The sequence below is a fragment of the Anastrepha ludens genome, chromosome 2 (genome assembly GCF_028408465.1).
Source record: "Anastrepha ludens isolate Willacy chromosome 2, idAnaLude1.1, whole genome shotgun sequence".
NCBI classification, from domain to species: Eukaryota; Metazoa; Arthropoda; class Insecta; order Diptera; family Tephritidae; genus Anastrepha; species Anastrepha ludens.
The window spans coordinates 129,666,458-129,738,546 of NC_071498.1; positions in this window are offsets into that span (position 1 = coordinate 129,666,458).

Sequence of the window (72,089 nt, forward strand, 5' to 3'; positions counted from 1 at the left end):
CTCCGATTGGATTTCTGTTACGTGGCGCCAACTTCACACTGATTGTATCTGTAAAACAGCTCATGACATCAACGTCAAAATTGTTCTAATGACAGTTCAATATATTGTTTATAAGCCATCCAAAGCATTTGCGTCTCAGTTTTGTTGAATTTTTGTTTTTCTGTGATGGAACTCAAACGTAATAGTGTGATTGCATTATATTTGGCTGGAAAATCACAACCAGCCATTGTTCGTGAGCTCAGTCACCTCAAAGGGAATAAAATGTTTGTGTATCGCACTATAAAACGTTACAATGATACTGGCAGCATTGCAAAACGCTATGGAGGTGGACCAAATAAACCGCAACAACGCCATAAATGGTTCGGAAAGTGAAGGCCCAACTTGAACGAAATCCACGTCGAAGTGGAAGAAAAATGGCCAAAGAACTGAAAATATCGCAAGACAGTATCCGACGTATATTGCAAAATGAGTTCAAGGTCAAGGCTTACAAATTCCAAAAAGCACACGATCTTTCACCCCAGCAAAAAAAAGTTCGGTGCGAAAGAGCAGAGGAGTTGTTGCGCTTGCGCGAACGTGGCGGATTTCCTAACATTGTGTTTTCTGATGAAAAAAAATTTCCAAATGGGCAGTTCATAAACATTCAAAACGATCGGGTTTACTTAACCGAACGCTGATACGAGAATTTGAGCCTACGTATGGCCGCTCGAAGCAATTTCCCATCGCAAGTAATGGTTTCCGCCGCGGTGACCGCTGATGGACGCTCACCAATAGTTTTTATCGAGCCTGGTGTCAAAGTGAATGCGACTTATTATCGGGAAAATGTTTTAGAAGCTGCTTTAGAGCTCTGGACAGGCAAACATTTCGGTCGTAGACCATGGACGTTCCAACAGGACTCGGCACCGTCTCATAAAGCTCGTATGAACCAAGAATGGTTAAAAAATCATGTTCCACACTTCATTTCGTCCACACAATGGCTTTAGAATTCGCCAGACGCAAATCCGATGGACTATTCCATGCGCTGAAAAAAGCGATTATACGAGAATGGGTCCAATGCCTCAAGATCGCATTCGTGCAGCATGCAACTCACTTTTTGACCGTTTGAAGGTTATAGTCAAGGCAAAAGGTGGTCATATCGAGCTGAATTGAATATGTATTAAGATTGTAATCATTTTTGAACAATTTTATCTTTGAAGTCAATAAAAACTAATTTCACACAAAAAGTTATGGTATTTTGAATAGGTAACACTTCGTATCGTATATATATATATATATATTTATATATATATCTATATACTAAATATGGATTGAGTTATAAGTAAAGTTTAAGGATTCGTTTTCTTTTTTGTTCGCAAATAATTTATCACTTAAATGAGACAGGCCTATTAATCAAAGCTTCATAAGCCGCTATATCACAAGGATATATTTAATATCTGAATAGTATACCTACACCTGTGGACAGATAGATTCCAGGAGTGTACCTTGCATTGATACACAGATGGCTCGAAGACACTAGAACGCATGGACAATAAAATACAATATATGGACCCAGAACCAAGCGTTCTGTACCGATGGGTAATTTTCCAAGCATCCTTCAAGCGAATTATATGCCATCTCTCTGTATGCAAAGATAAACTTAGACAGGAATTTGCCATTAAGAGCGACAGTCAGGCGGCGCTCTGAGCTCTGTCATTCTGTGCGATTAAGTTCTCATTCGTCCTTGAGTGATTTGAGAAACAGAATCTCAAGCTAGAAACTCACAATCGCAGCCGATGCACGAAGGTATACTGGAAACGAAGTTGCGGACACATTGGCAAGAGAGGCTGCGATCTTGTTATTAATAGAACCAGGCTCCTCCTTGCTATGGATCAACCCACCAAGAGATGCTTAGGAGTGAAGAGCTAAGGCTAAGAGATTTTAGCCGGCACCAAACTTTGAGACTATGCCAAGCGAATCAAAAGGGGCTTAGGAAACTCATAACCCACCCCAAGGATAGACTATCTCATAACCCTCCCCAAGGATAGACTCCTTGAATGCAGCGCTATAGCGTGGAGAAAGTTGAGACATCTTGGCCAATTGCAACCAGAAGAAAGGCATCTGCTCTCTGTCCAACCCGGCTGTATCTTGAGTTTAATAAGGCAATTGGGTCTGGATGAGGTACTATGATGAGTAGAGGGCACTAAAGACCATGAACTTGAAGCGCAATTCTAAAATCAAAGTATATTTGAGTCTAATCACCGATTTATTGGACAGCTCGAATGGACCGTGGGGATCATGGCCGGATATGTTACTCAAAAAGTTAATCCCGTAAATTATCTACCAGATTATAATAAAAAAAAAATCATTCAAACAATATTTACGCTTTGTATTTTCATTTTAAGTTCGCAAACAATTAAAAAAACCAAAAAAGGTGGTTATAAATAGTAAAAATCTAGCTAAACGCTTACAATTTGGACTAGTCAAAGATGAACAAAATTCACATGTACATACATACGCCCATCTCCCATACAACTGTTTGAGAGCTATCGAATTTCCATAGCTTTTAAGTGCAGTGCAACTTCTATATTATTGTATATTTGATGCTTTTATTCCTATATGCAACATATGGCCTCTCAATTTGGCTAGATAATAAGAAGTTCTCGTCTAAAATGTTTTTTCTTCAAATATTTTCCGATTTTGTAATTTAATTGCATTTCAAATTACTTACGCTGTTCAAAGTTTTTAATTTTGCTCTTAGCCTCATATACAGGCTGTGTGCAGTAATTTGCATGCAACCACTGCTGCTGCTTTCGTACCTGACCTGTAAATGCATTCAGAAAAGGTACGAATTCGTTCCAGTCACCACATCCACATTTCGCCCATAGATATTCGGAATCATGTAGTTGCGGGTACAGTACTCTTCCAATAATCCAGATACTACAAATATAAAATTATGTTCGAATTATTAAAATTAGAAAATATAAGCACTTAGTATATGAATGTAATTTGCGAAAAAACTTGATATAGGCCCACTTACTGATACAAAAACCAAACGTTATAAGTACAAAATTTATTTTTCGCAGTTTTGCTGTTGTTTTAAACATAATAGAAGTTGGCAAAGTAAAGCAAAAATGCATGGCATGCGTTTACATAAGGATCCTTACATTACTACCTTACAAGAAAAACAAGTTGACAGGTCAGGAGTGTAGACTATAAAGAATTTTTACAAGGAAATTTCGAAAAAATATAACACTGTCAGCCTTGAAATCCAACGTAGAATCTCGCTTGCCAACAAGTGCTACTTTGGACTAAGTAGGCAACTGAGCAGTAAAGTCCTCTCTCGACGAACAAAACTAACACTCTACAAGAATCTCATCATTCCTGTCCTAACGTATGGCGCAGAAGCGTGGACGATGTCAACATCCGATGAGGCGACGCTTGGAGTGTTTGAGAGAAAGATTTTGCGCAAGATTTTTGGACCTTTGCACGTTAGCAATGGCGAATATCGCAGGCGATGGAACGATGAGCTGTATGAGCTTTACGATGACATAGACATAGCGCACCGAATAAAGATCCAGCGGCTACGTTGGCTGGGTCATGTCGTCCGAATGGATACAAACGCTCCGGCTTTGAAAGTATTCGATGCGGTACCAGCTGATGGTAAAAAAGGAAGAAGAAGGTCTCCTCTGCGTTGGAAAGATCAAATGGAGAAGGACTTGGCTTCACCTGGTGTGCCCAATTGGCGCCGGTTAGCACGAGGACTGGCGCGGTTTGTTAAACTCGCCCAAAATCGCGTAAGCGGTTGTCACGCCAATTGAGAAGAATAAGAGAAATGTCGAAAAATTTTTTTTTTAACCGAATATTTATAATTTTCACCATACTTTGGTACTTCCAGTGCAATCTTAAGGTCTGATATATTGATTGTTCATGTCTTGATGGGGACACTTTTTTCTGTTTCAAAGTTCATCCTGCTTAAATATTACGTCCTAATACTTGCTCACCATATACTCGCCCCAACCATTATTATTCGTACCCATCTGATGTATTTTCATATATACTCCGTCGCAAAGCTTTAAAATTTGCACAAAATTCCATTTTTAAAAATTCCATCTCAATTTTCAACTTTTTAACCATCCTAACTTTTAGAATGTCTCTGGGTATGCAGTCTTACAGCCTATTGAATTTTAATATAACAAAGTAAAAGTGTCAAGTGATTATAAAATATCGTTAACTTTTGGAAAGATCTTCTGTGTCCTACTACATTTTTGGAAGTAGTTAATACTATGTAGTCCTATTGACTGGTACTACCAACATACCATTAAATCTATTATATAAAATTTTATTTATCTTACTTGGTTCCTATGCCACTCGACAATTGATCACGGTATTCCTTACGGAAGTCTATACTATCTTGAATGTGGCATACTGGCTAATTAAGAAAAAGTGGCGGGGTAGCATTATTGGAATTTGTAGTGACAGTCCAGCTGCACTGAAAGAATTTGCCAACCCACGCTGCTCTTCGAAGTTAGTCGGTGAATGTAAGACAAAACTGAACAGTGTTGAAAAACGACGTTTGTCTTATTTAGGTGCCTGGACTTTGTGGTATAACAGAGAACGAGTTAGCTGATAAATTGGGAAATGAAGCCACTAGGCCCTGAACCCTTTCTAGGTGTCAATTCCGCATCGATTCAACTATGGATTGACAACTTTATAAGGTCTACCCATAGAGGTCATTGGTCTGAGGTGGACTCGTGCAGAGTAGCCAAGTGCGTTGTGAAAGAACCAAACAGAAAAATAGCGACCTTTTCCTAAAACTCAGCAGAGAGGAGCTGAGAGTATTAGTGGGTGTAATCACAGGGCACAACACCTGTGGTCAGCATATGGCTGCCGTGGGGTCATAGGCAGCCCTAAATTCCTATTCTGCCTTGAGGATGACCACACTGCAGAGCATTTTCTCTGTAGGTGTCCGGCGTTTTCCAGAATCAGTCTTAGGATATTGGGTTCCGATATACAGAGTATGGACGAAGTCCACACTCTTCCTTTTCCGGATCTCTTAAAATTCATCATTGAATTCAAGAGATTAGTGGAAGAGTGACCTCAAACTAATTTATCCGTCTTACCACTCACTTTTTATCTTTCCTATCTCTATTCTTTCTACTAATATCTATCCGGGTGTAGTACATAGGTCTCCTGACTGAGTGCTGCGACTTGCCCAACCCCCCACAAATCTAATCTAATCTAATCTACTTGGTTCCCTGGCTAAAGTTGGGAACTGGTTGAAGGCCTAATTCTTTGAGTAAATTTTCCGGCTTGCGGACAAATTTTATAATATGTGCAACAGAATCATTATTGATTTCATTCGGATCCATTTGACCTCGACGAAAGAAGTGCAGACTTATCTTTGCCAAGATCATCCTCCAAACAGAGCCGAGTCTTTCATCATCCTCCGGTGCATTATCATGCAATAAGCGCCAACTTCCTCCTTCAGGGTATTCATGGCGAATTCGACGAATGCTATGCAACAAACGCTTCAAAGCGCCAAGATAGAAAATTGCATTGACGGCTGGCCCGTTGGCACGAACTTCTTGTGAACAACTCTCTTGGAATCGCAAAAGCAAATGAGCATCGACTTGATTTTTGACTTCTCCAAACGTAATTTTTTGAGTGGTGGCTCGTCTGAGGTCTTCCATTCGGCACTTTAACGCTGCGATAAATCCATGTTTTGGAGATATTCAACTCCGATTCTATGAATTTGAAAGATGATTTCTGTTCATATTTGAGTAATTTACGAACAATTTCGATGGAGTTTTCGGTGATTACTGATTTTGGGCGGCCCGTATATTCATTGTCATTTATGTCCTCACAACCTTCTCTGAAACCTGTAAACCACTTATGAAATCTGGCACAAGATAGACAATCATTGCCATAAACTTTTTTCATCAATTCAAATGTTTCGGTAAACATTTTACCGATTTGAAAACTAAATTTGATATTAGCTCTTTGTTCGAAACTTATTTTTGTACAAATGACACAAACAGACTGACACTTTAGACGCCATAACTGCGTTTTCTAAATGAACCGAATATCACTAAGCTTTCACTGGAATTCAACCAGGGATGTAACTTCCAACGCTCTAACTCATTAAAGAGATGACGTCGTCAAAAACATCGACGCCAGTCTTGTTTATTTTGGGTGTCTCCTTGTATTTAGTTAGTTGTGCACCTTTGTTGATAGATAATTCTTCAGCATGCCACCAATCTGATACGAGGCTCAAACCTTGGTGCTTGATATCGAAAAGTGTCCCTACCGCGAGCTTTTTCTTTTGTGTACAAAAAGTCCAGAAAATGCTTTGCATGAAAGAAAGGAAGTGTCACATTTTGTAGTCACTTTAAATTTACACTTTGTTAAAAAAAATTCTTAAAATTCTAGTTAAAAAATTCACAGTTTTCTACTTCTAAGACCTAACTGTGAAATATCTACCAGTACCTGTACACAGTTTAGGAGTTTTGCAGATTTGACGTTTACCACGGAAATGCCAGTCACTGGGCTGTTTTTTTGGTCACTGTGTGAGGAGTATTGGGTTGCTATTACTTCTTTATTTGTGAATGTGAATAAATCCGCTCAACTTTTATAAAACTGCATAGTTCATAGCATATTTTGGCGTATGAATATGCCCAGTCTAGTGTGCGTTCAAGTTATCGAGTTTTTACTGTTTTGGTGTTGAGTCGAGCGAACTGAACCTGTCAACAGTTGTTGATGCTGCCAACTGAATTCTTAATTTTGAAGGTATTTGGCCAAATGCGAATCTCTTCCTGGTACAATCATTAAATGTGTGCACCTGAATAGCTACATTAAGGTTGTCCTTACTAATCTAACAAATATTTATGCTCCGACCTTAATACGTAAAGATTGTAAAGGGTATTTCAAAAGACGCTCCTAGATATTGTGTTAAAATAAAATATGTAAAAATTTAGACTCTTTCAAGTTTCACTTCAAGTTTATTCGAAATATGGCTCTTGACAATTATATGTTCAAAATTACATCATTTAAATGTCTACCAAGAGTACCTCTATATCGTAATTGTCGAATTAATGTCGTGATATCGTAGCTGAAGGTTGTTCAGCAACATTTTGCGCTATAGTAGCAATATTCTCAACCCAACGTCCAGTTTTAGGTCCACCTGTTCTTTTTCTATCCTCGACAGAACCAGTTCCTTAAATTTTTTTCACCAACCTTTCAATTGTATATCATTCGGATGAATATTTCCACCAAAAAATCGGGAATTTTGCGATATGTTGTTCTCACAGATCGATCATTTTCAGAAAAATTTTGAATCAATTTAACACGTTGCTCTATGGTGCAAAATTGTATATCTGTCTGCTTCTCAAATGCCAAAAATGACATAAAATAATATATAAAATAAAATAAATAAATAATTGGCGCGTACACTTCTGTATATCTGTCTGCTTCTCAAATGCCAAAAATGACATAAAATAATATATAAAATAAAATAAATAAATAATTGGCGCGTACACTTCTGTTAGGTGTTTGGCCGAGCTCCTCCTCCTATTTGTGGTGTACGTCTTGATGTTGTTCCACAAATGGAGGGACCTACAGTTTCAAGCCGACTCCGAATGGCAGATATTTTTATAAGGAGCTTTTTCATGGCAGAAATACACTCGGAGGCTTGCCATTGCCTGCCGAGGGGCGACCGCTATTAGAAAAATGTTTTTATTAATTTTGCTTTCACCGAGATTCGAACCAACGACCTCTCTGTGAATTCCGAATAGTAATCACGCACCAACTCATTCGGCTACGGCGGCCGCAAAATAAATAATATATGGTCTAGGAATTATTCACTACAGACATCTAGCTGTCACTTTTGAAAGACCCTTTTTTCCTTGGTCACTCCGCTCGGGAGCATAGGGCCTTGACAAGACTTGTCTTGCATTGGTTTCGTTAATCTATTTAGATTTCTAGCAGGGTAGGAGATTAGTCTGCCGTTACTAGTCCAAATAGTCAGAATGCCCACCTGTCGTTGCTTAGGAACAACGCCTTCTTACTGCTTGGAGCGCCATCTGTGTTTCACATTTCTCTGGCAGAAGAATCGCGCCGATGGTTGAAAACTTCGCTAAATTTTGGTGTGTCGGCGCTATTACCGCGATTGCCCCCTTCCTCTTGCTAGCACCACTGATGCTTTTTGCTTGTTTTAGCTGTCACAATGGAAGTAATGCGCTGACTTTTGTGCGGGAGTAGAGATTGAAAGGATAAGGTTTTTTTGGGGTTGAGGAATGAAATTGTTTCTTAGGTTTTTTGGTTGTTTTAGAAACTAGGAAAGTAAATAAGTTGGGAAAAGTGCGAGGGCCGCGCCTTACGTGGGTTTCGAGCCCACAACCTCTGGAATGGCAGGCTAGTGCACTGACGTTAGGCTACCGGCGCCGTTTTATAAGTTCGTTAAATTTTCAAAGAATTTAGCGTCGCATTGCCAGCTTTTAAAACCTCTGCATTATGGATTTGTCTTTCTTGCCTGCAATTTTGTAGTTCGTTTATAATAAATTTTACTGTTCTTGACTTTTGGAATTATTAACTTTCAATGTTCCCTAAGTAATCTGCATCGGACTTCAATATTTTTTCTTGGAATTTCAAAGTATAATTATGCCAAATTTGCTCATTTGCTTATAGTCCCATCTGAGGGAAATACCTGTTTCAAAGTTTTTTGTGATTTGTAATTTTATAGCTTGGATGGGAGATTAATTGCTACATGGTGTGTGGCACGTAGCGCCGTCTTGTTGAAAATAAACATTGTCCAGATCAATACCATCCAATTCCAGCCATGAAAAACCGTTAATCATCTCTCGGTAGCGCAATCCATTCACCGTAACTATTGCTCCAGCTTCATTTTCGCGAAAGTAAGGTCCAATGACTTCGTCGGATCATAAACCGCACCAAATAGCCACACGTTGTGGATAGAGAGCCTTTTCAATAATAACTCTTGGATTTTCTGAGGCCCAGATCTTACAATTGTGCTTGTTGACGAAGCCACCGAGGTGGAAATGGGCCTCATCACTCAAGATGATTTTTCGATGCATTTCAGCGACCCAATCAGCAAAGACACAGCATTGTTGATGATCGGCCGGCTTGAGTTCTTGTGTTAGCTGGACTTTATAAGTCCTATGACCCAAATCTTTATGCAAAATACGGTGTAATGACATTTATGGAATGTCTAATTCCAAAGAACGACGAGGAATGGGCAAACCTGGGTTTTCTTCAACACTTTCGGCTATATAAGCAATATTTTCGGCTGTTCTTGAGCGACGTGCACGGGTTTTATTCTTCACATCACTAACCTGGCTCAACAGCTCGAATTTTTGACCAATTTCTGTATTGTCTCTGTCTTGTCCTGTCTCTGCCAAATTTTCACCATTTTTATAGTGAATTTTAATAATTTCTATGAGTTTGCGTTATTTAAGCGTGTATCGTTCCATTTTTATTAATGGCGTAGTTTCTACTTGTCAAATATCGAAAAATGAGAGCTTCAAAAGTGACACCTACCGAAATAGCGGCCTATTAAAAATAACCCCTATTATTGGAAAACCCTTTAGTTTGTCAAAATAGTTTTTGTATCTGCTAATGCTGTTGGTGCGATTCGCTTTAGTGCTAATTTCTTCATCAGTTCCTTGTGCGGTATTTTTTGTACCTCTCTTTGTTCAAATGAGTTAGTAATTTTAGTGTTTGTTTCTTGATGTATTTCTGGATTACGTCTCTTATGGGATTTAGGACGCGGTGTAAGTCTTCATTTGTTATATACAAGGGTGCATTTACGATAGTCCTTAAAATTTTTGATTTAAGTCGTTGAATTATTTGTATATTTGATTTGCGTGCTGTCCCCCATAATTCTATGCCGTATCTCCAGATGGGTATTATCATGGTCTTATATATTAGTAGTTTGTTGTAAACTGACAATTTTGAGTCCTTATTGAGTAGCCAATACAGTTGAATGAATCTTTTTTTCACTTCGTTCCTTTTTTAGATTATATGGTCCTTCCAGGTCGATGGTCATCTTTGCGATTGGTATATATTATTTGGATCGTTTTGTTTGCGTTTACTTGAATTCCCCATTTTGGGAACCAAGTCAACATTGTGTCAGTTAGACTTTGTAACTTCGATGAAGCGACATTTATATTCCTATCAGACGTAATAGATACTGTGTTGTCGGCGAAGGTAGCAATTATATATATATATATATATAATTGGCGCGTACACCCTTTTTGGGTGTTTGGCCGAGCTCCTCCTCCTATTTGTGGCGTGCCTTGTGGTACTCCGGGGCATCCATTTTTAATACCTCCGAGCATTCGACCTGATGTTTAACACAGAAGTACCGGTCGCTTAGGTAACTTCGCACTAATAACTAGATAGTAGTCAAGCGGGAATACTTATATAGTAGTCCTGTATTTCATACACTATCGAAAGCCTTCGCTACGTCGAGATAAGTTGCGACACAGTAGTTTTTCTTGTCAGTTTCATTTATGATTCTGTTAGTTACTCGGTGCACTTATTGAATGGTCGAGTGCTTATGTCAGAATCCAAACTGGTAGGAGGGAATTATGTTCTTCGCTTGTATGATGAAGTCAAGACGATCATATTTCAAGTTTTCAAATAGTTTTCAAAGAATTATTAAGAGACTTGTAGGTCTATATGATGATGCCGTCTTTATTTGGTTTTGGCAATGCTATTATTTCTGAAACTTTCCATGGAAGATGAAAATATTTTAGTCTAATGGATGAGTTAAAGATGTTTCTTAAGTACAGAGTTTGATTGAAAAGTAATGAGCCTTCCCGCGCGGAGTGTCTACCAAGCGATCAACCGAATCGGCTGGTGGGGGAAAATGATCGTTGGACCTTCCCCTTCCACTAGAAACCGGTCCCAGTTCGCTGGCAACAGCGGTGCAGTCAACATCGCTCCGCGCGTTAAAGCTGTTTTAAAAGTGTGTTAGGATTTTGCAGTGGCGAAAATGCAGCGATCGTTCCTCTGCATTGGCCAAGATGGGGGTTCCGGTGCTTCGCCACCCTCCCTACAGCCCAGACTTGTCCCCTCCGGACTTCTTCTTGTTCCCGCGCCTGAAAAGAAAGCTGAAGGGGAGGCGTTTCGACTCCATCGAGGCGATCTAAAAAACTGTGACAGCCGAATTGAACGCGATTCCGGCCGATGACTTTAAAAAATGTTTCCTGTAGTGAAAGGACCGCTACCAGCGGTGTATTGACGCTCAAGGGTCCTATTTTGAAGAATATTAGTTGTACCTATAAGCCAAAAGGTTTAATAAAACTGCTTTAAAAAAATGTTGATGCTTTTTGTTGGCTCTAGGTTGGACAAAAAGTTCTGCATTTTTTGTCCTTGAAGTCCTTCAGCATTTCTTTAATGCCCTTTGTCATCTTTTTGAGTTGTGCTTTATCTGCTGGATGTCTTGTTGTTGCCACTCTTTCCTTAGTTAAATAAATAATTAGTGGACAGGACCTTAATATAAAAGACTTCTATTTTTATCATCACTCGGTTTGAAAATTGGGGTTATCCCTAACGCAAATACACTTGCACATACATCCGTATGCATACGCACATGAGTGCCAATATGGTAACCGCAGCAATGAAGCCATGCACAACCTGTTCGCATGAATTAACCGTTAGCAAGACAAGTAGCAAACGACGAATGGCGAGTACTATGCAATTTACAAGGCCAATACGCGTTTCGCATTCAAAATCCACTGCCATCAAAAAAGGTGGAATGCATTGTTATGTTGCTGGCATCGCTCTCCCTGCGCCCTACTGCATCTGCTGCTATTGTTGCCCTCTACAAGCAAATGCTCTTGTATTGCACTTCAGCAATGATAATCAAGCGTTTGCACAACTACCACTAAACACGTAACCGAAGTACTTTTCTCGTACTGGCGGTCGATGCGTGCATTTCACATTGGAAATTAAGACATTGCGCTGTGCTTTGGCATGAACTATAACTGTATGTAGATATGTATGTAGGTATGTATGATAGAAGCAGAATTGTTGCTTCGAATGAACAATATGTGATTGAATTGGCCTAAATAGTACGCAAGTGATGTTTTAGTTGTTTTTTTTTGTTGTTGCGAGCGTCTAGTAAGGTTCATCTTGGCTGCTAGTCTCAGGATGTACAGATGATTGTTATTAATATTGCAATGTGCATATACAAATTACATACAGACATATATTGTATATACAGGGTGCGGCACTCGAAGTCTAACTAATTAAAAGGGCCATAAATTTAGTTTGGAAAATACTTTTATTCAATTCAAAGTACAAAATGTGTAAAAATAATACAAAATTAAGAATCAAATCACTTTTGCTGGATATAACCACCTTTTGCCTTGACTATGGCCTTGAGATGGTCCAGAAACGAATTGCCAGCTGCCTGAATGTGACTGCAGGTATTTTGGCCCACTCGAGGGCATTGGCTTTTTTCAGCGGCTAGAGATTGGGGAATCTTTTAGTTCGGACTTTGCTCTCCAAAATTAAGTTCAGAATGTTGCTTTTTAGCCATTCGTGGTTCACTCGGGCTTTGTAAGACGGTGTCGAGTGCTGTTGATGAAAGGTCAATGGTCTGCCACCGAAATATTTGTCTGTCACGGCTTCAAAGCAACCTGCAGAACACTTTCCGGATAATATTTCGTATTTACCTTGACACTAGGCTCGATGAAAGCGATTGGAGTGCGCCCATCTGCGGTTACAGCAGTCCAAACCATTACTTGTGGTGGATGCTGCCTCCTGATGGCCAATCGATGACTCAAATTCTCGGAACGCTTTCCACGCATGATTTTTTTTGGGTCCGGAAACAGACTGAAATCGCTAGGGGCCAAATGTGGTGAAGACTATGGATGCTCCAACAATTTGGACTTTAATTCATGGATTTCAGCCATTGTAAAAATGGTCTGGAGAACGAGTGCATTGTCCTGAGAAAAAATAATTATTTTTCTTTTGCAAACTGAATCTTTTTCACGATTTTATTTCCCTTCAGCTGGACGAAAATGTTATATTAATGTAATATTCAGAATATATTGCTTTACCCGCTTGCAAGTAATTCACAAACAAAGTTTTTTTCGCATCACAAAAAACTGATGCTAACAACTTCTTGGCCGATTTCTGGACTCGAACTCGCTTCAGAGCCGAAGAGCCAGGTTCACACCACTGTTCCTGTGATTCAGCATTAAGATAATAGACTTAAGTTCCACCCATGGTGGTGAGTAGTTGCACAAAATCCAATTTGCTTTTTCGAAAACGTTCTAAATTTTGCTGAGAAAGCCACATTTGGAGTGTTTTTGTTCTTTTGTTAGCGAATGCGGCACCAATTGTGTACGGAGTTGTCTAAAGCCCAATACTCCAGTTAAAATATGGCTTACACTGCTCAATGAGATGCCTAGGGTTTCTACTAAATATATTTAAGTCACCCGACGAATTCTAACACGATTTTCTGTATTTTTTCTACGATTTCTGGTGTTGCGTGTGTTGTAGGACCACGTTTAAATACAGGAACCCATCTTTCTACTGTAATAATTGATGGCGTAAGATCCTTATACACTTTCAACATTCGTTCATAAATTACTTTTGCTTTAAAAAAAAAGTGCACGTAGCGTAGTATACATAACAGAAGTGAAACTTTCAAGGCAGACAAAGAAAGAGAGAGGACCCGAGAGGGAATTACAGAGAGAGAGAGAGAAAAAAAGAATATATATCTAAATAAATGCACAACATTTGCAGAGAATGCAAATAGATAAGATTTACAAAAAACGGAGAAGGATCGGCCGGTGTAGGTAAACGCCGGACACAAACCGTGGCAACAACGCGCACTGCTCCGAGCGATTATCACCCGCACAAACGCAGCGATTCCAGGACCGCAGCAACGGCACAAATTACCGCAAGGCAATACCAATAAATCCGACGCCGGAATGGATAGCCCTTTATAGTACGCACAAGCACTACCCAGGAAACGGAAGTAAGCGCCCAAAAACAGGCACCAAAACAAACTCCAAAAAAATTGGGACCAAAAAACGCCCCAAACACTAGGCACCAAGGAAATATAACGCCAAAAAGTAGGCATCAAAATATATTTCCTAACAGTTTGCACCAACAAAAAAAGCGCCAAAAAGCAGGCAGTGTTATTTCTCCCTAGAAATTAGTAACCACAAGAAACAACTCTGGGAAAATAGCCTAAAATGTATCTAAGGTATATATAAGGTATAGCTGTTTCTCCCTCGTTTTCCTCAACGTTATATCTTTTTTCTCTCTCGCGGAACGAAAAAGCCCAAAGCGTTGCATGGCCTTGAAAGTTTACTCTTGATTCTCGCTCATCCAGCGACGCCTAAGAAGTTTCACTGGAAAAAAAAATATGTCTTCCAAAAATAAAAATTCAATTAACGATAGATACTTAATTTTTTCCAAAATACTTTGACACGTCGGTACTAAATTTCTGGTAAACAAAGTGGGGAGTGTACCAAGATAACAAGAACGATTTAGGCTAGTAGCAAAACCTTATTGAACAACCAGAAGGTCGATCCATAGCCCAGATTTAATAATGTTAACCTCACTTCAAGGTTACTTCATATCGAGAAGTAGGCACAATTCTTACGCGGCCCAGAAAATCAAGAAAACAAACGAAAACAAAAAAGAAAAAAACAGAAGCAGCATCCTCCTGTACTCAATTTCATTCATTCCACAAATTTATTCACGCCGACAAGTGTTCTTAAGCAAACTTCACTCATTTTAATGAAATTCATATCATCACATTTTTCATTTACGCGAATAGGTACCGTTGCACTGCCACTCCTTTACTCAAACTCAGTTTTCGCGCGTTCCGTTTGCCATGGCATTGTGATAACCACAAATTAAAAATGTGAAAATTATGGCACTCAGCTTTGTGAACTAAAATTAACCAGCACGCAACTGTAACTGTCAAGCATGCGAATGTGAACGCCAGCTAGCATATGACATTTGTGCGCACGCAGCGCAGTGGCTTCAATGCATCTTCTGGCTGTTTATCTGTTTGTATGTCTTTTTGGTGTGTCACTTCACAGTTGATGACGTTTATCACTTCGGTCTCATCACCTTTTTCGCTGGCTGTGTGAAAGTAACGTGACGAGTATGCGCGTGGGTTCATCTTACATTTAGCTTACTGTGTTCGTTGTTGTTGCTGTCGTTGCCATGCTTTGACTTTATTTCTTGACTCCGTTGCAGCTGAATGCTGCTATTTGTTGCTGACGACAAAGACCGCCAACTGTCACATTGCGGTCTTAACACATTTAATAATATGAATTGTTGTTGCTGCTGTACGACTTGCCGTAGTTCATATTGTTGCTGTTGGCGGCGGTTTAATGTCAACTACATGGCAGCTCTTGCACGGCTGATCTGACTTTTGCTCTGAGCCTTATTATTGTGTTTTTTTTTACTTATTTGCAGTTGTTTGCAGTTGACACTGATATAGCGGTATTTTTATTATATCACTCTTGACGGTGTCTGGCAAATGAACGTAAAGAATATTTAATTTTGCTCTCTATGCGGACTTATGTAGCAACATAAATGATATCAAATGAATTTAATTGTAATGTGAGTAGCGGTGGCACGCGTAAGTTCATTTCAAAAAATGCAAAAAAGAAGTACAATTTAATAAGGAGATAAGTTTAAAGTGTTTTCCTATATTCTTCAGAGTAACCTGTATTTGAGCGGCCTCGGTAGTCTAGCGTAAGTGCACAAGCCTGCCATCTCAGAGGTTGAGGGTTCGAATCCCACGTAAAGCGCGGTTCTCGCACTCTTTCAAATTTACCTTTCTTCCCTCAAACCCAAAAACTTATCATTTCCATTCTTACTCGCGCAAAATAGTCTGCGCATTATTTTCATTGTGGCTGCTAAAACAAGCAAAAAACAAAGAAAAACACACAGCCATACTATACACACATTGCACCAGTGGCGCCAGCCAGAGGAAGCGGGCGATCGCTGTAATATCGCAGACACATGAAATTTAGCGAAGTCCTCAACCATCTGTGCGATCCTTCCACCAGAAAAATGTGAAACACAGATGGGGCTCCAAGGAGCAAGAAGGTGTTGTTCCACTTAGGACTGGTAGCGGCAGGCTAATCATCTACCCTGCCAGAAATCAAATAGATTAACGAAACCAACGCAAGACAAGTCTTGTCAAGGCCCTATGCTCCCGAGAGGAGTAAACAAGGAAAAAAATCTTGTATTTATGTAGGCCCATTTTTATTATTTTTCTATGTACTTATTCATCCTTTCCTTATTTATTTTCAGAAAAACTCATCAAATCATAATAAATAGTGAAAAGTATTAGCAAATCGGTCAAGTGTTACCTCCATAGAATACAAAGCTCTTTCTATTAGTCAATTCGCTTTCTGGACGAGCGACTACTGCAACGGTGTCAGCTAAGAGTAGTTGATTCCCTTCCAATTTCATAAACCACATTTCTTCTCGAATGTGGCGGAATTATTAATATAATGTAGACCAGTACTGCGAAAAGTTACAAAACTTAAAAGTAGAAAAACCATCTACAACCATCCAGTGGTGTTTAGGTGCAGGTGCAGCGAAAAGGGATGTGGGCTGGAGAACTACCTCAGTCTATCTCCAAAGACACACTAAGGAACCTCAAGTATCTAAACGCCAAACACGCACATTTGCAAAGAAAGTGTTCAACAGTCTCTTTCTCTGCCGGATCAGCTTCTACAATGGGAGTTTAACGGAAATTCAAACTTCACCGCATGACTTCCGATCACCAAGTGACCGGTGACCAGGGCTATGAGTTTGGGGGATCCCCAGCACTTTAAGCGTCCTGTTTCTGTCGTACAAAGCATACGATAAGATAGAACGCCATCTGTCTAGAATTTGATTGAGAAAGAAATTGTGCAGCTTCGCTTTAACAACGATCAAAGGGGCACCTATTTTTAAGAGAGGGACAAAAGAGACTGGATCTGTTGACCCCTTCCTAGCAGGCACTTTCTGAGTCCTCCGTATATTGTACCTGGGCCAAAGGGTTTTCGAAATGGCACATGAAGAAGTAAAGCTCCTTTCTTTCTGCGCTTTTCTGATAAATAATTTGTGCAGTTCCCCTTTAACAACTGTCAGGGGGATGCCGACAATCGGGTAGGAGGTCTCTGAGTCCAATACAGTCCCCTTCCTGGCACGCTCATCATCAATAGCATTTCCCTCTATGTTTCTATGCCTGGAACTCAGATAAAAGAAATGCTCCATGCACGTTCGAAATGTTTGATCTCCTCCTTACAGGAGTTGAGCAGAGGCGCGCTGCAACATGGTGATGACGGGGTGTTGATCTCAGTTTGACTATCGGAAAAGATAGTCCCAACAGCGATCCCTAAGCATTTTGGATGCCTGCAGGATCGCGAAGACCTTTGTTTGAAAAGTACTATTAGTTTCCGGTAATTTAAAGAAGACTGAATTTGAAAAAACAAACTCCATATTTCATCTTGGACTCGTCGCCTATGTCCGTGCAAACTCTTTCCTCCCTCAACCCAGTTTGCGGATAGAGAGATATGTAGAAAGTACAGAGAAGGAAAGGGAAATCTGTCTCAAACTACTATCAAGTCCTAGAAGAGATTGCCTCGAGAGGCCAATTTCTTTCAACCTAATAGCGTTCTGAGCAGCGGTGGATTGAATTTGAAGAGCAATGGGAAGTAAGTGCAGAATGAATTTAAGGGCGGCAAACATGCAGTCCTCTACACTCTACCTAATTTAGTAGTATTATAGCCCTTCCGAAGAGGTACCCACCAAACTAGGCAATTATTGATCAAAATTGGCATACAACCAGAATACGACCACTTTTTGTCGAACATAAATTTGAGGGAGTAGAAAGATATGCTGACCTTCGGCTTCGAATGGATGCTTAAGCTCGCTGTCGATGTGCAGTTTGCAATGGAGCTTGTATCACAACAAGATACTTGACTTCCGATGAGAGCGAAAGAAACTGTGTTTTTAGTTTAGGAAGGCAGAGGTTTGTATCTTCTGCGAAAACGATCAGATCCGTTTTGTCAGAGTTGACTCTAAAACTGCAATTGGCAGCCCAAGGACTGAGTACAGCCAACACTTCTTCCAAAATTTCAGCCATGACTGAGAAAAGGGTCCTGAAACCTGTAAGACCTAGTAATCGTCATATTCTACCACCTTTATACCACCTCTGTTTAAACGAGTTAGAACTTTGTCAATAGCTTCCAGCCAAACGAGAGGCCATATAAACAGCACAGCATTTTTTACACCCGCTCCAACTTTCGTCTGGGAAGAAATGTATCGAATTTTCTCTTTTCTCACCTTGGTTTTTGAATGCTGAAGCACACAACTGCCTTACCGAAACACAAAACTGTTAGAAAGTTTTTTTTGTCGCTTTAACTCAGTGTATAAATAGTATGGCTGAAAAGGACAGATGAGGTTCAAGGAAAATTATCAGAACTTTTTATTTCACACATATCAAAAAAATTAGCTATAATATTTTAGATATCACTCTAAATACTTTTCAGGTATTGAGTATAAGTATGAGTTTGTTCATATAGCTACTAAATGTAACGGAAAAAAAATTGAGATAGATATTGGCATACAGAGGTATACAAATACAGACATATATACGGACTGACAATGGAAAAATGAACGTTTCTGGAATGGTAAACATTGAAACGGTTTTAATCTCTATGTCGATCAATAAACTTTTGCATTCGTTTCAATCAATTTTCAAAGCATTTTTGTCACTCGAAAGCGAATACCTCAGAAACAAGTTGCTTAAAAGCTTCTTCAGGTCTTGAAAAAGTTAACCGCTCATTTTCGCTTTGATGTTCGCGAGCAAAAAGAAATCATCAGACCCGTAATCATAGCTTTAAGGTGGATCAGATCTTTTAGGCAAGAAGAGTTTTTAACTCACTAAAAAAAGAACAAACAAAGTTCGTAGTTCGAAAAGTTATATTTGAGCAACACGTAGTAGCCCTACTAAAAGGCTGTTAGTTTTATGAATGTTTTTTAGACAACTGAGAACAGAAAATTGGACCTCATGTAGCGCTTTCATACATTTCATATTTTCAGCTCATAAACTGCGCTCGGAAATCGATTAGAACGAAAAACGATTAGAAACAGGATCCAAAAAGTTCAACGTGTGACGCTTATATGTATTAATGGCGTTCTCAAAACCACACTCACTTATGCTCTAAATATTATTTTCTTCTTAAAATAAAAATAAATAATAGGCGCGTATACTTCCATCGGCTGTTAGGCCGAGCTCCTCCTCCTATTTGATCATGGGCATCAGCTGTCTATTAGTTGGCTAAATGACAGTCCAGAGAACTTTTTACAACCGCGCGGAAACACTTTGCGGAGAGGAAACGCGAAAAAAGAAAATCTATAATGGATTTTAAATGCAATAGTGTGATTGCATTATATTTGGCTGGCAATTCACAACCAGCGATTGTTCGTGAGTTTGAGCACCTTAAAGTAAATAAAGTTTTTGTCCATCGCACCATTGCTCGCTACAATAATACTGGCAGCATCGCGAAATGTCATAGAGGTGGTCATAAAAAGACTGTAACGTCACTTGAAATGGTTCAAAAAGTGAAGAAGCAACTTGAGCGACATCTCCGGCGAAGTGCCAATCAAATGGCGAAACAACTGAAACTATCTGACCATGGCATCCGCTGCATACTGAAAAATGATCTCAAAGTCAAGCCTTTCAAGATCCAAAAGACGCATGATCTCAAACCAAAGCAACAACAAGTCACACTTGAGAGAGCGAAGGAGTTACTTCGCTTGGCCGGAAGTGGTCAATTTCCAAACATTGTGTTTTCTGATGAGAAAATTTTTCAAATTGAGCAATTCGTAAACTCCCAAAACGATGGCGTTTATTTGACGTTCATACGAGAATTTGATTCATCGATTGGCCAGTAGAATTCAGCAACCCGCCACAGGTAATGGTTTGGGCCGCTGTAACCGGAGATGGGCGCTCTCCAATCGTTTTCATCGCCTGGCGTAATATTATCGGTAAAGTATTTTGGAGGTTGCTTTGAGGCCATGGGCAGACAAACATTTCGGTGGAAGACCATGCACGTTTCAACAGCACTCGGCACCATCTCACAAAGCTCGAGTGAACCAAGAATGGCTAAAAAACAACGTTCTGAACTTCATAACGTCTACACAATGGCTCTCAAATTTACCAGACGAGGATACGATGGATTATTCTCATTGGGCGTTTGTGGGGAGCAGGGTCCGAACTAAAAGATTATCCAGTCTCGAGGCGCTGGAAAAAAAACATTGTTCGCGAGTGGGCCAAAATACCTGCAAGTCTCTTTCGGGCAGCTTAAGATTCATTTCAGGACCGTATCAAGGCCATAGTCAAGGCAAAAGGTGGTCATATCAAGCAAATTGATTTGATTCTTAATTTTGTATTATTTTAACACATTTTTTACTTTGAATTGATTAAAAGTAATTTTCCAAACTAAATTTATAGATTTTTTAATTTGTTTCAGTAGCCCTCGTTCAGTCCAACCGGAACCTTCTCCACTCATATTCCGTCAAGGGAAGAGTGGACGGAAGGCTACACTTGGGGGCGGGGCCTGGTAAACTTGTTCACGGATAGATCGAAATTGGAAGCAAAGGTTGGCGGACGAGTCTTTTGCGAGAAGCTTCCCATCAGACTCAAATTCAGGTTACCGGACCACTGCAGTTTATTCCAGGCAGATTTAGCCGAAATCATGGAAGCAGCTGATTGGCTGCTCACATGCGTACTAACAGTCAAGAAAGTAAATATTTACTCCGATAGCCAAGCGGAAATAAGGGCCCTCTGGTCTAACGACTGCGTTCGAATTCTTTGACATAAGTCTCATCTGGAATCCTGGTCACAGCGATATTGCAAGAAACTGTGAGGCGGATGAGCTGGCCAGACAAGGGACATGTGGTATGATTTCCCCGCGAAGGGAGAGAATTGAGATCCCCTGACTACGTACGGTCTGTTCCTGGAAAGATGGGCATCGCGTCAACTCAGTGAGCGCTGGGCAAGTACACAAACGTGTAAGGTCGCGAAATCCTTCGGACCACGTGTGGACCGGAGGCGCTCGGGCGAGCTTCTGAGGCTGACAAAATATCAGCTCTCTAATCTCGTGGGTTCTCTCACAGGTCACAATGTGCGAGTAATGCATGTTGCGAGCCTTGGAATCACCTCGAGTCCTTTTTGCGCTGGATGTATGGAGTATGAGGTGGAATCATCTCAGCACCTTCTCCTTAGCTGCCCTGCTCTGGCGGGGCTAAGATCCAGGCATCTTGGCTCTTACTTCCTTGCCACGCCTGCTGATATAGCTGGCGCTGGTATTAAACATCTGATGAATTTCATCAGCAGCGCAAAGCGGTTGACGCAAACAAAGTATAGTCATCGTTCGTAATCCACACGCTCCTAGCCATCGCAGCACCACCGCTTCCCGCCCTCTCCCTGCATCCCATCGATATCTTTCCCTTTGACTTCACCTCCTTCATAATGGTATCACAAAGGACGAATCCTTGGGCAACCATACCAACCTAATTGGTTTCACTTCAAGTGCTCGAAGGTTTGCCATTGCCTGTCGAGGGGCGAACGCTGTTATAAAAAACTGTTTCCATGATTTTGCAGCTTAATTCACGGATATGCGAATCTACGCACTCCGGAATGGTAGTTACGCTCCAATCCATGCGGCAACGGCGGCCTCCGAGGAGTCGAATTGAAAAATTTATACTGAATTTCAGCTGTTCTTAAAGAGGGATGTAGAACTTACACTGCCAAAAGCTCTGAAATGGGTGAAAAATCACCAGAATACCGGATGAGATCTAAAAAAATTCTGGAATTAAAAAAATGATCTGAATGACAGCCTCGCTGCGCTTCAAAAACGCGATTCTAATTAAATCTTTGGTTGCTACGTTTTCCGTTTATATTTAGTTTGGCAGGCCATTTGAAAAGTCATTATCACGCATTTTGTTGGTGAGTTCATTTGATTATTTGTTTAAACTAATTACGACACTCTCGCGCATATGCACTCCGTTATAATGCACACACAAGCACACACCGCTTTGTTGATATACCTTCTGCTCAGATATGAACGAGACGTTATCAATAAAACGGTCCGCGGATGACATATGGCAAAAATAAATCTTTTGTTTTTTGGTAGGACTGTTATAAGCTTACATGGCAAATTTCAGCGTTCAGACGCTTTAAAACGTCTAAATAATATTCAGCGCTAACCGATCGGCCTTGCGGAAGGAACTCCGAGTGCACCACACCTTCGTAATCGAAAAAAACAATCAGCATAACCTTAATTTTTGAGCGACTTTGGCGTGGTTTTTTGGGTTGATGTACGGCCATCTATGAACGATTTGTACCACTGGAAAACACGTGCACGCGATAGAGCAGAGTCCCCATAGGTTGTCTGCAACATTTTTAAGGCGTCTGAAGCCGAAATTTTGTTGGAATAACAAAATTTCAAACAAATTCTTTGTTCAACTTGAATTTCCATCGTTAAGTTCGAAGAACACCCTCGAGCTTGACTTGTTTACAGTAGCACAGAAAACAAACTGTGTGACATATCACGCTGAAATTTGTCATGTAAGCTTATAACAGTCCTACCAAAAAACAAAAAATTTATTTTTGCCATATGTCATCCGCGGACCGTTTTATTGATAACGTCTCGTTCATATTCGAGCAGAAGGTAAACTTTATGAAACTGGTTTACACGTTTCGCTCGTCTATTTATTTAATTGTGTAAGGATTTGTATGCATGTAGTTGTAAATTTTTAAGCTGTTGTATTATTTTACACCAATCAATATTTTGAATAATATTTACGATACACAAACACACACATCCATATGCATGTACATATGTACATAAGCATATTTTGTTTTTGGTTTTAATTTTTTTGTTGCTTTTTTTTTTGTTGGAATAAGTAATTAACATAACAAAAATATTTGCCAGTAAATTTACCATTTGCTGATTGCATTCCATTTAGCCATTTGCAGGTCAACATTTATTTACAGTTGCAAATGTTGTATTGTTTTTCTTTTTATTGGTTTTACACATAGGAACGGTTTATGTATGCTGATAATTGTGACCTTTTTGTTGGGTTTTTCAATTTTGTTTTTGATTTATTTTATTTATACTTTCCGTTTTTACGGCATATTTTTTTCCTTGTCATCAATTGGAAATTAATTTAGTTTGGTTTTGTTTTGCTTTTGGCGAGCCGCTAATATTTTTTTATTTTTCATTTTTTATTTATTCCAAACCCTACGCACACGCATTCAAGCGCAATTATTTATTTGTTAAATGTGTGCGATTAAAACATGGCTAAAATGTTAATTAAGGCCGTCTACTCAACCTACATTGACGTGAAATCAAATTGGAAATTTAGTAATTTTGTGGGTGGATTTATGGGAGTCTAATTAAAAATTGTTGTTCGAATTTTGCGGCATACGTTTTGATCAGATTTAATTGTATTCATTCAAAAATCTATCTGCACGTGAATTTATCCACACAGTTTAGAGAAAATAAGGCATAAAATTAAATTAGCACGAAATACAATAAAATTTATTTAACTAATTTATAAAGGTCACTTAATTCAGTTATTACAACAGTTGATATTTTTTAATTTTAATTTTTACATAATTGGCTTGTCATCATTTAGGGATGCTGATTAATGTGAGAGATTAGCTCTTGTGCGATGCGATTTTTAAAATAAATATTAAAAAAAAAAAAAAAAAAACAAATCTGCTTTAGGCGTAGTCAAAACTTAGCATACTCTGATTAGTTGATAGTGGATAGTGGGAGTTTTACCTGAGCTCGTTTATGTCTTTTTGAAATGAAACTTCTTAGGCGTCGATGGACGAGCGAGAATGGAGAGTAAAATTTCAACGTTTTGGGCATTTTCGAGAAAAAAGATATAGCGTAGAGGAAAAACAGAGAGAGAGCTATACCTTATATATATCTTAGATACACCTTATCAGCCATGTTCTGCAAATCGTTTTCGAGCAATATTTTCGCATTTTCCGTTTTCAAATCGTTTGACATGTCCTGTAAATCGTTCCGTTTTCGTTTTTTTTTTCGAACATCAGCAACTCGTTTTACCTCCCTGTTCTGGAAATCGAAATCGTTAAAATTTTCCAGTTAAATTTTCGGCAACTTAAACGTTAGCGGCTTGTGGCATTCTTATAAACTGTTTGTTGAAATAAATTGATCAAAATGTGAGTATTTACTCAAAATAACTGCATATATTTATGTACAATAAATAAAAGTGTTTATTTAAAATATTTAAAACTTATTCAAAAACTTTTAAGGGAAAACAACAAGAACTCCAAGAAAGAGCTAATTTTAGTCGAGTTTATGGAATCTCATCCAGATTTGGCGAAGAATTTTTCGAACGGCGACAGAGTTGCTGTTGAGGAAAAGTGGAAAGAGCTAACGACGCTGCTAAATGCAGAAGGGCCGCCCCAAAGAGATGTTAATGGATGGAAAAAAGTAAGTATTTAGTCAAATATTAAAATAAATATTTTTGAGTTGTCTTTTTTTCAAGATATGGTCTGACTGGAAGGGGTGCATTCGGAAAAAGGTTGCCCGTAACAATCTAGAATCGAGGGCAACAGGAGGTGGACCCTTATAAGCATGTACTGACGAGCAACGAAGAATGTGTTGCAAGAACTTGTGGAATTTTTACAGCCCTCGAGGGCATAAACCATTCTAGAAGCTTTGGGACAGAAGAAAATAATAGCGCGGTGGCTACCCCGAGAGCTGCAAAAAGGCCACGAGTGTCAACGCAAGATAGCCTTCAGACGTGTAAGGCAACGCAATCTACTTGTATGGAGAAAATATCCACCACTTTAGATAACATTTGCGAAAACCAACACAAAGGGAAGAGATTCGACGACTTTGCCGTGCTGTTGAGAAACAAAATGAATTGCTGGCAGAGCAAAATCGCTTGAAGACTCAAAGTATAGAGCAAAAGCAAAGACATTACCTCAAAATGGAGCAGTTGCAACATGAAAGAGTTAAAATTAAAATTAAAATGCTTGAGATAGAGACTAAAAAATAAATATAAAAGAATCTTATTGAACTGTTATGTATTAATATATATATATTTACTTTTAATATGAATAAATTTTATGTTTCATAATATTAAATTTCTAGCAATAGACTCTCTTATATTTCTGCCAACACTATATAAACTACTGTTTTCCTCATTTTCAGCAATTTCCTCATCAATTGTATTGTTTTCTAATATGTTATATGTTATGTAGTGCGCAACAAACATTTATTATCTTCACTACCTTTCGCTGTTTCGGCTGTTTCGAACTTAAATTCGAATTTAAATGAAATCGGACGAATTACAGAACACCCAAAACAAAATCGTACGAATTGTCATTTCGGATCCGAATTGAAATCGTGCGATTTTCAGAACATGCCTGTATATTAGGTTATTTTTCCTGAGTTTTTCCTTGTGGTTGCTAATTTCTAGTAAGAAATAACACTGCCTACTTTTTGGCGCTTGTTTGTTGGTGCAAACTTGTAGGAAATATATCTTTGGTGCCTACTTTTTGACGTTATATATCCTTGATGCTTACTGTTTGCGGCGTTTTTCGGTCCCAAATCTTTTGGCGTTTTTTGGTGCCTACTTTTTGGCGCTTATATCCGTTTCCTGGGTAGTGCTTGTGCGTACTATAAAGTACTATCCATTCCGCCGTCGGATTTATTGGTATTGCCTTGCGGTAATTTGTGCCGTTGCTGCGGTCCTGGAATTGCTGCGTTTGTGCGGGTGATAAACACTCGGAGTAGTGCGCGTTGTTATCACGGTTTGTGTCCGGCGTTTACCGACACCGGTCGACCCTTCTCCGTTTTTTGTAAATTTTGTCTATTTGTATTCTCTGCAAATGATGTGAATTTATTTAGATATACCTATGTTCTTTCTCTCCCTCTCTCTCTCTCTCTCTTTCTCTTTCGGGTCTCTCCCTCTTTCTTTGTCTGCCTTGAAAGTTTCACTTCTGTTATGTGTACTACGCTGCACGCACTTTTTATATTTGAGTTTTATAGCTCATAAGATTTTTGAGCGCACATCAATGGGGCAAAGCTAAGCGCCAACCAATAAGTTTTCCGATTCGATAATAAAAATACAATTTTAAGGTTTGAAATACACTTTTTACACTTTCATTCAGCATAGTCCACCCAAACCTCTATACGTTTGATCCAATGAGTTCAAATTTATGAATTCCATCACGTAAATGAGAGTCTGAAAGGGCTGCAAACTATGCGTCCACAGCTGTTACGACCTCATCATTTGATGAAAAACGCTTTCCATGCATGAATTTTTTTTAGGTCCGGAAACAGACTAAAGCCGCTAGTGGCTAAATCGTGTGAATACGGTGGATGCTTCAACAATTCGAACTTTAAGTCATCGATTTCAGCCATTGTCAAAATGCTCTTGAGAATCAGTGCATTGTCGTAATGAAAAATAATTGTTGCTCTTTTGCAAACTGGGAGCTTTTCACGATTTTATTTTCCTTCAGCTGGACGAAAAAGTTATACAGGGTGGGCTATATAGCGTTTGCTTTTTGAAACACCTATTTTTTTGAGAATGGTAACACAAATGACATTTGACATTTGACATTTACGAAATGGGACGCTATACGCTTGAACAAAATTGGGAAATATTGAAAACCTTTTTCCAAAGTGGTGAGTCTTCTTCTTCTTCCGCCGTTACAGTAAATGGCGAGCGTTACCGTGACATGCTTAACGAGTTTTTGTTTCTAAAAATTGAAGAGGATGACATGGACGACATTTGGTTTCAACAGGACGGTGCAACTTGTCTCACTGCCAAAGTTACACTTGAACTTTTGGCTACCGTTTTTAAATTCCGATATCAATTGGCCGCCTCGGAGCTGTGATTTAAGCCCGTTGGACTATTTTTTGTGGGGAGCCGTTAAGGACAAATGCTATGCGAACCATCCAGAGACGATTGATGCTTTAAAACGAAATCGAAGTTGCCATTCATGAAATTGGAGCCCAAACAATCGAAAATGTGCTTAAAAATTGGGTTGATCGAATGGCCTACTGTAAAGCCAGTCGTGGCAGTCATTTGAACGACATTATTTTTCATTTTCAAATAAAGAAAAAAGGTTGAAAAAATATTGATTAGTTTTTTTTTATAGCCGATTCAAAAAGCAAATTTTACATGGCTCACCCTATAATATTATTCACAATTTATTGCTTTACCAGTTTGCAAGTAATTCACAAGCAAAACTGCTTCGCATTCCAAAAAACTGATGCTAACAACTTCTTGGCCGATTCCTGGACACGAACTCGCATCAGAGCCGAAGAACCAGGTTCACACCACTTTTCCTTTGGTTCAGTATTAAGATAATAGACCCAAGTTCCACCCATAGTGATGAATAGATGCACAGAATCCAATTTGTCTCAAAACTCTCTAAATGTTGCTGAGAAGGTCACATTCGGAGTGTTTTTGTTCTTTTGTTAGCGAATGCGGCACTCATTGCGCACACAGCTTTCTGAAACCCAATACTTCAGTCGAAATATTGCTTTCACTGCCCAATGAGATGCCTATGGTTTCTACTAAATTTCTTTCAGTCGCTCAACTATTTCCCAACGCGATATCCTGCATTTTTTTACGGTTTCTGCTGTTGCTGCTGTTTTTTCACGTCTTTGACGTGGATTGTCTTTAAGGCTTGTAGGACCACGTTTAAATTCAGAAACCGATCTTTCTACTGTACTAATTGTTGGCGAAAGGTCCATGTATACTTTCAACATTCGTTCATACATTTTCTTTGCTTTAAAACCTTCCAAGAATAAAAATTCAACCAACGCACGATACTTGATTTTTTCCATTGTAGAAAATACTTTGACAAGGCTTGTAAACAAAGAGTGAATTGACAGACTTCCTTCCTTTGGGCGTGCCTACCTATTAGACAATTTCCCGTTATGCCTGAGATCAGTGTGCTAAGACTGTGTTTATTTTAACTTAGCAGAGATTCTGTGCGTTTAGCATTTAGAGTCGGCTACAGTTGACAGGCGATTCTGCAGGTGGCTTCATTACGCCATCTCTCGTTTGCTTTCTTTACAATTTCTTCAAGGATGAGTAGCTTACATGCTTGTAAGGGGGATACCCTATGTCATTATCTATGTGCTCATCAGACAATTTAGTGCCGACTCTTATTAGTTCATCGGCTCTACAGCTACCTTCAATGTCGCGATGGCCAGGAACCCATGTTACCTTTAGGTGAAATGACTCATCCATCTCGTTAAGAGATGTGCGGCTACCTTGGAGGTTGTCAACTGTTTTGTGAGTGATTTTATCGCCGCTTGGCTATCAGTGAAAATGTAGATATCATTTCCGGATATCGCATCACACTGTATCAGTGTTGCGGCTTTTATTATTGCCATCAGTTCAGCCTACAGTAGTCCGGAAGCCGAAAACTGAAGGAGATCCCCAGATGTTCGGAATATACACCTCCGCCCACCCTACCCTCGAGCTTTGAGCCATCTGTGTATACATGGATGGACTCGCCCTGTCTCACATCGTCCCGTTCCCACTCTTCCCTTGAGGGTAGGAAGGTCGTAAACGATGTAATGGCAAGTATAGACGGGAGCGCATAGTCCACCAGTCCGGGAAGCCCCAAAGTGCTAGCCAAGATTTTACCGTGACCATAATCCGTGTTTGACCACTTGTTTAGAGTGTGAGCCCCCAAATTAGCTTCCTATCTAGTATAGGTCCTAGATATTTTGCCCTTTCTATTACTCTAAGTGGTTTCCCTGCTAGGAATATTTGTTGAAGAGCAGGTGTTTTGTGTTTCCTACTAAAAAGCATCAGATCCGTTTTTTTCCGGATTTACTTCTAGTCCACGACTTTTACACCAAAGTGATAATCTGTTGAGAGATCTTTGTTGGAGGTCACATAATGTTGAAAGGTGTTTCCCCGATTTTGCTATTACAATATCATCGGCTTATGATATTATTTTACCTCCAATTTTTTCAAGTTCTTGTAGAAGATTATTAACAGTTAGGTTCCATAGAAGTGGAGATATTACCCCACCTTGGGGTGTACCCCTAATCGAAAATTTTTTAATAAATGTAGCACCCAAATTTGCGCTTATCGTTCACTCAGTAAGCATTCGTTCTTCAAACGAGACTATTGCATTGCTTACTCCCATTTCCGTTAGCGTAGTGGTAATTGCTTCCGGAGATATATTATTGAAGGACCCTCGATGTCTAGAAAGGCAGCGAGGGTATATTCTTTGTAGTGAAGTGATTACTCGACTGTGTAAACTAGCTCATGGAGCGCTGTTTCCACTGATTTGCCTTTGCTGTATGCATGTTGGGAAGGTGAGAGGTTGTCGCTAATCCTTCCTTTGATATGCACATCTAGCAACCGCTCTAAATATTTTAACAAAAAGGATGATAGGCTAATTGGCCTGAAGTCCTTCGGTTTCATATATGTGGTTTTCAGTCCTTTGGGAATGAATACCACTTTTACTTCTGCCCATTTCTTGGGGATATACAATAGTTAAGACGTATCGCTGCCTCAAAAATTAAGGCGAGTGTAGGTGCAATCATATCTTTTGTGTGTTGCAAATCAGCGGGAATGATTCCATCAGGTCCCGGTTATTTGTAAGGTTTGAAGCTGCCAATGGCAAATTTTATGTTATCCTCCGTTAAAATCTATTGGGGGATTCTCGCAGTGAACTATAGGGTGGGTTCTATTGTCTTCGTTGCAGAGACAACTTGGAAAGTGCATCTGCATTAGTAATTCTAGTGTTTCTTCACTGCTGGTTGTCCAATTGTCATTCTCTTTTGTGAGGTAGCTAGGGTTACTGGGACTTGTTGATACTAATAGGACTATGAATAAGTTCGTGCGGTTTTTTTCGAAATTTGAAACTTTATTGACGTAAAATGGTTACAAATTTAATATTCAAAATATTGTCCATCGCTTACTACTACTTTTTCCCATCTTTCTGGCAATTCACGGATTCCCTTTGTGAAAAATTCGGTCGGTTTTGCCGCAATCCACGAATCGATCCATTTTTTGACTTCATCGTAATTACGGAAGTGCTGGTCAGCCAGGCCATATTGCATCGATCGGAAGAGATAGTAATCGGATGGCGCAAGGTCTGGACTATACGGCGGGTGGGGTAGGACATCCCATTTGAGCGTTTCTAAGTATGTTTTGACCACTTGTGCAACATGTGGCCGAGCATTGTCATGTTGCAAAATAACTTTGTCGTGTCTATCGGCGTATTGCGGCCGTTTTTCTCGCAGTGCTCGGCTCAAACGCATCAATTGTCGTCGGTAGACATCCCCCGTAATCGTTTCATTCGGTTTCAGTAGCTCATAATACACAACACCCAGCTGGTCCCACCAGATACACAGCATAACCTTCAGGCCATGAATATTCTGCGCCGACGTCGATGTTGAAGCATGGCCAGGGTATCCATACGTTGCCCGACGTTTTGGATTGTCGTAATGGACCCACTTTTCATCGCCAGTCACAATTCGATGCAAAAAACCCTTTCTTTTGTGCCGTTGAAGCAGTTGTTCGCATGCCATAAAACGGCGTTCAACGTCTCTTGGCTTCAATTCATACGGCACCCAATGGCCTACCTTTCGGATCATTCCCATGGCTTTTAAACGTTTGGAAATGGTTGATTGATCAACTCCCAAAGTTTTTGCAACCTCTTCTTGCGTTTGAGCCGGATCTTGATCGAGCAATTCCTCCAATTCGGTATCCATGAACTTTGGCGGCGCACCCTCGCGTTCTTCGTCTTCCAAGCCAAAATCACCACTTTTAAAGCGTGCAAACCACTTCTGGCACGTTCGCTCAGATAGAGCATGCTCACCATAAACTTCCACCAAGATACGATGACTTTCGGCTGCTTTTTTCTTCATATTAAAATAATGAAGAAGAATTCCCCGCAAAAACACATTATTTGGCACGAAATTCGACATTTTCAAGTGTGGTAAAAATATTGTTGTTTACGCTTCAAATAAAAAACTTATACTGACGTTTGTGCCTTACGACAGTAGCTCTCCAATGAATGTTTGGAAATGTGGATCGATGGAATAATAATCAAGTTACGCCATCTGTTGTAAAACCGCACGAACTTATAAATAGACCTATTACTTTCCGGAGTCTACTGATCTCCGAAACACTTTCTATCTTTTGACAGAAGTCTCTCCAAGACGCCGTTTTTGCGGCCCTTATGGCGTACTTAAATCTACGCTGGCATTCTTTGTAATGAAATAAATCTTCACATATATACGTTCATATGAGAGGGTACCAACATAACAAAAAAAAAACTTGGGCTACTAGCAACGCCCTGTCTTATCGAAATGCAAACTTATTGAATAACCTGATATTGACAGTCTACAACAATTTAGTTATCCCATGTTTAATTGTAATGATTTTCTATGAAAATCCATTCTGATCCGACAACTCTTTACACTTGAAAAAAGGGCGCTCGACATATTTTGCCTGCAGTCCTTAGGACTATGCAAGTATTGAGAAATAGTTGGCTTAGCTACGCGCGGTAAATCTCAAAGTTCATGCAATATCTGTTACAGATCTTTAAACAGTGTTGCCACAAGTGATGCGGAGTTGTTTGAAGTGTTGCTTGTAGAGGTCCAAGCTGACCTTGTAATGCCTCGGATATGATATGTCGTACGAGCATCTACGCCTTACCGCATCTACTGCATAACCGCGGCCCACCCTTTGTACACCTGGATGATTATTTAATTTTTCGTGCGTTCGTTCAGCTTCTTGCAAGGCTCTTGCTACTAAGACTCGAAAATTACGCCGAGTTTGTTTTACAAGTTGCCAGAACTCACAGCAGAAAAACCCTCACTACTAAATTTGCTATGCACCACTGGATACATTTAACAAATTGCACCGACGTAAATCCAAAAAAGCACTGTCGGCCAACAATCCACAGTTCATTTATTTGCTAAGCAGGATGCACACACAGCCGTGAGCACCAAGTCTGCTTGTGACACGCACACTAACAGAATACTCGTACAGTAGCATACGCTGGCATGTCCGGACCATTTTTTTCGTGTCCTGTTTGTCCTGGCTAATTGAAGAAATCTGTTTGTCGGCGATTAGTTGGCGCTTAGCATGGCGTGTGACCAGCATATTGTTGTGGACTAGCCACGGTGACAACAACAAAAGCAAAACCCTTGGCAGAGGATAAGTGTAGCTTGCAGCGATCGTGCAACAGTGTATTGCTTGCAACTCTTTCCATATTTACCAACAAATACTACAATGCACACATGTGTCCATAAAGGGTGACCAGATTGGAGATACTTTTTTCAATAGAGGTTTTTGGACAGATAACATGTCACTACTGGCAAACTAAATACACAATTTTTTTCAGCACCAATTGGACAATTTTACTCCAAGACTTTGGTTTGAAAGTATATAAATACGGCTAGTCCAGGAGCCGGCCGCGCTTCCAAAACGTAATAATTTCAGTCGTTGGGCTCTTGAAAAACTCGGCGAAGATGCGTATTTTAGGGCCAGAATTTTGTTCAGCGAAGAGGCGCATTTTTGCCTTAATGGCTACGTCAATAAGCAAAATTGTCATATTTGGGCTAAAGGGCAACCCGTAGCCATTCAAGAACAGCCATTACATCCATTGAAAACAGCCGTTCGATGCGGCCTATGGGCTGATGGAGTCATCGGCCCATATTTCTTCAAAGACGAAGCTGGCGCCAATGTAACAGGGAATGCGTTTGCTATCTCGCCATGACAAACGACGTTTTGATATCGGATATTGAAGTCCGTGATCTCCACAATAGCAATGCACTGGTTCCAACAAGACGGTACTGCTTGCCATAGAGCCTGCGAAACAATGGGTTTACTGCATCGTCTTTTCGGCGAACAATTTATCTCTCGTCTCGGACCAGTGGATTGGACACCAAGATAGTGTGACATCACTTCTTTGGACTTATATAAAGTCTAAATGCTTTGCGGATATACCAGCTTCAATTGAGGCATTGGAAGCCAACATTACTAAATTTATTCACAAGATACCGCCCGAAGCACTTCAGAGAGTCGCAAGTCATTCAAAAGTGGTATTTACGGATGGCCGAATTACAGCGGAGTTGAACAATTGAACAACATTTGAAAAAAATTATGTTTAAATAATAAATATCACGAATCGTTCTACACAAAAATAATAAAAAACGTCCAATAAATTTGAATTTTCGTTGTTTTATTTCAACTTAAAATCCGATAAGCCTAAATTGATGACCTTTTATGGGCCACTTGAGCAACATACGCACATGCATTGCGAGCACTCTTTGTTGTTGATTTTTAAATTGCACTCGGTACTTATTGTTGTTGCCGATGCTGAAGAGGCAGCATGAAAGTAATCGCTCGGTCGGCTGGTGTGGCGTGTAGCTCAACTGCAATGTTGCATGAACGGATGACCAAATGGTTGGTAACATCGCCTGTTGTTGTCACACGTTGGTTGCATTCTTACCACATACGCTGTGTTGTTTGTTCATTATTGCAATTACTTGTAAACTCTTCGGTTTTGTTGTTGTTTTTGTTGCACTTGTCACAGTTTGTCGCTAAGAGCAATTTAATTAAAATTAACGAAGGTTTTGCTACTGCACTCTGGCAAACATGTGTGTGTGTGTGTGTGTGCTACAATATTTGGCACTGAAAATTTCCCTATTTCAATACAACTACGGTGGAACTTTCCAGCGTGCGACAACTTTATGTTCGCTATTCAAGTAGAGGAGCTTAGGAATTACAATTTTTAATTAAAATTGAACTAAATTCAAGCGATCAACCGAATCGGCTGGTGGGGGAAAATGATCGTTGGACCTTCCCCTTCCACTAGAAACCGGTCCCAGTTTGCTGGCAACAGTGGTGCAGTCAACATCGCTCCGCGCGTGAAAGCTGTTTTAAAAGTGTGTTAGGATTTTGCAGTGACGAAAATGCAGCGATCGTTGAAGGAACGTTACTCGATCAAATTTTGCGTAAAGCTAAACAAAACGAGTACCGAAACCATTGAGCTACTCAAGGAGGCTTACGGGGACCAATACCTGTCCAGTGTCCAGGTAAAATGGTGGCACAAGTTGCTCAAGGAAGGCCGGGAGGACGTCGAAGACGAACAGTGATCTGGAGGGCCTTCAACGACGCAAATGACGTCTGCACCTCTGCATTGGCCAAAATGGGGGTTCCGGTGCTTCCCCACCCTCTCTACAGCCTAGACCTGTCCTCTCGGGTCTTCTTCTTGTTCCCGCGCCTAAAAAGAAAGCTGAAGGGGAGGCGTTTCGGCCAAAGACCGAAAAAGGGTGTAAGCGCCAATTATTTATTTATTTTTTTTTTAATACTTTCATCTATTTGTCGATATTTCAACATCTATTAGAAGTCGTCTTCTGGAACCGCAGGCTGTGCCTGGTCGCCGTTATGATCAAAATTAATGAGCTTTACTTTAAAATAGAGGCCAATCATTTTTATAAATCATTTTTTAATTTTTTATTTACTTCAATAGAAGGGAAGCAAAATATTCTTCACGTTGAAAATAGTTTTAGATGAAAATAATAACGTTCAGATGCTCTGTTGAACTTCATGAAAAAAGTTATACTAATGATTAGTTTGAATTAGGCTCTTATTAAGTTAAATTTTAAGGGCCGATGTTGAATGTGAACCACACCTAAACGTCAAGCTTTTTCCTGGATTTCATTAGACATTTTTCAATTTAAGAAAAATTCAATTTGAACCCTGGAAAGATACACAATCGAGCAATGCGTTAAAGTTATTCAGGCTTATTATGAAAACGGGCGTTTAAATCTAAATGCATATCGCGCACTTCGTGATTATTTCGGTCAATTTAATCGTCCAAACGTGCGTACAATCGGAAAAATTATGCAAAAGTTTGAGCAAACCGGGTCTGTAGGAGATGTGAAAATACCAGTGCATGCTCGTATAGCTCGTACTTCAGAAAGTATTGCTGCTGCTCGCGATAGTGTGGTTGCAGAGCCGTCCACCTCAACCACCAACAATTGCACCTCTCACGCTCGTCGTTGGTGAACATTATGCAACTTTTCTAATTTTTGCCGTTCTTTATTAAACTCCAATCTCAACTTTCGACCGTTCTTTATTAAACTCCAATCTCAACTAAAAACTATATTCTTACAATCTACCCTAAATCCCTACTTGCGGTGTAGCTATTGAGTTTGTGTTGGTGTAGTTGCGCCGGCAGCTTTGTTTGTATGTTGGTACGAATGCATTCTCAGCTGCATTCCTCAAGCTGCCAAAAGTCACGTACGTAAATTGATGATCAGCTTGACCGCTGTAAGATTTGTTTATTTGCAAAATCCAAAAGACGGGCAGGCGTAGGAGTAAGCTGTGCGATCTAATTACGAACAGCCAGTAGCGTGGGAGTGATTCAAGGGAATCATCAAATCTCTGTTTTAGCTTTGCAAGTGTGCAATGCGCTAACTTGCATAAAGACTTGCATTTACACGCTTATAAGGTGCAGTTTACTTAAGAACTAAAGCCTCTTGACAATTTCAAGCGTCGTCAATGGTCAGAATGGTGGCAGGAAATGGCAACAGTGAATGACCAATTTTCGAAGACAATCATCTTCGGTGATGAGGCACATTTTCACCTCAGTGGCTTCGTCAATAAGCAGAATTTGAGCCGCATTTGAGCGAATGATAATCCAAGAGTGATTGCCGAAAAACCAATTCACGCACAAAGAGTGACTGTTTGATGCGGCGGCATCATTGGCCGGCGGCATCATTGGGCCGTATTTTTTCCAAAATGAGACCGGTCAGGCAGTTACTGTGAATAGTGTTCGCTATCGTGAGATGATAACAAACTTTGTATGACCCGAATTGGAAGATATGGATGTGGACGATATGTGGTTTCAACAGGATGGTGACACTTGTCGCACAGCTAACGAAACAATGGCTCTTTTGCGCGAAAAATTTGATGGCCGAATAATCTCACGTCGCGTTGATGTCAATTGGCCGCCAAAATCATGGGATTTGACACCGTTGAACTTCTTTCTTTGGGGTTATTTGAAAGAAAAGGTGTACGGCGATAAACCAGCAACAATTCCAGAGGGATGAGATAATTCGGCAGATTAACGGCATAGAACCTCAATTATGCCTCAGCGTCATCGAAAATTTGGACCATCGGATGGAGGTGCGCCACCGAGGCCGTGGCGGCCATTTGGCCAATATTTTGTTTCATACGGAATTGACCCATACCAGTATTGTTATAAATAAGAGAAGTTATAATAATTTCTTAAAATATTGTATTTTATTCCAAATCAACACCGGCCCTTAAAACTTAATCAGCCCTAATTAAAAATGTCTGCATTGGCGTGAATCCATGCATTTAACATCATTTAAATCCAAGCTCTTTCGATAATATCAACGTTGAAATTTTTTATTTGGACATTTCAAACATTAAAAAAAATTGTATAGAATTCTTTTAAAAAGTTTTTCTGAAGGAAACTTCGTAGGCGTCGATGGACGAGGGAGAATGGAAAGTAAAATTTCAAGGCCATGCAACGTTTTGGGCATTTTTGTTCCCCGAGAGAGAAAAAAGATATAACGTAGAGGAAAAGGAGAGAGAGAGCTACACCTTATATATATACCTTAGGGTGCGTGCATGTCAGAGATGCGATAAGCGATAAGAGCGTCGATAAGAGCAGCGACAAAAGCATAGCGTCGAGCTATATTTTTGTGTGGTGTATAAAACAGAGCTGCGACAAGAGCGTTAGTTGCATTTGCAATTTAAGTTTTGAAAAGTGAAGAGGGAAAAATGCCAGTTTTCGGCGCATCCTATAAACCAAGCAAGACTAGAACTCCGAGAATTTCACCATCTCTATAATAGTTTGAGACAGGATCCAAAAAAGTTTTTCGAATATATGAGAATGACAAGCGACACATTCGATTATATTCTGTCTCAAATTTCGGATCGACTGCAGCATAATTGGCAAAACTGCCACAACAGACCAATCTTGCAAGAGGAGCGATTGATGCTTACAATAAGGTACATACGTACGAATAATTTTATTGGAGAAAAATTAACATATTCATTGGTAAATAACAAAAAAAAAATGAAATATTTTAAACATTTAGAATATTGTGAATCTAAATCGGATATTCATTGTTTTGCGCATTGTCATCACATCTAGACGTGGTGTTTTCAGTGTTACATTCAATATAAATAGGTATTGATTTATTAACCAGTTCATGTGTCAGCTACAATACTTTGCCACAATTTATCCAAAATGAACCTGTTGTGGTGATTTGGATCTTTTTGATCCCAAATTGCAGGTTTTAAAGGTACTGCACTTATAAAATCTTCTGTGTCCATCATCGATAATAGCGATGAAATTACTAGCCTACAATTTCTACGCTCTTACCGATGATAGCGAGCGAAGAGTGAGTTAGCGCGCTGCTCCGACATGCACACTTCTATTAAAATACATGCATTAATTTTCTACGCTTCGCTCTTATCGACGCTCTTATCGCTTATCGCATCTCTGACATGCACGCACCCTTAGATACACTTTAGGCTATTTTTCCTGAGTTTTTCCTGGTTGCTAATTTCTAGTAAGAAATAACACTGCCTACTTTTTGGCGCTTGTTTGTTGGTGCAAACTTGTAGGAAATATATTTTTGGTTGCTACTTTGTGGCATTATATTTCCTTGGTGCCTACTGTTTGGGGCGTTTTTTGGTACAATTTTTTTGTTTTCGGTACCTACTTTTGGCGCTTATTTCCGTTTCCTGGCTAGTGCTTGTGCATACTATAAAGTGCTATCCATTCCGGCGTCGGATTTATTGGTATTGCCTTGCGGTAATTTGGGCCCTTGCTGCGGTCCTGGAATCGCTGCGTTTGTGCGGGTGATAAACGCTCGGAGTAGTGCGCGTTGTTGCCACGGTTTGTGTCCGGCGTTTACCTACACCCGTCGACCCGTCGACCCTTCTCCGTTTTTTGTAAATTAGATCTATTTGTATTCTTTGCAAATGTTGTGAATTTATTTAGATATATATTCTTTCTCTGTCTCTCTCTCTCATTCTCTCCTGGGTCTCTCCCTCTTTCTTTGTCTGCCTTGAAAGTTTCACATCTGTTATGTGTACTACGCTACATGCACTTTTTTGCAATTTGCAAGCGAATTCAAGTCTAGAATATGTAAAATAAGTATCTAAACTTAAGTTAACCACACAGATTGACATTTGCAGAAAAATAGGAATTTTAGGAAGGTGAATGGGTATATGTTCCTATGAAAAAAATTTTCTCTGGGCAGGCCAGGGGCTTCCAAATATATTGGATAAACGGAAAAAACATGAGGAGGAGATGGGTCGTAATTTCGAAGTAAGTTCTGTCATTGTTTGAGCAGTCACTACTATCAAAGGCAAAACGTCTATACAGTTCATATCCACAAAATTGAAGTGTGAAGTGTATAGAATTTCAGAGGAAGTACTTATTACCTTTTTTGATGATAATTGCGATGAGGAATGGATTTTCAAGCATTACAACGCAGCCGTCCATACCTCCAAAGCAACAAAAAGGGCAGCTTAAAAAATACCAATTTTAGAATAATCTTACTGCAGCCTTGACATTAACCCAATCGAATATGTATCTTACGTAGAATTTTTCTCTCGCAGGATCCCAACATTTTTTCATCCGCTATTGACATCGTCCATGCTTCTGCGCCATATATTAGGACGGGAATGAGAAGCGTTTTGTAGAGTGCCTGTTGAGTCCTTCAAGTGAAAACTCTACTACTCAGTTGCCTACCAGTAACACTTGTAGGCTGACGTCATTTCTGTTATTAATATTAGCCCCAAGGTAGACAAAGTCCTTCACAACTTCGAATTGTTGATTCTCAACATCCAAGACGCGAAGATTCCTTCTGTGTTGACAGCAGGTATTTTGTTTTACCTTCATTCACCGCAAGACCCACATTGCTCATCCCTCTCTTTAAACTGGAGTATGTCGAGCATACAGAGCGGTTGGCTTCGCCGATATTGTGGATGTCGTCGGCATATGCTAGTAGCATGTTACTCTTATGAAATATAGTATCAGTGCGGTTCAGCTCGGCAGCGCGAAAGATTTTTTCCAGCAAGAGGTTGAAAAGGTCACATGATAGAAGAATCGCTCCACACCTCCAGCCTTGCATGGCTTGGCGGGAAGTCCGTTTGCTCCAGGGGCTTTGCTGTTTATAAACGGCCTAATGGATGTTCGCACTTCATCTGGGGCGGGTATGGGTACGACGACTCCATCGTCAGCGACTGGGGTACCGGTATCTACTTCCCCATCTAGGCTGCTCTATCCACTATTAAGCAAGAGCAATAAGTAATTCCTCCATAACCTAAGAGTGCCTTGGTCCTTGGATCATCAGATCGTTGTCTTCGTTTCTTACAGGAGCTGGCCCCGGTTTGAAACCTTTGGTCTGGCACTTGACCTTTTTATAAAATTTTCGAGCCATGTTCCTGTCGCCTAGCATCTCGAGCTCTTCGAGCTCACGGTTTTCCACATCCCGTTTCTTGTGCCTGAAATGATGCCCCTCTTCGCTCCTTGAGCTCGTGATATCACTCTATCGTGGCACGTGTGCGTCTTTTACTGCAATGGCGTGGCGGCGCTGGCCGTCGTATCAGGTGTTGCGCTGCTGTTAGTGTAATGCAACCACCGTTTCAGAGGCGGTACGCATGCAGCGGGCGATTATTGTCCACTTCGAATTTATGTCGTTGGGTTGGTGAGTGCTTTGATTGAGCTGGAGTAAGAGTTGAGCTGCGAAGTTCCTGGCTATCTCTGGTGATCGAAGCTTACCGACGTCTAGCTTGCGCGTATGCCTTGGCACGTATGTCTTACCACGCATAGGCGTGTGCGTACCTTGGCTGCGACAAAGTAATAAACGGAGTTGACCTAGACGACCTCAACAAGTTATAATAAAAGGACGAGAAAGAATTCGCAGAAACCCCCTTAGAAAGCAGAAAATAATGTCCAGGGAAATGAATGTGTCCACCAGATCCATATGAAGACTAATTAGAACCAATCTTCACATGAAAGTGTTCCGTCGCTCAACTGGTCATCTTTTGGCACAGCACTTGAAGAAAATTAGACTCGACAAATGCTGGTAGCTTCTTCGGAGGCATGCGGTCAACGGCCATGAAAATATTCTTTTCACAGAAAAGAAAAAAAAACAAAAAAAAAAGAGAAAATTTTCATTGTAGAGGAAGTGTTTAATACGCAAAGCTGCAAAATCTATGCTGAAACTTCTAAAGACGCAAAAAATGTTGTTCCAAGTGTTCAGCGGGGCCACCATACATCCTCCGTAACGGTTTGGTGGGGAGTGTTTTGTAAAGAAGGATGTATTAGAAGGCGTGGTGAAGCAATTAAGCAGTACTCTCTTCAATGGAGAGCGTTGGATCTTCCAGTAAGATTCTGCTCCAGCCCATAAGGCAAAAACCACCCAGCAGTGGATAAAAACAATTTTCCTGCGTTCTTGGACTACAGTTTGTGGTCGGAATTGGAGAACATAGCCTATCGAATACCTCACAGAAATATGGAGAGTCTCAAACAATTTTTGGTTCAGCAACGTCAATATGCATGGAAACCGTGCGTGCTACAATATCTGAACGGCCTAATCGTTTGATCGGTTGTGTAAAAGCAAATGGTGACTGCTTCGAATGAAGGTTTAAAAGTTTTTTTCTTAATATTCAAATGTTAACGTGAAAAAGTTTTATAATAATTATTATTATTTTAAAAATTATAATAAAATAATAATAATATATATCATTAAAAAAGTATTATAATTTTATATCTATAACGGACTGAACTGGTGGCAGAACTTATGGCAGTACTAAGTATTTGTTTATTTTAGCTATTCTGACACTGGTCTTAACTTTTTTCGTTCTGTAGATCTCACTTTTTTCAATAATTAATATCAGTTTCCTGAAATGTGTGCTTTTTCCTGGATATTTTTAAAACAATTATCATTAAAAGTTTAAATATCAATCAAATCAATTTTCAGCTTTGAACTAGTAACAAAAATATGGTAAATTTATTTGCTCTTATAACTCTTTTGTGTGGTGTACATCATATTTTCGATAAACTACAATAATTGCACTGCAGCGTCTGTTATCTAGGTGTACTAGCCTGCCTTGCCAGAGGTTGTGGGTTCGAATCCCAGGTAAAGCACGGTCCTCACACTTTTTCAAATTTACCCTATTTTCCTATTTCTAAATAGAAAAAAAAAAATAATAATAATACTCCAATTCTATTCCTCAACCCCAAAAACGTATCCTTTCCATCCTTACTCCCGCACAATAGTCTGCGCATTAGTTGCATTGTGGCTGCTAAAACAAACAAAAACAAGGAAATGCACACAGTTACACATTGCATCACTGGTGCTAGCAAGAGGAAGTGGGCGATCGCGGTAATAGCGCAAACACACGAAATTTAGCGAAGTTCTCAACCATCTGTGTGATCATTCAGCCAGAAAATTATGACACAAAGATGGCGCTCCAAGCGGTAAGAAGGCGTTGTTCCTAAGTAATAACAGTCGGGCATTCCCACTACTTAGGACTGGTAGCGGCAGGCTAATCACCTACCCTGTCAGAAATGAAAACAAATTAAGGGGTAACACCACTGTACACGCGTTAAATAAACACGATTTTTAAAGAATTTTTTTGTATAGAAGAAAAAGGAAAACAATCACTCTGTTTGGGGAAGTTATTACTTATATACTAAAATACAAAACTACAGAGTTTGATCGAAAAATTTTACAAAATGGCGGCATTGGAGACATTTTTGTAATACGGTTTCTCTTGAAGGAGCTCCGCGGCACGCAGCACAGAGGGTGCAAATTTTAATCTGGAACAAAGAAACATTTTTTTCTTAATCTAGATAAGAATAACTAGAGAACCACGTAGGGGATTTAAAAAATATTTATTTTTGTGGAATTAGCAAGCATTTGAAGGAAAAAACTCTATTTTGGACTAAAAAAACGGCACTTAAATAATTATAACAATCGTTTAAATTAATCTATCGAAAATCCCCTACGCTCTTCTCTTAAGAAGGTTATTATACAGACGTAGTGAAAAACCTGATTAAAAATATTTAAAATTGTTTGAGTTATGCTGCGTGCCAATTTCAGAAAACGTGTTTTGAGAAAAACGCGTTTAAAGTTTGGAAATTTGGCGAAGTTGTTAGGTAGCAGTCACTAACGCTTGGTTGAAAGCTTAAAATATTTATGAAATAAACTTCGGTAACGTACAAAACTTTTTGTTCTGTATTTTAAAAGGTTCAAAGAATTTTTTAAGCATATAAAAAAAAAAAAATTTTTGAAATTTCTACAGTGGTGTTACCCCTTAACCAAACCAACGCAAGACTGAGTCTTGTCGAAGCTCTATGCTCCCGAGAGGAGAGAAAAAAATAATTTTTATTAGTTCTCATACGAATTGCTGAAAATTTCTGTATAATTATTGAAAAGTGTTTTCATTAAACATTAAAGCATTTCACTCTCAGCTAAGTAAAAAAAAAACTGGCACATAAATCAAAATTTAAGAGTTAAACAATACTAACACAAATGGCCATTAAATACGAAACCAGAAGAGTGAAAAATGATTTGCTGTTGTTGCCTTTGTAGGTTCACACATCCATACATACATACATACAGGCATGCATAGCGTCGAACAATCTTCTGGTCTTTGACCGGAAATGGTCAGCTACATAACTACGAACAACCTTTTCATTTGATTTTATCAGGTAATTTATTTATTTGGAACAAATTTATTGCTACAGAATGTCAAAATAAAATGAAAAACAACAAAGCAATGCTCGAGAGAGTATAGCGATCTGTAGCCACACGCATACACCCATACAAATACAAACACATTTTAGTGTTTGGCCATAATGAAATAAAAAAAACAAAAAACGAAACAAAAAACAAACCCAAATGCGAGCACCAACAAAATTGAAAACAGAGCTGCAAAGAATAGCATTTGCTCGTAAATTGTTTGTGCGCAAATAAAATAAAAGCAACATCAAGAGTAATAGTAAAAGCAACTGAAACAACAATAACAGCAATAACACTAATAACAATAAAGCGCATAAAATTGAATTCAATTGTTATTTTACGTACGAAAACTTTGAAACGTTTCCGTTCATTATGGCTGTTACGAGTCCTGCGAGTATTCGTTCATTTCAATATTTTTTTTTTTGTTTTCTCCTTTTTTTGTGAACCGCAACCTGGCACCTTCACAGCATGGAAGGTATGTATGTATGTATATGTGCACGTATGCATGGGTGGGCAAGGGTAAAAGGATGTGTGTGTGGGAAACTGCGAGCGCACTTGGCAAATAGCTATTTGCAGCCATCTATTCCTCTCGCACGTCCCGCTCAATAATTTCACTAGAAATAGCAATAATGTTTGTTGTTATTGTTTTGGCTTTAACTGGTACTCGTGGTTGAGTTTGGTTAGTTCGTTAGTGTTTTGTTTTTTCTTGTTTCTTTTATTACCCATACACAACATGCATACAAATATAAATGGGTGTATGTGTGTGTGTGTGTTAGTTTGATTGTATATCCTTTCTTTTTGCTTTTCAATTACCCTTTTAACATACAACTGGCAATGACTTTTCCAAAGAAATTCCAAAAGTCACGCCTCACGCCCTCTTTGTTGCTCCTCAGAATGCGCCATATTTAGAACGCCACTCCTTACAGGCCACTCTCCCCCCGAGCTACATACATCCCTCCTCTATTCCCCTAGTTGTTTGTACCTTTGGCTATTCGAGCACATTTGTATTTGAGGTGCAACATGCAGTTGTACTTACCACAAAACGACATGTGTCAAATGCCACAGAGTCACACGTATGTACCAGCACTTCTCTACTTTAGGCTTTGCTCTGCATCAGCTCATATGCAGACGATATTGCACCAGTTGCACACACACCATCGCAATGTATACATATACATACACATATATTTATATATGTATTTGTGTTGAAGTTTTTGTTCTGTTAATGGCATTGTTTGGTCAGTAGAGGTTAGCAGAAAATTTGTTAAAATAAAAAGAGCGATAGGGGCAGTAAGTTTTTGTATACGAATTGTTGCTTGTCTACAGAAGTTCCATTGAAAATATGCAGACACGCCAAGCATCGCGCTGTACAGGCAAAATCGTACTTTATAAAGCACTTAGGTGGAGCTCCCCATTTCAGCTTAACATTTTTTTTATTAGTTGAAATCTCGTTTTCTAGGTAAAAACTTATGTGTAGAAAAGCGTCTTTCACTTCGCTTAAATGTGTTAAAAAAAAACATGTAAAAATATAGATTCTCTGAAGTTTCACTATTTTTATTCCAAATGCAGCTGTTCACAATAATATGTGAAAAATTAAATAATTTAAAAGCACGCAACTCCATTTTTACTCCTGCTCTAGGAGAGTACTACCCAACAATCTGGCATGCACGAGCAATGGAACAATATCGCTCGTTTTTTACGTATCGCCGCCGAAGAAGAAATCAGATTCCGGCGAGCCCTAAGAAAACAACTGATACGACGAGGAATGTCACGCTGCCGTGGAAAGAGAAGATGCTGCCTATAGAGCCAAGCTGCGATCGGGCACAACGCGAGCCATTGAGATCACTACCGGGAATTGAAAAACGCAAAGAGGCGTACTAACAGAAAGAAGAAACGAGGGCTGAAGTACGTGAGTACGAGTAGCTTGAGATGCTAGCCAACAGGAACAATGCCCGATAATTCTACCTTTAAGAACAAAGACGACAATCTGGTGACTGAAATTCAGAGCGTACTTAAATTATGGAGGAAATACTTCTCGAACCTTTTAAATAGTGAGAGCTGCGCGTGTCACAGAGAATGTCAAGATCCCGATACCCTAATCGTTGACGAAAGAATTGTTGATCCGCTACCCGACCATGACGAGGTGAGAATTGCGATAACTCGGCTAAAGAATAACAAAGTCGCGGGCACCGACGGACTGCCGGCTGAGCTATTCCAACATGGCGACGAGGAGCTGGTAAGGTGCATGCATCAGCTTCTATGCAAAATATGGTCGGATGAAAGCATGCCTGCCGATTGGAACTCAAGTGTGCTCTGCCCAATCCATAAGAAGGGCGATCCTGCGATTTGTGCCAATTACACGGGATTAGTCTTCTAAATATCGCCTGTAAGGTTCTAGCGAGCGTATTGTGTGAAAGGATGAAGCCCACCGTCAACCAACTGATTGGACCTTATCAGTGCGGCCTTAGACCTGAAAACTCTACAATCGATAAGATATTCACAAAACACCTAGTTCTGAAAAAAGACCGATAAATTGACACACGCCATTTTTTTGTCAATTTCAAAGCTGCTTTCGGCAGTACGAAAATGAGTTGCCTATATGCCGCGATACCTGAATTTGGTATACCCGTTAAACTAATACGGAAATGCAAGATAACGTTGATCAATACCAGCAGCGCTGTCTGAATAGGGAAGAAAATCTCCGTTTAATACCGAACGAGGTTTCAGACAGAGTGACTTCTTTAATCTGATCCTGAAAAAAATCGTGCCCGCCACAGAACTTAAACGCTTCGGCACAATGGTTTATAAGAACGTACAATTGTTGGTGTGTGACTATGATATTGACATCAGCCGCCTTAACAATCGAGCTGTTAGTTTTGCCTTTTTCAAATTGGACATAGAAGCAAAGCGAATGGGTCTGATGGTGAACGAGGACAAAACGAAGTACCTCCTGTCTTCAAACAAACAGTCGGCGCACTCGCGTATCGGCACCCACGTCACTGTTGCCAGTTATGATTTCGAGGTTGTAAAAGACTTCCTTTATCCAAGAACCATTAATAATGTCGGCCTTAAAATCCAACAGAGAATCTCTCTTGCCAACGAGTCCTGTTTTCTACTAAGTAGGCAAATGAGTCGTAAAGTCCTCTCTCGACGAACAAGACTAACACTCTACAAGGCTCCCATCATGCCCGTCCTAATGTATGGCGCAGAAGCGTGGACGATGACAACATCCGATGAAGCGACACTTGGAGTGTTTGAGAGAAAGGTTCTGCGTAAGATTTGTGGATCTTTGGACGTTGGCAACGGCGAATATCGCAGACGATGGAACGATGAGCTGTACGAAGGCATAGACATAGCGCAGCGAATAAAGATCAAGCGGCTTCTTTGGCTGGGTAATATCGTCCGAATGTATACAAACGCTCCAGCCCTGAAAGTATTCGATGCGGTACCAGCTGGTGGTAGCAGAGGAAGGGAAAGCATTCACTACTTTGGAAAGATCAGATGGAGGGGGACTTGGCTTCACTGATTGTTGACCAACTGGCGCCGGTTAGCACGACAAGGAACGCGAGTGGCGCGTTTTGTTAGACTGGGCCAAAATCGCGTAAGCGGTTATCGCGCCAATCAACAAGAAAAGAAGAAATAATATTCATGCGCAGGTATAAAAATTTTGTCATTAAAAAATGTGTTTTTTATTTTCACAGTTTGGAGATCGAGTTACATGCGAAAAAATACTGGATGACAGTGTCTGTGTCCAAAAATATTTGGATTTTTCTTTTCTTCTTTTCAAGTTCTATTTTGCATTTTTAGAAAATTTTTTTATGAATCGAAGTTCAACCAGACTTTGTATAGTACACAGAAATGCTATTTAAATTGCCCCGGTCAAAAGTTTAAGTTTAACTATAAACTCTGAAAAAATTCGATTCTGTAACAGTTAATCCGCAAAAATTTATATCCGACTAAAATCTGCAATAAAAAATAAGCCTCTATAAACTTAAATCTGAATAAATACCGATAATAAAAATGCATCGGTACTGAATATAAAAAATCGATAGCCACACAAACAAGTCTACAAAATTCAAACCACAAAAATTGTATCCAACTAAAGACCTATAATAAAAAGTAAGCCATTACAAACTTAAGTCTGATTAAACGTCGATGAAAAAACATAAGCCTATAATAAAAAGCCACAGCCAAATAGAAATATGTATGAAATTCAGTCAATAAAAATATATATCTGAAAAAACTTATAATAACAGGTAAGTCGATAAAAATTGTTACCTGATTAATGAAAATTAAATATATAATAAAAATACAAAATTTACACATAAATAAAGAAGTCTATAAAATTCAATCCCCAAAATTTGTATCCGACTGAAAATCTGTAATAAAAAATGAGCTGCTAAAATCCATATGTCTGGTTAAACATTGATAACAAAAAATAAAACAATCAAAATAAAAAATTCTATTAAACTCAGTCCTTAAAAATGTATACCCAACTAAAATCTATAATAAAATATAAGCCGTTAAATAATTGTATTTGATGACATATCGACAAAAAAATATATCGATAATGAAAACAAAAAACGGAAAATAAGAAAATCTATAAAATTAGATACAAAAAAAGTATATCGACTAAAAATCAATGATAAAAAGGTCCGCTAAACATCGACAACAACAAATAAAACGATGAAAAATATGAAATGTGTAGCAAAGTAAAAAATTATATAAAATTTAATTCATGAAAATTTTATGACCGAATAAATTTACAATAAAACATAAGCCATAAAAATATTATACCTGATTAAGCATTGATAAAAAACATAAATCGACAATAACAATAAAAAATCGATAACAAAGTAAAACAATATATAAAATTCAATTCACAAAAATTTATATCGGAATAAAAATCTGTAGTAAAGAAAAAGCCTTTATAAACTTATATCTGATTAAACAGAGCAAATTATAAAAAAATACCGATGAAAACTATTAACAAGTCGAAAGCAAAATTAAAAAATCTACAGAAGTAAATCCTTAAAAACTTTATCCCACTGAAAATCTATAACAAAAAATAAACCGTTAAAAGCTTAAGCATCGATAACAAAAATAAATTGGTAACAAAAATTAATCGAAAACAAAAATAATTTGATAACAGAAATAAATCGATAATAAAAACAAATATGTAATAAAAATAAAAAATCGAAAGCAAAATTAAAAGATTTGTATATAAAAATCTTAAAAAATTTTATGTGACTAAAATTCGATAAAAAAACTTAAGTCTCTAAATACTAATATAACATCTGATTAAATACCGATAACAAAACATGAATCGACAACAGCAATTAAAAAATCAATAACAAAATAAAAAGATTCAATCCACAAAAATCTATATCGGTCTAACAATCTGTAAAACAAATTGGCCTTGCATCTGATTAAACAAAGCTAATTAAAAAAAAATTAACAAAAATAAATTAATAACAGAATTACATCGATAACAAAAAAAAATCTATAATAAAAATAAAAAATCGAAAGAAAAATGTAAAGATTTGCACATTAATATATTATAGCAATAAGTAAGCACAGATATCTGGTTTAAACATCGATAACAAAACCTAAATCGATAATAAAACTTAAAAAAGTGATAGCAACCTAAAAAAATGTATAAAATTCAAACCACAAGAATTTACATCGGACTAAAACTCTGTAATAAAAAATAAGCCGTTGAAAGCTTTTATCCGATGAAACATCGCTCACGAAAAATAAGTTGATAATTAATATAAAAAATCGATAGCAAAATTCAAAAATATATAAAATGATATACTTCAAAATTTATGCCCACTAAAACTCTATAGCAAAATATAGTAACGGCTTATTTCCTATTGCCTATTAACTCATATCTGATCAAGCATAGCTAATTACAAAAAAAAAATCAATAACAAATAAGAAATGTATAGTAAAATTTAAAAACCGATAGCAACAATTAAAAATCTGTAAAAATGGATAATCGATTTAGAAATCGCGTTGGATGGTAAGCCTTAATATGCAGGGCCCGGCACTCGAAGTGTAACTAACTTCAAACCGTTGGTGCAGCTGATGCACGGACATTAGCTGTCTGCCAGTTGGCTAAATGACAGTCCAGAGTATTGTTTACAAGCCCGCGAAAGCATTTGGCCAAGAGTAAAGGCAAAGAAAGAAAATTAGTAAGGATTTCAAATGTAATTGTGTGATTGCATTATATTTGGCTGGAAAATCTCAAACATTACAAGATCCAGAAGGCGCATGATCTCACACCAAAGCAGCAACAAGTCAGTCTTGAGAGAGCGAAGGAGTTGCTCCGCTTGGCCGAAAGCGGTCCATTTCCGAAAATTGTGTTTTCTGACGAGAAAATGTTTCAAATTGAGCAACTCGTAAACTCCCAAAACGATAAAGTTTATATGACCGCCCGCTCATACGAGAATTTGAGTCATCGATTGGCCAGCAGAAGGCAGCAACCCGCCAAGGGTCATGGTTTGGGCCGCTGTAACCGCATATGAACGCTCTCCAATCGTTTTCATTGAGCCTGGCGTAAAGGTAAAAGCGAAATATTATCGGCAAAGTATTTTGGAGGTTGCTTTGAAGCCGTGGGCAGACAAACAATTTGGTGGCAGACCATGGACGTTTCACAGGACTCGGCACCGTCACACAAAGCTCGAGTGTACCAAGAATGGCTAAAAAACAACGCTCCGAACTTTATATTGTCCACTCAATAGCTCTCAAATTTAACAGACGCGAATCCGATGGATCTGTGCCCATTTTGGAGAGAAGGTCCGAACTAAAAGATTCACCAGTCTCGAGGGGCTGAAAAAAGCCATTGTCCGTGAGTGGGCCAAAATACCTGCAAGTCACATTCGAACAGCTTGCGATTCGTTTTTGGACCATCTCAAGGCCATTGTCAAGGCAAAAGGTGGTCATATCGAGCAAAAGTAAATAGATTCTTAATTTGGTATTATTTTCACACATTTTTACTTTGAAATGAAAAAAATTAATTTTCGAAACTAAATTTGTGGCCTTTTTTATTGGTTGTACTTCGAGTGCCGGACTCTATACATTTTTTAAGTCATTTATACTAAGAAATTATCCAGAAAAACACATTGACAGTTTTGGTGGAACATTCCTTATAGAAATAAAAAGCACTAATGGGCTAGAGCTAACATATAAGTACAATACACACATGTATGGGTGAGTATGTGTATGTGTGCACACTACACAACGGAAAGGCATTCAACAATTTCATTTCCGCTGTTGGCCTGCTGAAGCTGTTGGATGCAACAAGCAAAAAGGCAAATGCACTGGGAATTTGCAGTGGAATAACTGTACTTGCATACATACTTACATACTTACCAAGTTTTAAATGTGCAAAATCGAATTATCGTATGTACCTTGGTGCCACTCGCGGCAAAATGCTGCATCATGTTGCATGCTCAGCGCCCTTTTCACAATCGCCGTGAATTGCTGCATTTCATGTTCCAAATTTGTTTTGTAATTTGATTTGTTACATTTTTTTATTTACGGGCCTTCAATTTCTTGTTGCACACAAATTCGTGGAATTTTTTGTTGTTATTGTAAAATATTTCATATTACATTGGTTGCTTGCTTCTATTCTCTCGTGATTTTGTTTTTGCCTTTTTCGTTTTCAGCGGTTAAAGAATTTATTTGTTATGGGGATTGATTGTTCTGGTGTTGATTTTCTGCACCTTTTTTCCTCACTCATTTTTCTCTTAAAATATGGATTTTTCTGTCAAAGTACCAATGCGATTATAGCGACAAATTCTTTAGCCAATCCTAGGAAATAGGCAGGCCAATTTGGGACTCGTTGTATCCGCGGTATGTTAATACGACTGCCAATTTCTCCGATTTTTACGATCCCAGGATTTCCGGGATGGCATTATTGCAATCCTGATTTTTCGGGACTAGTCCCGCGACTTAGATATTTATTACTTTGCGAAAATTTAACACGAAAAATATTCCTATAGGTTGTGGGTTCGAATCCCACCGAAAGCACGGTCGTCGCACTTTTCCAAATTTACCTACTTTCCCTCTTTTTAAAAACAAACAAAAAAATCAAATTCCTGCAATTCCATTCCTCAACCAAAAAACGTATCCTTTCCATCCTTACTCACACCCAATATTCTGCCCTTATTTGCATTGTGGCTGCTAAAACAAGCAAAACAAAACAAATAAAATGACACAATTACACACCAAATTTAGCGAAGTTCTCAACCATCTGTGCGATCCTTCTGCCAGTAAAATGTGAGACACAGATGGCGCTCTTAGCAGTAAGACGGCGTTATTCCTAAGAAACGACAGGTGGGCATTCCCACTACTTAGGACTGGTAGCGGCCGGCTAATCACCTACCCTGTCAGAAATCAAAACAAATTAACGAAACCAACGCAAGACTGAGTCTTGCCGACGCCCTATCCTCCCGAGAGGTTGGTTGTTTGGTTAGAGTGGTGATTCATCCAGAATCCAACTAGTGCTTCCGCACCATTTTGTTGCCACATCCTCGTTACCAAATTGTTTAACAGTTATTTGCAGCAGGACTATATCCAGCCTGTGCGGTTTAGGAACCTTATTAGGTTGTTGACGTCTAAGCCAGACGGTTGCTCGAGACTCTCGAACAGCGGTTTGCCCAGGGTTAACATTCTGTCCTTCCATAGGGCAGGGCATTCACAGAGGAAATGGAAGATTGTTTCTTTTTTCTCCGGTTGTTTACAACTACGACAGTATGTGTTGTGAGGGATGCCCATATTGGCGGCTTGTTCTCCGATAGACCAGAAGCCAGTTATGACTGCCGTAAGTCTACAGGTGTCCCGTCGTTTCATGTTTATCAAAGTCGACGATTGCTTGAGGTTGTAGGTGGGCCATAACGTTCTGCTGATTTTGCATTTCGTCTGGTCTCTCCATCTACAGTCTGCAATTCGAAGGTATTTTAGGGAAATTGCGTTCTTGACCGCACCTAGTGGAGTGAATACTGGTACTGCAAGAGCGCTATTCATGGCAGATCCCCCTCTTGCCAGTTCATCAGCTTTTTCGTTACCTTCTATGTTCCGGTGTCCCGGGACCCAAATTAAGGTGACTCTATGGTTTTTACTCAAGTTGGTGAGGCTATTCCTACTTTGCTCCACCACTTTAGAGGTTGTTATAGTCGCGTCCAGCGCCTGGATTGCGGCTTGGCTATCCGAAAGAATAGCGATATTGCCCTTAAAAGAGAAATCTGTGATTAGTAACCTACAGGCTTCCCCAAATTGCTAGTACTTCCGCTTGGAAGACGCTGCTGGTATTAGGGAGACGCACAGACTTTTCAATTTCAAGTCTATGAGAATATATACCAGCTCCAACACCACAATCCATTTTACTGCCATCTGTATAGACTGTGGTATCGAAGTTGTTTAGAGAGAATCCCTTATTCCTTTCTTTTTTAGATGGAAAGAGTGAACGTTACCATCGGGACGATGTAGTCAGTCCTCACCGAGGTTAACTGAGTTTGTCGCGATAATAGACTAGCATGACCATAAGTTTTTCCTTTCCAGCGACCCGCTTCATTTAACCTAAATGCACTCATGGTTGCCGTCTTCTTTATTTGTAGGTCTGTTGGAATAACGTGTGTCAGTGCATTGAGAGCCTCTCTAGGACACGATCTGATTGCACCAACCGTTATTGCACAGGCTGATCTTTGTATTCTGCCGAGTAATTTGGTATTGTACTCTCTCCCTAGAGCTTTCCACCAAACTACCGAACCATACGATAAAATGGGTCGTATAACCGCCTTATACAGCCATAAAGAAACGGTAATATACAAAAAAATATTTACTTCGCTTAACGCCCAATGAGTGAAATGCCACTCTCAATGCATAAACACTTGCTTAAAGCCCTGATCGTGCCTTAGGCGAACCAACCTCTAATGAAGTTGCGTAATGGAAGGTGTGCAAAAATATCGTAGAGTATGGAAATTTCGCGGAACAAAAAATTCACTTGAGCAAAATTCAAAGCACAGCCACAGTAGAGCCGTAACACAGTCTGTGTCAGAAAAAGGAACCGCGATTATTCATGAAGTGTAAAAGATATATATTTTAAATTTTCTTTACATGAAGGTATGTACAAAACTACGAGTCGCAATTACTTAATAAGCCATGCGGTCTCCATAGTTGTCGAGCATAGCCTGGCATCTACTCGGCATGCTTTGAACCAGCTTTTCTGTGTAGCTCGTCGAGGACTAGATTTGGCGAACTTGACGCACGAGTTGCTTTAAATCGTTAACTGGCTTTCCGCAAAGATGTGTTTTCATAATTCCCTACACATTTTCAATGAGTTTGGCGTCTGGGAACTGGGAAGGCCAGTCCATTACTGGGACGCCATTTTCTTGTTTTGCTGTTTCTCAATGTGTTTTTCTGAGAGCAGTAGTTTTGAGGATGTGGGACGGTAGGATATGTTCGCCTCCTTCCATCGTCATTCGATGGTGTTGATACTCACATCTATTCCTTTTTTAGCAAGAATTGTGCGAGCTTGGCGTAGTCACAAAAAAAGGTCCCGCTTAAAAAGTTGGACGTTTTACTTTATCCTGCTTTTTTGTCGTCACTCGCTTCAAGCCGCGCTCAGGAAAGTCATTGACATTTTTGTACACCTGATTCCAAATCACAAAAAAATTTTCTGATTTTTTAATCGTTTTTGCAGTCGCGGCGTAAGATAATTTCTACCCTTTCGAATACGTGCATAAAATTACCGCCATGAAACGCATCGCGCACTTCTCACTAATTTTTGTTTGGTTGCGTTTACGAGAAAATTTTGAACGACACTAACCTGACTAAGCCTTGGCGTCGTAGCCCTTGAGTGGGACTATTACCCAGCAAAAAGCAGAACGAAATATATCTTAAAGGTACAAGAAAAAGAAACAGGTTCTTTTCTTCTGACACAGACTGTATTACTACTGGGTTGGGCCTTTTTTCCTTGTTCACTCCGCTCGGAGCATAGGACCTCGGCAAGACTCGACCATCATGCACGGTTCTGGACTGTTGTTTTTGCGCCGTTCCGTGTAATGTCAGCATCTGCCTTCTTCAAGTGTTTTTTGATCGACCGCGATTTCTGCCCCCTTGCGGGCTCCAGTCCAGTGCCATTTTCTTGATGCTGTCTGGTCATTTTCTAAGCATGTCATCAATCCATCGCCACCTTCCGCGTTTGTTTTGCTATGGTTTCGTCAGGAACCCACCCTCTCTCTTCTTCTTAATTGGCGCGATAATCGCTTACGCGATTTTGGCCGAGCTTAACAAAGCGCGCCAGTCGTTTCTTTCTCGTGCTAACCGGCGCCAGTTGGACACACCAAGTGAAGCCAAGTCCTTCTCCACCTGATCTTTCCAACGCAGAGGAGGCCGCCCTCTTCCTCTGCTACCACCAGCTGGTACCGCATCGAATACTTTCAGAGCCGGAGCGTTTGTATCCATTCGGACAACATGACCCAGGTAACGTAGCGGCTGGATCTTTATTCGCTGCGCTATGTCTATGAGGTCGTAAAGCGCATACAGCTCATCGTTCCATCGCCTGCGATATTCGCCGTTGCCAACGTGCAAAGGTCCAAAAATCTTACGCAGAATCTTTCTCTCGAACACTCCAAGCGTCGCTTCATCGGATGTTGTCATCGTCCAAGCTTCTGCGCCATACGTTAGGACGGGCATGATGAGAGTCTTGTAGAGTGTTAGTTTTGTTCGTCGAGAGAGGACTTTACTGCTCAGTTGCCTACTTAGTCCAAAGTAGCACTTGTTGGCAAGAGAGATTCTACGTTAGATTTCAAGGCTGACATTGTCATCGGTGTTAATGCTGGTTCCTAAATAAACGAAGTCTTTTACAACCTCGAAATTATAACTGTCTACAGTGACGTGAGTGCCGATACGCGAGTGCGCCGACTGTTTGTTTGAAGACAGGAGGTACTTCGTTTTGTCCTCGTTCACCACCAAACCCATTCGCTTTGCCTCTTTATCCAGTTTGGAGAAGGCAGAACTAACAGCGCGGTTGTTAAGGCTGATGATATCAATATCCCACCCTCATCATTCGTTAATCTCCACAGGCCAGGTTGGCCTCTTTAACACATACATTTTCTTGTAGCTTGTAAACGCTTTGCTGTCCCAAAATGCTCTTTGTTGGGTTGACAGCCTATAATTGAAGGAACGTTTTCGAGTACGTCCAAAACATTGAAATGCTGAAAAAAGGGAGTAAAAATTCTTAAAAGAAATGTTTTCACGTTGTTTGAGAAATTTTCTGGTTTCTGAAATCATTTACTGCATTTTTTCAAAGATCAGAGAATTTTGCAAAATACCCCTATAAACTTTTTAATATACTAATCCATTCTTAAGTTATTGGCATTTAAAAATTAAGTAACACTGAATAAAAGAGCAGTATGACTTGCCAAATTAACCGCCATATTGTCTGGGTTTCTACCTATTGAGGTGGCTGCATTGTTTATTTCCTTCGCCTGTACGTATGCAATTCCCAACAGCATGTTTTCCTATTCGTTCATCAATCAAGCAATTTCTGCACCTCTCAAATGGTTTCAGGGCTTAATGACTCGTTGAAACCTGGTACTACTTGCTTGCTACAATTATACGCAAGGCAGCAGAGTCTACAATCTCAGGGAGCAAATTCATAACCGAGTCAAAGTACGCAACATTTTTGGTAAAATTCTTATGTGCCAACAAAATTTCTTATGTGCCAACAAACTCACCGCGTAATGTTAAACTCAAATAAGAAACACCGTAATAAATGCCTTTCTATCCCTCACTCTATTCCGACCCCTCACTCGCCTTAGGCTAATCAGAAACTTTTCATTTCATAATATTTTTTTTTTTTTGTTTTTTTGTTTTGTCCATAACTTTAGTTTTGCTCAAGAAGAAACTAAAAAAAGATAAAAATGCCGAAATCTTTTCATCGCAAGCCATCCCATCGAACTGCAGTCGAAGGCGAGGATTTGCATTATAATGCGCATCCAGTCGCAGTGTCTCTTTTTATTCTTATTATTTTTGCACCCACTCGAAATGCTTGCTAGCGCACCCTCGTCATTTCCCTAACTACGATTTATTTATTTACTATTATTACCGCTTTTCTTTACTATGAGCATAGAAATATATCGCCGCGTATCTCTTTCATTCAATTTTTTTTTTCTTTCCCATTATATTCTGCTGCGTTTTGTTTTTCTCTTTTTTTATTTTCGATCTCATTTCTATGCAAAGCCACTTTTTGGCCTCCGGTGATTGGTTGTTTGTGGTATCGAAATTATATTTGCTTAGTTCTGTAACTTAATCTCATTTGATTCGAATTGATTTGATTTTATCTTACTTTATTTGATTTCACTTTGTTGTTTACTTGCTCATTCCTTTCATATTCTAGTAGCGATACTTCGTAGTGCCTTTTGATCCTGCGTAAAAGTTTTTTATTTATTTTTTTACACAAAAGCTCCTTGCCGGACTCACTCCTTTTGGAATTTGCTGTTTTATTGCCCTAATGATATTAATTTTCTTTCATTGGCAGGCAATACATTTTTTTTCTTTCTGAATTGCTCCGTTTTTATTACCAATATTAAGTTTATTATAGTTTAGTGAATTCGCCATTTGTTGATGAAATTATTGGATGGCTGTGATTTGAAATAAATAAAAGTAAATTGTAAATGTGTACGAAGCCTAATAAATGCCGTATTATTTCTATAACAAATCCTTCTCCATTTCACTTAATTTAACTAAAATAAAAACTAATAAAGTGAGCAATAATGTCTCGAGGTAAGATGGATCTGGACTGGCGTCCAGAATACGGTTTAGATTAATTTTTGGTCTAAAAATTGTTTTAAAAGTAAACAACCGTTTTATTTTCTTTTGCTGAGCACATTTTGCTACGGATGTTTATTTTCGAGTTAGTCAAATTTTTAATTTACTATAGGGGAGAAGCCGCATGGCCGCAAATAAACAAGAAAAGGTCAAAGGAATTGCTTAGCCTCTCAAGAGAAGATATCTCGAAGGTCGTGGCTTGTGTCACCGGCCGCTGGCTATTTGGAAGGCATTCCTTGAGACTAGGAGTATTCTTCCATGAATATTGTAGAAGCTGTAGAGATGAGGAGGAGGAAGAAACAGTAGAGCACTTCCTTTGCAATTGCCCAGCCTTAGCTAAAATCAGAGCAGGTTGTCTAGGTAAACACTTTTTCAATTCTCTTACAGAACTATCTGGCGAGGGGATTAGACCAATCCTGCGTTTCATAAGAGCCTCAAAATGGTGCCATGAAAGTAAACAAACAAGATTCCCGTGTCGCACAGTGGTATCACAACGGACCTGTAAGGTCATATGGACCGGCTATCACCATAACCTAATCTAACCTAGTGGAGAAGCGGCCGCCGTAGCCGAATGCGTTGGTGCGTGATTACCATTCGGAATTCACAGAGAGAACGTTGGTTCAAATCTCGGTGAAACACTAAAATTAAGAAAAACATTTTTCTAAAAGCGGTCGCCCCTCGGCAGGAAATGGCAAACCTCCGAGTGTATTTCTGCCATGAAAAAGCTCCTCCTAAAAATATCTGCCGTCCGGAGTCGGCTTGAAACTGTAGGTCCCTCCATTTGTGGAACAACATCAAGACGCAGACCACAAATAGGTGAAGGAGCTCGGCCAAACACCCAAAAAGGGTGTACGCGCCAATTATATATATATATATATATATATATAGAGCAGAGGCGTTTAGAGGGTTCCATTATGTTTTCCTTCATTGGATTAAGTCATATTTAGCAGAACTCCGTCGTTATGGATATGGAGAAGCTGCGCCGAAATGTACATATTTTTGTTGTTGTAGCAGCATAATGATCCACACATTTATGTACGGGGAATCGTGCAGGAGTATCAAGTCTTCACGTATGCCCGACTGTCGTGGGATTTCCTTTGATTCCTACCTTTGGGGTACCAAAGGCAAGCATTTGTGCTCCTTTGTTTTTTCGTTTATTTACAAATGGCATCGGGTCATGCTTTTCAACTGCTAAGTTTCTTTTGTAGACAATTGAATAGCAAAGTCCTCTCTCGACAAAGAAAACTAACACCCTATGAGGCTCTCATCATGCCCGTCCTAACGTATGGCGCAGAAGCTCGGACGTTGACAATATCTGATGAGGCGTACCTTGGAGTGGTTGAGAGAAAGATTTTGCGGAAGATTTTTGGACCTTTGCACGTTAGCAGCGGCGAATATCACACGCCATGGAACAATGAGCTGTATGAGCTTTACGACGGAATAGTCATAGCGCTGGGACTAAAGATCCAGCGGTTACGTTGGATTGGATCCTGCAAGCATGCAAAATGCTTAGGGAAAGTTGGAGCGAGGGAGATATTAACATTTTCTCCGATAATCAAGCCGTGATCAAGGCTCTGACGACGCCATGGTGCAGACCCAAATTAGTAAACTCCTGTAAGGAGGAGATCAAATATCTTGGGTGTGCAGGTAACATATCTCCGATATGGTTTCTCGGGAAGGCGCCGAAAAGATGGTGATCCATATCTGCATGTGCTAATTCCTAAACCCTTTGGCCCTAATACGATACACGAATCACTCAGAAGATCCTTTGTACTCCGCGCCATTCAATTTCCAAATTAGTAGCTGTATTTACCGGCCACTGGCCGATCGGCATACACGCGGAAAAGCTAGGGTTAGAATTTAACCCCCATTGCAGATGCTGTGGGAACCTTTCAAAGAAGGAGACTGTTGTGCATTTTCTCTGTAAATGTCCGGTTATGGCAGCTAGAAGACTAAGGTCACTAGGAGCTCCTTTCTTCGACAGCCTGGGGCAGTGCGCTAACCTAAATTCTATCAATCTTCTCTATTATATCAACAGCTCGGGTTGGCTGTAGATATCTGCCTGTCGGAGGTCTCATAATGGTGCCAAAACGGCGCTTTAGTGCTACTTGAGGAATGCCAGACTGGCACTTCAACCAGAGAAAGAGGGCATCCTCCACTACGTGGGAAAGATCTGGTAGCGAAAGACCTGGTTCCACTTTTTGTGTCCGAATAGCTCACATTGTTAAACTTGGCTCAGTGAACAATTTAATTCTCGTCTCGGACCAGTGGATTGGTCGCCAAGATCGTATTATATCAGACCTTTGGATTTATGTACAGTCTAAATGCTTTGTGCATAAATCAGCTTCGATTGAGGCATTGAAAGCCAACATTACTAAAGCTAGTCACGAGTCCTCCAGCGAGTCGCAAGTCGTTCAAAATTGGTGTTTACGGATGGTCAAATTACGGCGCAGTTGCGGCCAACATTTTAGAGAAATTATCCATAAAAAATGAATGTCATGAATGGTTCTACACAAAAATATGAAAGGCTACCGAATCAATTTGAATTTTTGTTCTTTTATTTCAATTTGAAATCCGATAGCTGCGATATGGCTCACTCAAAACGTCTAGGGGAAAATATTCTGTTCATTTTAATTCTCCTAATAACCGTAAATTTCAAAAAATTTACTTATAATCATCTTTACTTAGATCACCAAAAATTTGGCCAGTCACCTGTCTAAACCACAACTTCTCGAGGCTAAGTCACCGAGATAAATCCACAGTCTGCGTTCGCTTGTTCACAAACTAGCCACCTGGGGGGGCAGGATCGACCTCCTTCCACTCTTCGTGCTTGTCACTGTTATATCCATCATAATATGGAGGTCCAGTGGCAGCACTCCATGTAAGCGCCTTGAGTGCAAAGAAACCTTGGAAGAAAGCCTTGAACAGTCTTGTAATGCAGTAAAGAAAATTCAAGGATGCATGAAATTTGAGTGCTCTTGAGAGTGAAAATGGAAAAATTCAATGATTTAAGTAAAGCTGCGTCAAAGAAAAAAATAAATAAATAAAAAAAAATCCAATAAAAATCAGGAGTTTGTGGAAGAATTTCATCTGTGTTGGCAATTAAGAAAAAATAAAAACGCACGAGAATCTATGGCGCCATTCACACTATTTGCGTTGAACTTAAATGTGATGGCAAAGGAAAACTCAAAAAATTACAAAACAACAAGAAAAAAAACAAAACGAAAAATAAGCAATGGCATAGCAGCAGGGCAAAATAATAAACCATTACCAACAATACATTTGCGCCATCGTAATGGTCACGCTGGGGCTTGAGCCTGTGAAACGAAGGCGGCTGTGCGCGCTGTGTTTGCTGTGCTGGTGGCTGGCGGCTCTTGGTGCACCGGGACGCACTCGTGTCAATGCCATGTCAACAAACGCGGGGTCAAATGCAGCTAAACTGCCGCTAGTAACAGCAACAACAATAACAATTACTACAACAACAACAATAAGGCAATAGTGCTGACAACTACCACACTTGACGCAGTTGCACTGGACTTGTGGACCTGGACGCTGAACCCTCAACGCTCAACGCTCTGTGTGGCGCCCATCAATGCCTGCGTGCCGGCGGCACTGCGTTAAGTGGAGCGGACAAACAGTCGAAACAACAATAACAACTGCCACAGCTGTGCTTCTGCGAGAACAATGATGTAATGCAATAGAAGCAGCAACGGCAACACCAACAGCAACAGCAACAACATCAAATAGCAATTACAGCAATGGACGGCTGCTTTTGTTGGGCGCTGTGCTTTTAAGCCAAAATGGCGGACGTTTGCATACCAGTTTTTTTGTTTTTGTAACCATCACGTTGCAGTGCAATGCCAACAATTGTGTACATGTAGGTGTGTGTGTGCGTCTGTGTGTGTGCATGCAGTAAACCCGTTGCCTGGTTGGCATTTAAGGCTTAATTAGAGTTGACTGCTAACCTTGTTGAGGCATTGACTCTCGGTCGCTAACTGCGGCAGCCTGTTGAAATGTGGCATGCAGTGGTGGTGGGGGTGGCTGCTGGCTGTCGAATGTGGCTACTGTTGCTTTAGACCTTATTTTGATGGACATATGCGTCTCGCCTCACTTTTCATTGGTTACCAAACGTATATGTGTGGATGTGTGTGTGTGTATGTGTAAATGCTACTGTTTTCATTTCTGCTAGTATTTGATGTTGCCACAGCCGGCAGCTATTTAGCCCTTTTGTTGACTTCTATCTTTGCTCTTGTTTTTGTACACCCATGGATGAGAATAAAAAAATACAAACATTAAATTAAATAAAGTGACTAGAAATGGCAATAGTGAAATACAGCAACAACAACTAAATAGGCGTTACGCGCACGGCGTATCTATGCGACCACAGAATCGGCTTAAATCTGCATTAGTTGTTTGTGTACTGTGTTTTTGTAGAGGCACGAAAAGATTTCCAACCATGGCCATCACACATTCCACCACCATTCCTAACATCCCAGTTAAGCGCGTTGCTACCAAAGCGATCGCAGAAAGTCATAGAAGTTTGGAGGGGCTATTTCGGTGTGAGGGTCCGATGTATAAAGTGGTTTTCGACGTCTAGCAAAAGTTCTATCTGCTGGAGGCGGCCAACCTAAGGGCAAGCGGCCTGATCATTATTGTACCAACTAACAAAAAAAAAAAAAATAGTTCACTGTACACTCCTGAGCCTAAGTGTTTTTTTTACCGAGGCAACTTCTAAAACCGCAGAATTTCTACAGAACCACCCAGAACATCGAAATTGAAAAGGCCATATCAAAATTAAAAACAAATTAAGTCCGCAATCCCACACAACATCTTTACTGAATTCCTTAAGTGTGGTGCAGAAATCTTAGTTCCACTGCTACACCCAAAGTATGGGTCGATGACTCCATGCCAAGTAGCTGGAAAAAAGGTATGGCAGGTGAAGTTAGGTGAAATGCTTGAAGTATCACTCTGGCACTCCAAAAGCAGCACTAAAGCGGCACTTAGATAACATTATGAGACCTCGAACTACCAGATATCTACAGCCACGCAGAGCTATTGATATAAGTGAGAAGATTGATGGGACTTAGGTTGGCGCACTGCCACTGGCTGTCGCAGAAAGGAGCGCCCAGTGACCTTAATCATCTAGCCAAGCCCGAAAATTTACAGAAAAAGTTCTCAACAGTCTCCTTCCCTGAAAGGTCCCCACAGCTTCTGCAATGGGAGTTAAATGGTAACCCTAGTTTTTCCGCATGTGTGGCGATCGTTCAGTGACCGGTAAACATAGCTACGAGTTTGGAAATTGAATGGTTTGGAGTCCAATAATCGCTCTGAGTCCTTCGTATATTGTACTGGGGCCTAAGGGGTTTCGAAATAGCACATGAAGAAATGGAGCTGCTTCTTTTCTGCATTTTCCTGTGGAATAAGTTGTGAAATGGCTCTTTAACAACTGTCAGGTGGTGCCGATGACCGGGTAGGAGATCTCCGAGACCAATTCAGTCGCCTTCCTGGCAAGCTCATTCGCAATTTCATTTCCCTCTATGTTCCTATGTCCCGGAATCCAAATCAGGGAAATGTTACCTGTAAGCCCAAAAGATTTGATCTCCTTATAGGAGTTTATTAATTTTCTTCTGTGCCATGGCGTCGTCAGAGCTTTGATCGCGGCTTGACTATGGGAGAAAATGTCTTCCTCGCTCCCACGTTTCCTAAGCATTTTGCATACCAGCAGAACCGCACAGATGTCTGACAGAAAAACACTAGCAGTATTCGGTAGTTTTAAGAAAATTGATAATTTTGCAGATTTGGCTGCAACGACTCCCGATTTCTTCTTGGAATCGTCAATGAAAAAAGAGATACAAGCTTCGGTATAGATTCTGCTTCTCATTTCAATCCTGCCTACTTGAAAAAGATTGCACTGGCACGACCCTCCAACTACAGTTTGCGGATAGGTATGTATGATAAGTAACATGTCCCAAGAAAGATTGCCTCCAGAGGCCAGCCTCCTCTAAACTGATTGCACTTGGAGCAGCGGTGGAGGTAACGTAAAAATGGATGAGAAGTAAGAGGGCGACGACATTCAGGGCAGTACTGGGACAAGTTCTACATGTTGCGGCAATGCCAGTGCCTTGAGTTCTTTGCACCCTCCCAGTTTAGTGATATTATAGCCCTTCCGAAGCGCTTCCCACCAAACTAGGCATCCATACGTTAAAATTTGCAGAGGTATAGTCATTGCAATTCCTAAAAAAGGTGGCCTTAGCTGTTGTCGTAATTGGGAAGATATAAAACTCTTACATGAGCCATACAAAGTACTGGAGCTTGTTATTATGGATAGAATTGCACCAGTCTTGTATACTCAACTTCGATAGGAACAAAATTGGTTTAAAAAAAATAATAATTTATATTTTTATTAACAAGGAAGTAAGGAGAAAATTCTAAGAAATTAAATTTTTTTTTGTATTCAATTTATTGTTAAGGAAATAAAAACAAAACCTAAAAATTATATTCAGAAGAAAGAAAACTTTTTTTTATTTCCTTCACAATAAATTAAATAAAACAAAAATTTAAATTTTCACTGAATTTTTTTTTTATTTGTTTTGTTTTTGTTGTTTTTTTAGAATGTTTTTTAGATGTTTTTATTTACTTGACGACAAATTAAATACAAACAAATTTTAACTTTCTTGGAATTTATTTCTTTTTTCATAATAAATTGAATCCCAAAAAAATTGATATATGTTTAGAATTTTTTTTCGGACTGTGCTTTGTATTTCCTTGACGACGAATTGAATATAAAAAAAATTAATGTTTTTTTAGATTTTTTTTCCTCATTTCCTTGATAATAAATTGAATTTGAATGCAAAAAAAAATTAATATTTTTCTAGAATGTTTTGTTTTTTTTTAATTTTTTCGATTTTTTTTAATTTCCTTAACAACAAATTGAATACTGGAAAATTAATGTTTTTTGTTTTTAATTTTATTTCTTAGGGATCGCCTCTTTACATTTTTTGTCATATATTCGACATTCACAGTCGGATCTTAAAGTAGGATGGTATTTTAGTCTTCAGGATACTAAATATTTTGTGACATTTCCTTTTCAATTTAGTTTTCTTAAGAGTTTTTTTTTGTGGGTGAGCTAGGGTTCAGAGGGTACCGCGAGCGTCGTCCGTCAAATGGTTTGGCCACTAGAACAATCCCTCTACCTCTTCTGAGGAGACTCCCTTCCCGTAACTATTTTCTGCATTACTTCGGGAGGGCCCACTTTCCCGAAATTCCTTTGAGACTATTTGCCAGTTGTAAGAATAAGCTTCGCCGTTCATCTGCCACTCGATTTAGAGTCCCATCGACTTTGTCACTGCTGCATGGCTTGGCATCTCCCTTTCGCGGCGTTAGTGGTGGCGTGTTTTTTCCTGTAATCCCACGCATTCACTTGTTCCCGTGCCATGAGGTCGATAGGTATCTTCCCGCTGATCACAAAAACTGTTGCGCTTGAGACAGTCCGATAGGTTGAAGCAATTTGAGTGCCGCTGTTCATTGTACAGCCTCCAGTGCATTGCGCTTGATTTTGGAGTTTAGCACAACTCTCCATATTTCGCTGGCCTACAGGAGTATTGCAGTTGTGGTCGCCATTATCAGCCTTCTTTTACTATAGGTTGGTCAACCGATGTTCGCCATCAGTCTGCTCAGCACTCCCGTGATCCCCGCTGTTTTAGTACCCGCGTTCCGTATCTGGGCCCAGAACATAGGTCTGCAATCAAGTTGAAAGCCCAGGTATTTGACCACTTTTTGAGTCACTCGGTGCATGTCGCCTAGTTGCATGCTGACCTCGAGTAGCATATGACCTTGTGTCATTAGGATGACTTCGGTGTTATGTTTGGCGAGCTCCAGGCTATGGTCCTAAAGCCAAAATTGGACCCTTAATATGACTTGGTAGGGCTGCCATTTTCTTAAGTGTTGGTAAGTATTAAATACATTAAGTATTTCCGCAATTTATAATAATATATTTTAAGTAAATAGAAAAATTGTGACGGAGCACTAACACTCAGTATAAAAATTTTCGCAATATTCTTTGCACGCTTTGCATTCCGAATATATTTTTCACAGAATATCTACTATATTTTCAGAAGTGTGTCCACATAATTTGCGGCAGTGAATTGACATAGACACATATCTACTTTATCTAATTAGTGGCAGTACCAGCCGCTCAGTCATAAAGTAAGTGGCCTTCTTGACACAAAATACGAATGACATAAATGCTGGATTTGAATGGCATATCTTTTTACCCAAAAAAGATGGAAAGGAGCACGAAAGTAAACATAAATCGACACATTTTCACACATTTAGACGTATGTAGGTGCGCTTTTTGTGTGAATTCAAATACTTTGGCCCTTAGCACACAAAATGTGGATAACAGCGGCTGCTATAAGAACTCATAGAAAATTGCAAAGTGTTGCAATTAACCTTGAAACATAAATTTATTTATGTCATAGTTTACAAATTAATTTAAAATTTCTGTTGGCAACTGTTTTTTTTTCGATGTTCAACAACATTTCATTCGCACGCCGCGCCGCATTTGTGCGCTTAAAGGATATTAATTGCTTACATACATAAAAAACACATTCATCGCCTGCGGTTATTTTTTGTTATTGTAACTTGTGTGATATTTGTTGTTGCTCTCGTCCTGTTTATGCACTTCGTCATCGCGTTGCATGAATGCAACGAGTGCATATTTTTATGTAATTAGGGTGAAGTGCATTTCACTTCATAAGTTTTCACACACACACGCACACACGCATATAAGCGCACACAACCACATATGCAAATGTGTAGGTAAGCGCAAATGTGCATCAGCATGTCAACGCAATGTAATGCAATACTTTTCATTCGTCACATTTCATTGCACTGGTTGTGGTTGCGGTTACTTTGTAGTTGTTGTTGTAACTTTTGCGGCTGTCTGCGGTGGCCTTCAAGTCTCAACAAACAGTTCATTTGCTCAAGTATGCACAATTTACTATTGCACTGCTGCACTGCTGCACGCCCTCTCAACCAATCAAACAAGATTCTAATTTTCTTTCATAACGCCTAAAATGCGGCAACACTTGCTGTCAACTGCCATTGCAGCTTGATGTTGTTCTTGTTTCACAGACTTTCCAGCTATCTGTCAGCTTGCGTGCGCTTGTCTGCTATTTCAACATTTTCAATGCTTTTTCAAAGTTTATTTGATTTTTGCATTTCCATTCAATTTAATTTTCTACCTTCAAGCTTTTCGTCCACACATTTCTTAGCTTCACGTGCACGTTTGCAAGCAAAAGTGTTTGCACGCATTTGAATGTGTAATTTTGTATATGTATGCGTCACGTATACATTTGCAATAGCTACAGAGAACATTACATTCTAATGAAGTTGAAATAGAAAATTGTAGTTAATCTCTTTCGAGTGACAAGTAAAATACTGCCAACGTTAAGCAAACGGGCACATTCACCACAAAAATATTATATGTAAGTGCACATTTACAGAGAATTACGTACTCAACTACAGTGCACGCCCAAGAATTACGAACGCTAAGAGTGTCTTATAAAATTTATCATTATAAGTAGAACCAATTTCTGGAAAAAATATTTTATTGAAAAAAATCCGCAACAAAACCAAGGACAACCTCTGTCGTCTGATTCTTAAAGTTCATATTACATTTTTTCAAAAATTCGTAACCTACACAGGTCGCGAATCTTATGCGAAAAAGTGCAAAACAGTTTCATACAGCCTCAGTCAAACCACGACTGAGGCATCTACTTTTTGTGAAAATTTCAATCAGTATTTTTATCTCTGATCAGTACATCGTCAGACTAAAAACCGATAGGAAATTGGTGATCTACCTCAAGGAGAATACTTAGAAACAAATAGTAAAGCCGTATGATAACACATGGGCTGAAAAGTCCCGGGCCTAACAAAGAAAACACGTTTTTGTTTGTTCGAAATTGGCTTCATCTAATTCCCATCAAGAACAACGCCATCATTCGATCGCCACTCTAGCATTTCAATATCACTTTTGAAGAACGATTTAATACTGTGGGCAAAAAGTAAGGTTGTAAAATGAGAAATCTTTATTTATCCTTGTAAATCAATTTCATCCCCTTCAAAATAATCGCCTCTCGATGAAATACACTTATGCCAACGATTTTTCCAATCCCCGAAACATTTCCATTTCCGGTATAGCCATCAGCACCTCCTTCGATTCAGCTTTTATCTCCTCAATCGCCTCGAAACGCGTTCCCCGGAGTGGTCCCTTGAGTTTTGGGAATAGCCAGAAGTCACACGGAGCCAAATCAGGCGAATACGGTGGTTGCGGAACGATATGCGTGGAATTTTTGGCGAAATTGTCGCGAAGAACGAGTGCAGTGTGAGACGGTGCATTATCGTGATGCAAAAACCAAGAGTTTTTGGCCCATAATTCTGGTCTTTTTAGACGAATTGCTTCACGTAAACGATGCCTAACGCTCAAATAATATTCCTTTTTAACAGTTTGGCCAGGTGGAAGGAATTCATAGTGCACCACACCACGAAAATCGAAAAAAACTGTCATCATGGCCTTTATTTTTGAACGACTTTGACGTGCTCTTTTCGGTCTGGCCTCGCCTTTAGCACGATATTCCATTCTCATCTCCCGTAGTGATGCATTTGAACTTGTCCTGATAGTCTGAAAGCATTGTTTGACACACATCAACGCGACGGCTTTTTTCCAAGAAATTGAAAGTTTTCGGTACGAAACGAGATTTGACTAAGCCCAAATGGTCTTTCAAAATAGTTTTCACAGATCCGTCTGATATTCCGATCATATCAGTAAGGTCTTTAACAGTCAACCGACGATTTTTGAGCATTAACGCCTTCACTTTATTGACGTGTTGGTCATCTGTTGACGTCGGTGGTCGTCCGGAGCGCTCCAAGTCATCAACACGTTCTCGACCCTCTTTGAAGTCTTTGTACCACTTATAAACATTTTTCTGCGAAATGGTTGAATCACCAAATGCCTTCTGCAACATGCTAAACGTTTCCGCAGCCGAAATTTCATTCCACAAACAAAATTTGATGGCACTTCTCTGCTCAATCAAATCAGACATTGTAAAAATCGAAAAATGCACTCTTGGTCGTTTGGTAAACATATTACTGATAATGACATTCACATGAAAATTGGCCCAGATGCTGTTAACAGTGCTGGCAACTCCTGAAAAAAATAACTAGAGCGAAATTTTAATCCCGCGAAGTTTGACAAATAAATTAACCTTACTTTTTTCCCACAGTAGTATCTTTTGCCTCAAAATAGGACTCAGTATCGGCGATAACCTCTTCATTCGAGCGATATTTCTTACCGGCGAATATTTTTTTTAGGCTTGTGAACAGCCAGTAGTCTGCAGACGCTGGGAGCCAAATCTGCAGAATAAGATGGATGTGGGAGCAATTCGAAGTTCAATTCCTGTATCTTTGCCATTGTGAGCAAACGCTGCGACCACTTTTGAGGCCAGCAAACCATCGATTTATTGTTGCTTCTGAGGAGTCTCCGTAACACTTTTCAAGCCAACAGCTGCCTTTTTAAGGTACTAGCTTTGAGTAGGAATTGAAAAAGAGGTTAATGTAATAAAACTAGTGAGATCTATGTGATAGGCCTGAGACTTTTCAGCCGATATGTAAAGTAACCCAGCGGATAGCCAGGCGGCTATAAACGCGATCAAATCATATTGCCTATCATCCAAAACTGTCCATGAAAGCAAGAAAGCAATTAAAAAGAGTGTTCTTAATCGCAGGTTTTGTGTCTATAAAGTTCCGGGACATAAAGGCATAGAGCAAAATGTGATAGTGGACGAAATAGTAAAAGAAGGATACTCGCAGGGCATCCAATAACTCAGGTACTTAAATCCCTGTGCACAATTCAAAAAGAACTAGGGGAGCACGTGCTGAAAAAGGCGAAAGGCAGATAGATGGCTTGTTGTTTTTTTGTTGTTGAGTTGGTTGTGTTTTCGTACTAAATAATCTTAATTAGCGACTAGCGCCGTTTCATTACCACTGTTCTCGAGTGATGTCAGTTTTTTTTGTTTTGTTTTGACTTCCTGAGTACGCCAGTGTGTTCCAGGCAGAACTATTAGCAATCAGGAAAGCAAATCATAGAAAAACTGCAGTCAAGCAGCCATCAAGGCCTTAGACTCCAACTCAATTTTATCCAAACTAGTTTCACAATGCAAAGAAGAACTAGAACTGCTAGGTCACTGGCTTTAAACTACTCTGATATGGGTTCCCGGACACAGGACTACAGAGGGTAATGTGATGAGGAACGTTCGTAATCCGACAAATGAGGCAAAAAAGAGGCTGAATCGGAAGTGGATTGTTGGAGAAGCTATGGTCCACCACAGACTGTAAAGCTAAGAGAGGGAGAGTAGAAACAGACAAGCTATCAAGAAATGGCTCTGCACAAGACATAACACAGGCGGTTACAGCTGCTACCCCATTCAACATAATAAAAGCAATGAATGTACTTCACACTGCTCTGCTTTAGCCGAAAGAAGATGGAGTCAATTAGCTACATGCATTGCAACTTCGTTTGGTAACAAACGGCTCGGAGAGTTCCTTCCCCAATTGGCACGACGCAGCTGGTATTGAGCAACGCCATTTTGCATAGTCGTATTAGATTTGCTGTGATACAAAAGTCAGATATTGCAGAATACAGGCAACACCTTTTCGTGCTGTCGAATGCAGTTCCAAAATCAACAAAAAAGATGGTGTGCATCGATCCTCTCTTCATGGGCATTTTGCGAACAGTAGCTGAGGTTGAAAAATGCGTCCTCAGCGAGACCAAAAAGTAAAAATTTCTCATATGAAGTCTAAACGATAAAGCGAACTTGAATAAATTTTGATGGGTCTGAGAGACCATCATTAACTGTGAGCTACGCTCAACGAACCAAACAAACAAGGCAAACTTCTACTCTGAAAAGCTGAAAAGATTGAAGCAGTGAACCGATCAGAAGCAGACAGAATTGCAGGAATAGGAAGAGATACTCTTCATAAGCAACGCATTAGAAGCCGAAGAATAATTGCTATCACAACTAATGTACAGTCCATACCTAGAAACAAGCGACTATCATCTTAACGGGCATTTGGAAAATTTCATTGATAGTACCAAACTGGTCTCAAGAGAGACTTGCAAATTTTGTTTTTCACCAAGCGAGTCAAGAACTGCTTCTATCGCGGAGTAAATGACCTCTCAGATGGATGAAAGCAATCGAAACGGCGCACATTTGAACTAAATTGGATCATATTTTCTATTTTAATTTCATCATCGATATACAGAAAAAAAAGAAATATTGGAATTTTTGACTTAAGGTTATAGTTTCTGTTTTCAGTGTATATGCAGTTTCCTAAACCGTTTGCAATTTGTTGAACAGATACTGTAAGTAACAAAAACAACTGAACAAATTAATTCCTAGCATCTCTTATCTCCAAATTACATTTATTTACTTCGGATAGTATCAACGTCATGCCAGCTATCATCAACACCAGAGAATATCGAAAGGACAATACTTGCACAAAGGTATGTTAGTTTGTTTGGATAATTTTTTTTTCTAATTTAATTTCTTCATTCAAGCATATGACTGCTTGATATATCTTCATATGCGCATAGAGGGCGCTCTTAGAAAAGTAGTGCGGTGGCAAAAACCATCTGTAATTAAGAGTGAAAGCGGCTTACCAAATCTAATGCAAATATTCGCATTACTAAGGGCAGAGCAAATATCTGGCTAGGCATCAGGTATCGGGGGTCTATTTTTGTCAATAAAGTATAACTTTTTATAATCTTATTAGGGATGTATTAGTGTGTACATTTCAGGATACAATACTGGGAAAATAGAACAAGTTGAATAAAAAAGTGCATGGAGTGTAGTACACATAACAGAAGTGCAACTTTCAAGGCAGACAAAGAAAGAGAGCGAGACCCGAGATAGAGTGAGAGAGAGAGAGAGAGAGAAAGAATATATATCTAAATAGATTCACAACATTTGCAGAGAATACAAATAGACAAAATTTACAAATAAATTCCCCTTCATCGCTCGAGATATTGACAACTCGTACTTTTACGATAGATACTTGCATTGTGTGCGGACAAACCACTGACGATACGACCCGTGTGCGGAGGCCCTGACTGCGTTAATTCCTAAACATTCTTCAAGTTGAATCTGCCTTGTGAATACCTAGCAGCGACGTTAAAATAAAATTTACATCGGCATAAGTGTCTTGCTTTTACCTAATAGCACTGCTTACATACTATTCACAATAGAGCAAGCTCATCCAAGTTTGCAGTAAACATCAATCGGTTTTTTGTTACAGACGTACACGGGGACAAATTTGTTTCTTTTCCGTAATATTTTAAGGTAAATTAGTTAAAAAATTCTTAATTTACCAATTATCGAGGAAAAAAAGAAATACGGTACACAATGACTATGGATGTGAGCTTCGACGAAATAATTAAAACCAGAAAGATTGCTCGTCCATCAGCAGTTAAGAAATTGTAAGTATGTCGAACTATATTTCCCTGTATTCAAGTCTGAGCAATCTGAAATCTTTTGGTTAACGCCTTTCATTCATTGCAGCAACAATTCGGAAAACCCACGTAAAGGATTAACATTGCAAAAAACAATAAATAAGCCGATATTTAAACAGAGCGTTGTGACTGATGCCCGTAATGAAATAATGCAAAATATAAACTGCCAAATATCAGACGGTCAACAGCAAATAATCAACCGAAAATGGATGGATTTATGATAGTAAATTACTATAAAATATATGAAGTACGGCTCTCTCTCTCCTTTTCCTCTACGTTATATCTTTTTTCTCACTCGCAGAACGAAAATGCTCAAAACATTGCATGGCCTTGAAATTTTACTCTCTATTCTCGCTCGTCCATCGACGCCTAAGAAGTTTCACTTCAAAAAACTACAGTAGATTTCTTCAGTGAAGTTTCTATTAAAAATTTCACACACGCACCAACTGTCATTTTGAACGAAATTCTATTATATATTCCCATAAGCAGAACCCATTGATTCGAATTCTTGTAAAAGGTAACAGAAATTTAGTACCGGAAGGACACACAGAATCTTATTGTATTGTACCATTAATCATTTCGAGTGCAGGGACAGGGTCAGCACGGAATTTTTCACAAGTGCCGTGGCCATCTCTTAACTCTGCGACTTAAACAAATACATACAAGGGTTGCCTTTTTAAGAGAGACACTTTTGCAACATTACCTCTGAAGAGCTGTAATTTGATATTTTTATCGAAATGTTTGGTGTTTTTAAGCGTAAATTTACAGATACAATTTTAAATGACTAGCTTTATTTGTTATTTTTTCAGTGAGGTGAAAAATTCTTCTCACCCAAAAAATGGAATTAA